Source organism: Nannobrachium achirus (genome assembly GCF_963921795.1).
Source record: "Nannobrachium achirus genome assembly, chromosome: 2".
Lineage (NCBI taxonomy): Eukaryota > Metazoa > Chordata > Actinopteri > Myctophiformes > Myctophidae > Nannobrachium > Nannobrachium achirus.
The window spans coordinates 48396278-48468366 of NC_137811.1; the positions used below are offsets into that span (position 1 = coordinate 48396278).

At 40.9% G+C, this 72089-nt stretch overlaps 3 protein-coding genes across 4 annotated transcripts in view; 2 read left to right on the top strand and 1 right to left on the bottom strand.

Annotated features, from left to right (window-relative positions):
- Positions 1–15724, top strand: part of LOC308304976 (aromatic-L-amino-acid decarboxylase-like) — a 22685-nt gene extending 6961 nt beyond the window's left edge. For both annotated transcript variants that reach the window (XM_080749600.1, XM_080749599.1), the window contains exons 5-14: positions 1768–1902; positions 2401–2544; positions 4994–5060; positions 5231–5325; positions 6995–7062; positions 8271–8347; positions 11871–11890; positions 11994–12092; positions 14212–14313; positions 14659–15724. In XM_080749600.1, coding sequence (XP_080605726.1) covers positions 1768–1902; positions 2401–2544; positions 4994–5060; positions 5231–5325; positions 6995–7062; positions 8271–8347; positions 11871–11890; positions 11994–12092; positions 14212–14313; positions 14659–14844 — 993 coding nt within the window. In that variant the 3' untranslated portion in view covers positions 14845–15724. The remainder of the gene's footprint in view (positions 1–1767; positions 1903–2400; positions 2545–4993; positions 5061–5230; positions 5326–6994; positions 7063–8270; positions 8348–11870; positions 11891–11993; positions 12093–14211; positions 14314–14658) is intronic.
- A 7299-nt stretch (positions 15725–23023) lies between these two features.
- On the top strand, positions 23024–55398 carry entpd3 (ectonucleoside triphosphate diphosphohydrolase 3; the record flags this gene model as incomplete). The annotated part of the gene is made up of 11 exons (XM_080742382.1): positions 23024–23159; positions 23266–23444; positions 32363–32500; positions 46858–46975; positions 47414–47573; positions 47686–47845; positions 48134–48361; positions 50576–50839; positions 52810–52926; positions 53801–53938; positions 55210–55398. The coding sequence occupies 11 exons, from the start codon at positions 23024–23026 to the stop codon at positions 55396–55398; spliced, it is 1827 nt and encodes a 608-aa protein (XP_080598508.1).
- Positions 55399–61596: 6198 nt separating this feature from the next.
- LOC308305960 (RNA-binding motif, single-stranded-interacting protein 3-like) overlaps positions 61597–72089 on the bottom strand; it is a 182897-nt gene continuing 172404 nt past the window's right edge. Inside the window, exons 11-14 of the mRNA XM_080750859.1 lie at positions 66676–66792; positions 66234–66320; positions 65041–65165; positions 61597–62650 (exon numbers count right to left, since the gene is read on the bottom strand). Coding sequence (XP_080606985.1) covers positions 62647–62650; positions 65041–65165; positions 66234–66320; positions 66676–66792 — 333 coding nt within the window. The 3' untranslated portion in view covers positions 61597–62646. The remainder of the gene's footprint in view (positions 62651–65040; positions 65166–66233; positions 66321–66675; positions 66793–72089) is intronic.

Here is a 72089-nt window from a genome sequence, read left to right on the forward strand (position 1 = left end):
CAAAATATAAAATAATCTTTAAGTAGTAATTTGATTTGTTGCTATATAAAACATAACTGTGTAATAAAAAAAGGAATTATAAAGAATAATTATTAAGAAAATATTAGATAGGTGCATGCCTACACTGGATCCAAACAAGAGGATCTTTTCATTAAGGACCTTATCGGCTTTCATTTCTGAACTACAGTGATAAATAAAATATGACAAATCATGTTAAATGTGTGTAATATTTTTTGGAATTTAAATACCGTTATTCAGATACTCCACTTCTTTACTCCATGCAAATCATCCAGTTGTAAATTACTGAAGCACTTCTAAGTTTCACCAATTAAACATTTGCCCCTTTTCTGGGTCAAACATTTAGAGAAAATAGGCGATTTTCAAGCTTAAAATGCCTCATGTTGCGACGCGTTGTTGTAAGCTTGTAGATCGCCTATTTTTGACAAAAAGATTTGGTGTAGAGGGAAATACTAGCAGACCTAGTATAGAGCCCTGGTGGGCACCAGAAAACTAATTATATAGGGCTTAAGTGTGGAAAGTTCCAAACATTTTTCTGGTAACAAATAATAAAATACTGTATAGCCTACAGTAGTAGTACTGTGGTATACAGTAATATGCCATATTATCTATACAAATGTTTGATAAATAATTGGCTCTGAGCCGATTAATCACTACAAAGAAGACAGAGGCAGGTTGGAGGCTTATTTATTGTAGTTGTCTAATATACAGTATGTCGATCACTTTGCATGGCTAGCTTGCTTTGTTAGGAACGTGGACAGGAAGTATACTTGAGTTGACCATAAAGCCAGAGGTCTTTGACTGTTTACATAGATTGATTTGGTCCATTGCCACTGAGCCACCACCACCCTTCAATCTAAATGTTTTGATATGACTTGATTGACCCAACAGCTCAGAAGTCATACTTGTTGTGATATAAGCAACAGTTAGTGTATTGACGGTCTGGTGAAGAATTCAAGCTTATTGATTGACTTTTTGTTTTAATTCCCCCTGAAGCCTTGACGTCATGCCCAGTGTGTGCTGTCATGTGATATTAGCTTTGTTGTACGATGACTCATCGTAGTACCGAAACATAATTTCGTCCTGATTATGTGCTTTCTTCAGTGAATAGACAGGCTTTCTGTTAGGATCAAAGGCAATTTGCAAGAGAATAAAAGGCTGATATTTTAATGGGCAATGAGGATACTCTGGCCTCTCTTTCACAGTCTGTGATGTGTGCACATCTTCTTGTGTCCATGCATAATAATAGATTCACCGATTTTATGTACAGTATCTGTTCGCGCGCGCGCGTGCGTGCGTGCGTGTGTGTGTGCGCGCGCGCAGGGGGATCTCTGTTTTGGTTCACCAGATTGTCTCTTTGATTATAAAACAAATATACATACATGCTACAGGTATGTATTGTAAACAGACGTGTTTAGAAATACAATCAGTAGCCTATACTTTACAGTAGATATAATTGAATGTGGTATAATCATAAACTAATGGAAGGACATTTTAATAACTAACAGATAACATTTTACGCCATGGATCCCTAATAACTAACAAAGTATTTGACTGATTGCTTTATAGTTTTTGCTGTACTTTATACTGTACATTCAAGTGTATTTTGCTAAAATATTTCTCTCCTGGGACCAAGGGAAGAGCAAAACGTACGATGTTACCCTGATTAGCATGAAAACTGTCTCATGTGATCATTCTATAACTTCATTTTGTCATTCATAATCATAATCAAACTCATTTTACCCGCAGGGCACGGCCAGTGAAGCAACCCTGGTGGCTCTGCTAGCTGCTCGCTGTAAAGCAGTCCGACGAGTCCAGACCTCTGAACCACAACGCACTGAGGCTCACATCATCTCCAAACTGGTTGCCTATACCTCTGACCAAGTAAGAGCTAAAGCACATAGCAAAGAAACATCTCTACATTCATGCAAATTGTCATTCACCTGACCCCACTTTACAAGCATTCACTGTAGGTGGTGGAACAACAGTGCAGCTGCATTCTTTCAAGAATGTACTGTAAACAGGTGGTTACTAGTGAAAGAGCAATCAGGTAATTCAGAGTGACAGTGGGCCTACTGTAGACCTTATCAGGTTTAATACAAGACTATAGCAACGTTTGGGAGTTGCCTCAGGGAGATGCAGACCTTTACAAGGACAGCAGCCAGTTGATTCTCTCCTCCCAGTTGAAGAACAATGCACTTTCTTCCATTTTCCTGTTTGACAAAGATATGCTTCTTCGTTTTGCTTTTACAGTTTATCTCTGGCTTGAAATAACATGTATAATTTGCTCATTTGTTACTCTGGCTGTTGTGTATGTCCAAAACACTCAATGTATAATGTTTATGAAAACATTGCAATAAAGCTGCTGCTCTTACTCTCCAGTCTCATTCATCAGTGGAGCGCGCTGGTCTGATAGCCGGTGTTATGATGAAGAAAATCCCAACAGACGACACCTACGCTGTCAAAGGAGAGACGTTAAAAAGGATGGTGGAGGAGGACAAGGCAGCGGGACTCATCCCATTTTATGTAGGAAAACGCATATATTTACACTTAGCCTACAGAAATATATCGTCTCTGTCGGGTGAAAACCCTGTATGTCCAAAACCGTTCGTTTTGCATTCATCATTTTAAAAATGACTTAAACTAGTGAAAACAGCCGATCTACAAGCACACAACGCCTCGCGCCGTGAGGCGTTGTGTGCTTGTAGATCTGCTGTTTTCACTACTTTTGTGCGACCGCCTTGTATGATGAAGCAGGGCTGTACTGTTGTGGGATTCAAGAGGTTTAAGACGCAGCCATTAATTAAGACGGACAAGAAGAACCAAGCTTTAGCGTTCATTTAATGGTAGTAATTCCTAGTTTCCATTTGCCAAGGTTATGCATAGCCAAACGCAGTTGGGTAATTTATGAGTGAGCTGCAGGTGGTTGTTTGTTGTTATCCAGGCCAGATGTGGATCTCCGGGGTGTAGCTTTGTTGCTTCTGACTTCGAGCTGCTTAGTCCAGGGGAGGAGGATGGACTATCATTCTGGTGGGGTAGGTTTCTGCCACCTTGTCCAGTCCCAGGGATGAAGTCTCGGAGGTCCTCTTGCTCGTGGTTCTTTGCTCCTGCTCCACTCGATCTCTTGTAGCTTTCTTGATGACTTCATGTAGTCCTGGAGAGGTTTAGACGATTCCGTTGGTCCTTCTCCGTCCTCTCTCTGGTTTGTGCTGCCAGGCCATCTGTTGGGTTGGTTGTGTAGCCGTGTTCCTGATGACTTCAGGCCGTACGGTTTATGGGGAGAAGCTTTAGATGACCATGGTGGTGTCCGTTCCTGCTCTCCTCTCTCTGCTTCTCCACTTCAGTGTCTTTATAGTCTAGTCTGTAGATGCTCAGCAGAATCTGATCTTCTGGAACTTTCCATTTGTGTGAGAGCAAGTGACTTCTTGCTTAGCAATATTTGATATTCTAATAGCATCTGGTTACGTTAGCCTATGATCTAAACTTAGAGGTAGGATGCATATGATACTCTGTTGCTATGACCACCTGAGTCTGATACCGTGAGGGCACATTCCTTTGACCTCTGTGGGTTAAGGGTTATGCAAGCTTATTTATTATAGAATTGTCTAACAGTACTTTACGAAAGAACGTACAAATTTGAAACTTGGAGATACGAGGTTTCCGCTCGACAACGACGATATACAATATATGTACATGGACAAAGGCACACATATATGGCATTAACAAACAGGTTAATAAATATCACACACACACACACACGCACACGCACACGCACGCACACACACACACACACACACACACACACACACACACACACACACACACACACACACACACACACACACACACACACACACACCATCATGTTTTTTCCACTACATGTCCACATAGTGTCTTATTCACCATCACCACTTTAAAATGCAGCATTTTAGTCCTAAGAACTCCATCAGATATGTTACAGTCACATCATTTAGATTGTCACCTGCTGTACCCTGTATTTACATGACATTATTGAATTGTATTATCGAGTGGAAAGCTCACTGGAGATACCTGATATCAAATAACCTTGGTTGCACTTACGTACAGTATGTATACTGTATAGTGTACCGTGCAATCACATACATCAGTGGTTCCCAAACTTTTTAGCCCAAGAAACAAAGGGAAAATGTAATGTCTCCATGGGAGCCAAACTAGCAAAAATAGGAAATCTGCTATTTTCACTACTTTTATTTAATCTTTTTTTTAACACAATTATTATTATTATTTAGAATTCAATCTTTTGTCATGGACCCATAAAAATCGGTCCATGACACAAAAAGGGGTGCCGACCAACTGTTTGGGAAACACTGACTGACACATCACCTGTCTCTGTTCAACACAATGACCCCCCTGCCCTCAGGTGGCTGGTGAAGCTGAGCATATAGCCTGAGGAGGACCTTGTGTGAAAGGCTGTTATTTGTAGCAGCCTAGCTCCTGTCAAGCCTAATGAGAGTGTATCTGGTTAGAGACAATAGTCCCTGTCACACCTGGACCCACAGATCACTATCAGTGAGCGATCCCTGCAATAACGAGCACTATAGTCAAGGAGGCTTACAGTGGTCAGGATACATATATCTGGATCATCTGGGTTTATCTGAATGGTTACCTGTGGCTGTGTGCTAATGAGAAAGGAACAGGTGCTTTGTGTATAAGGCTGTGCATTTGTCATTGGGTGGGGGAAATCATTTTTTATTTTGACTGGGACATTTTATTTTCATTTTCCCATGCAGACCAACGATTTCTGCTGCACACATATAATGTTCTTGTGATTGTATAAATAGAGGTTTTTGCTATATGTATCTAGACTAGATAACATAAACTAGAAAGATAACATACTGTATTTGAAAGAAAAAGTCAAAATCATTTGTTCGGCAAAATACCTTTTTTTAACAAGGGTGACAATGGATTTCGTGATATGTATGTTTGTGTCTTTCAGTTCTGTGCAACTCTCGGCACAACTCCATCATGTGCTTTTGATCACATCACTGAACTTGGGCCCATATGTGAGTAGAATTTACAGAAATGTACCTATTGACAGAATGACAACATGTGAAAACTTTGCAATAATACAATATGAAATATTGTGCCAATGTCTGCTTCTGTGCTCCAGGTACAGTATTCCAAGGGACATTGTACTATTATTCCTGAACTGGGTTGTCCTTATCTATTCCAGGTAATTCTGAGAAAATCTGGATGCATATCGATGCAGCATACGCTGGGAGTGCATTCATCTGTCCTGAATTCAGACCTTTACTGAACGGTGTTGAGGTGAGAAAATGCAGAGATCATTCTAGAGAAAGAAAGTAGGCTACATACAGTAATAGTACATACATTTAGTGATCCACTCAAATGTTCAAGATCTTGAAATTTTACTTTAATACTTTTAAAGAGTGTTTAATTAAAATAGATACTGTATGTTGGTGCTGAATTCTGTTAAAAAACAAAATGAATTGCATTAGCTGTTTCATTTATGTTTGCTAAAGGTGTATTATTAATTTGAAGTGTGCAAGAGTGAGTTATAGGCCAAAGATTCTGTGGGACTATCTATGTGGCTTTTGATGTTGCTGTGGTGGTTTTGTCTCCTCATAGCTGAACGCTGTGCAGAGAAACAGAGATAAGGACACAGTCATTTCCTGAGGCAGCATCAGAGACCTTTAGATAAAACCATGCTGCTTTTCCTCGGCAAAGAAATACCACAGTTTATTAGACACACAAGTTCAAACCCCGTTGGAAAGAGGTAGAGCGTAAAGGAGAGAGGAAGAGAGCTAGATAGAAAGAGGATGAGAGTAGGGGACAGAAAGTGGTAGAGAGACATACTGTATGTTATCTCTCTCTCAGTCTCTCTCTCTCTCTCTCTCTCTCTCTCTCTCTCTCTCTCTCCAATAATATTAATATAATACACATTATACACACATTGAACATTATATGCATACTGTATGCAGTTGGTCTATAAACTCAAATGTCTCCAAACAGTAAACACAGAACAACTTTTCTGGAATGGGGGGCTGCCCAGCTCTTCTCCAGTGCTGGAGGGCTGGTTGCTAGGATATGGATGATGGGAAGGCAGACAACAGGCCTCCTTTGAATCAGTCAGCATGGCAACTGTCTGCCAGGAATCTGTCTTGTATTGTCTCCCATTGCTGCTGCCTTTTTATTGCGTTTGCGCACGCAGATGGAAAAAAGGATATTAGAAAAATGATAGTGAACAAACAGATTAGAACGTAGATTTGTCTCTCTTTGATGAGCCATTCCTGGAAAAGGTTATTTTGAATATTCCCTGTGTATTAATGGAAAGACTATTTTACAATTCAAATGAATTGTCCCTGGGACAATTCATAGATAGATAATACTGTTATGAAAAATACTGTCTCTCTGGTGGACATAAAGATAACATAGAGTTAAATTAATCCAAACTAATTGGGCCACAGATTTTTCATACCAATACTTATACACCAGCACTATTAAACAAAACCAACTGTAACATAATTGCTGAACCTGTCCTGTGCATACTGAAGGTGGATATTGTGTGCACCTTGCTCTTAATCTTGGGTGCTGTGTGTTAGTTAATATAGTTATTGTGTAGTTATCTTATAATTGTCTGAGGTACAAAATTAATTTCTGAAAGGACGATATTATGAATCAATCAATAAACAAATCAATAAACAAAATATACTCAAACAGAAATATACTGGTCAGGTCTATTGTGTCTATTAGGTGATCACCATTCTATAAATACAATTCCCTAAAAGAAATTCTCTGGTTTACCTTATTATAGCGTGTAACAAACTACTTTTGTGGAATCAGTAACTTATCAGTTTATTTGCTTGTGTTCTCTTCTTATTTATCATTAAATAACTCTTACTAGTTATTCTAATAAGGAAATTAATCGAAAAAAATAACTTTATAACTCATTGGTTGCTTTGTTTTGTTTTCAAAGTTTGCAGATTCTTTCAACTTCAACCCCCACAAATGGCTTTTAGTCAACTTTGACTGCTCAGCTATGTGGTAAGTTGACCACCTATCAAACATATAATTTTCGGAATGTCTGAGTGAGTGTCTGTCTGTCTGTCTGTCTGTCTGTCTGTCTGTCTGTCTGTCTGTCTGTCTGTCTGAAACAGCGTTTCTCCTCAGTGGCTGGAGCAATTGATCTGAAATCGCATCACCATTAGCATATGAACACACCTGACATAACTGTGAAGCCCGTTTGTCACTTTCACAAATCATATGCTGTATATTAGCATTTTTATGGTGTATCTACTATCTATTCTGCATCTAGCATGAGGCATATCTATTATGCATCTAGCATGAGGCAACATGTTTAACCAGCTCTGTGTGTGTGTGTGTGTGTGTGTGTGTGTGTGTGTGTGTGTGTGTGTGTGTGTGTGTGTGTGTGTGTGTGTGTGTGTGTGTGTGTGTGTGTGTGTGTGCAGGCGGGTGTGTGTGCAGGCGGGTGGGCGGGGGGGACACCGTATCTCTGTAGCCATTAAACAAAACGGGTATTTCTTACATTGATGCTCCTACATCATGCAAGCACCAGTTAAAGTTACTTTCCATCCCTCATATACTGTGTGCACAGTGCACATCCCATAACCCACACACTGCACATCATTTCGGAGCTCATATCTTTAAACGGGTAAGGGCTAGTCATACAGTAAGCATGAAAATGTCTGGTTCTCTTTCAAAATAAACTCTGTATACCTACCTGCCTATATGTTTATCAGATTATTCTTAATTCAGACATTTCCTTATTGGTTGCATGCATAATATCAATAGCTTATTGAGAAACCCTTGAGCCATAATGACCAATATGTAGGCCTAATACATTGTTGATGTAATATATACATACATACGTATACTAGAAACTGTAACACTGCACTGTAGTCATAACAAACTGACTTCCATCTAACTACACCTGACTCATTCATACAATACAAACAGAACGGCGCCTCCCATCTGCCTATTCTATCAACAGCACACAAACAGACACATACTGTATACACACTAACTTCCTATCCTTGTATGCTACATTGCTAAGACAGTATCAGGTCACTTGACACACTGGAAATGACTTATATACTCTAGTGGCAATATCAATAAAGTTATTTTGTTGGGGAATGAAAATGATAAAATTAAAACACAACCAGATCATTTCAATGGTATTGTACCTCTTATATTCTGTGAGTGAGACATTGCTGTTGTTTCCTTGTCCACAGGGTGAAGAGGAGAACTGACATCATTGGGGCCTTCAAGATGGACCCCCTCTACCTCACACATGAAAACCAAGAGTCAGGTAGTGTTGTTATTTTAAACATTACCTTTAAGCGGTCACCCCGTCACTAGTAAGTTGCCTGAACAATACATCAAATAGTCCAGATAGACGAGGGGTGCCTCATAATTTGGTGTTGCTCATGGCAGAGCGATAAAACATGAAACAACTATGGCTTTAGTGCTCGTATATGTAAGAAACGGCTGCAACTCTCCAGCATCTGAGGAAATAGGTACAGTATAGCCTAATACAACTAAGTAGGGTACACACATGAAGTTGAGCATGGGGATCTGGGGAGAGAGGGTGAGAGAGAGAGAGAGCAGAGTTTCCGGCAGCGCTTTATTGAACGGGCACGGCGCCCGGCCTGAATTTTCCCCCGCACAGCCAGGGTCTGGGGAAAATAATAATAATAATAAAGAAATCCTCATCGCTGACCGCACGTGCAGGCGCGCCGCACGACACAGCTCTTAAAAGTGTTCAGGAATGTGCCTTGTGTCTCGAAGTCGCAGCGCTGCCCACCAGCGCACATTACACCAGATATATTTGTGTTACATAGTTGTTCTTTTTCATTTTTTTGTGCTGCGCTGTCTGCCTGCACAGTGTGTGCTTACGCGCAGTGCATACCGTTTTTTCAAAGAGACTTCACGTCGTCATTACGCACACACACACACGCACGCACACACACACACGTACACACTACACACACACCAACATGCTAACGGCTGGACTACAACAATAAATGCGCGCGTACGCACATACTGTCCGTGAAGACGCTCGCGTATGCGTAAACGCTCCAGGCTACACCAAGGAGGGAGTATATGTGAGGAAGACCAGATAGTCTGTGTACAAAACGCATACGCGTGCTTAAAAAATAGAACCGATCCTATTTTTAGGGAATGCGTATCCGTGGTTCGCGCTATCCGTACGCCTGGTGTAGCCGGCTGAATAGATATACATTGGATCTATCCAAAACGCGCATACGTGCACACGCCCCGCATACGCACGCATACGCACTGACGCGCGCGAAACGGCTTGGTGTAGTCCGGCCGTAACAGTGCCACTAATGTGTGCGTCCGGACGCGATGCAAGACATGCTGCGTTCATCCGTTCAACCATCACGCTATTTCTTCTTCTATTCTAGTCGCTCATCGCTTCACTTTGGTGGTGCAGGTGGGGTCCGCGTTAATAAAATATCATGTCCCGTAACTTCCGTTGGAATCAAGTCAACACGAAAACATTTATATTTGAGCTATTTTCAAGTAACCTAGGTATAAATAGGGATAAAGTGAATTAATTTATGTTTTATAGTATAGGCTAATTATTTTCAAAGTAACTAGTAACTAAAGTTTTCAAAAAATTGCAGTGAAGTAAAAGTAAAATATTTAGATTTAGATGTAGTGGAGTAGGAGTAAAAGTACTGAATACAGGAAATACTAAAAATCTCCTTTGTACAGTATAAGTACAGTAGTACATCAGTAAAGTAAGTAAATCTACTTAATTACTTTTAACTTTACACCACAGTTTTTTTTTCTGTGCTGTAGGCAACTATATATGGCACAAGTGCTGGTTGATTAACCTGATTAACCTGAAGGAAAAAAAAGTTACACTGTCCTGTATAAAAATTTATTTATTCAATGTTGAATAAATGTGAATGATGATAGCATGTAGTTGTGTTTTCCTTCATCATGGGCATGTTCATGTGTTTGTTAAAGCAACTTCTCCCATGTTGAGGGCAAAAATGAGAATGAATAGAAATTAAGGTAATTAAATTAATCTAATTAATTAATTAATTCAGATTTTCCTGCGCGCGCCAAAGCGCGCTCCAGAGTCCACCCATAGCCAAGTCCCCCCTGGCCAAGCTTTTTTCCTGCAGGAAACCCTGGAGAGGGAGGGAGTTATGTCATGTGTGTGTGTGTGTGTGTGTGTGTGTGTGTGTGTGTGTGTGTGTGTGTGTGTGTGTGTGTGTGTGTGTGTGTGTGTGTGTGTGTGTGTGTGTGTGTGTGTCTGTGTGTGTGTGTGTGTGTGTGTGAGGGGGGTACAAAGAGAGAGCGAGACATAAGAGATAATTAATCTTTGGATCTGCGCATCACATCAGCTTAGTCAACCTTACAATCCTGCCACCTGAAGTTAAGCTTCTGAGCTAAATAAGTATTAAAACTACAATCCGTTGGTCTCCCTCTCCCAATGGAGCGAGGTAATTGCACCTACCGGCTACCGGTATGTCTAAACTACAATAAAGATTGCGGTGCATCTTGTATTAATATTGTGACAGCAATTAATAATCTGATACTAGTACTGATATCAAGCATTGTTTGTGTGTGTGTGTGTGTGTGTGTTTGTGTGTGTGTGTGTGTATGTGTGTGTGTGTGTGTGTGTGTGTGTGTGTGTGTGTGTGTGTGTGTGTGTGTGTGTGTGTGTGTGTGTGTGTGTGTGTGTGTGTGTGTGTGTGTGTGTGTGTGTGTGTGTGTGTACATGTATGTTTCTTTCAGTGCATGTGTTCGCTTAGATCGCAGATGTGCTGAGAGTCACACCATAATTAGTCTGACAGACAGACAAAAGCACTCGTATTCTCTTGGCATGTTACATTGGCCCTCGTTCAGACAATCTGAGCAGTCCAGCCTAATTAGAGGTTAAAAGGAACTAATAGCATAGCAAAAATAAAGAAACAGGCTATAACCACAGAGATGCACTGAAGCATGCATGACAGTGATCTCTAAGTGGGTGGGAATTATACAGGTGACCTGCCACATACAGACTGAGTGGAAGCAATAGAATATGTTGAATATACTGTTGAGGTAGGTTTAAACTACGTTTTATGTTGGTTGTGTATGCCTCATCCGATTGAGAGAGTAATTGCAACAAAGTCCTACAACTACAATAACGATGGCAGCACATCTGGTGTCTTCTGGTGTGGTGTTTGCTTCAAATAACTTTATTGACATTGTCAATCAGTATACTGTAGTATAGCTTTAACTAAATGAATGCACCGTGTACTGTTCTAATTAATATGGTGGATGGGGATGGTTTGATATGATGGAGGATTGTATATTCTCTACAATACACCATAATCTGCATACATGACTATACGGTTAATCAAATCTACACATCTACACAATATTGCCAGATGGTGTGTGAGACTGTGAAGTGTCAAATTCATTAATTAAATTAAACATGCATTGAAGGTCACATTATGTATTTGAGCAGGCAAGTAATATATAAAGCAAGCATAATACTAGCTGTAATGCAAAGTCTAGAATAAAACACACATCAATCATAAAGGTTAAGCAAACAACATTTCAGGTTTCAACTGCTAATGTCAAGGCAATTCACATGACGCCTACAAGACATTTAAAACTATTGAAATGGAAAATGCCTGAAAGAATCAAATGTTTGTTTGTGATAAAAAAGAAACTGTTTGTGTCTGATACCACCAAAGCATAACAATTTTCTGGAATGGGCAGATTTAATTGTTGACTGATCTATGATGGATATGAATATGTATTTAACCTTTGGGTGTGTGACTAAATCCTTATCTCTCTCTTCACAGGTCTGGTCACAGATTATAGGGTAAGAGGAATGATCATTTATTTAGTTTATATGGTTTGTCAAATACATTACAAGTGCCAGAATATGTTGGGACTGATTTTGCCTCTCCTCTCCTCTAATACAGCATTGGCAGATTCCATTGGGTAGAAGGTTTCGTTCATTAAAGCTGTGGTTTGTCTTCCGAATGTATGGACTCACAGGCTTGCAGGATCACATCCGCAAGGTGGGCTAACAATTCAGTTATTTACTACTTATCTCCACCAATACATAATGTCATACGTTCTCCAAAGGTATCTGTAATTCCATTGCTGTGTTATAAGTGATTGCAACAGACGGTGTGACCTCCAGTCTAGTCCACCACATATGATTTAAGATGAAAGTTTGGTTACTTGGGAGAAAACGTGTGTGCCTCCGTTTTACTGCCCTTCTCTCTCTTCCAATCTTCCTCCAGTCAAACAGATATGTTCTGTATTGCCTCTCTATAGCAAATGCCACCCTTTCTTCTGAACCCTGCCCTTTGCTTTACCCCCAAACCCCACACACATCATCTGTCAATCATATGTGACTAGTTTGTACTGTCCACTTTTCATAATAAGCTTTATTATGTGTCTCCCATTTCTCTTCCCTTCAATCCCTTCCCTCTTTCTTACCGGGTCTCACATCTGCACATAATGCTCCTTCCACCCCCTTCATGTCAATCAAAGGAGCCTGTTCTGTCTCTGTATTAAATTAAATTAAGCGTCAGTTCGTAGCAACATACAGTGCACAAACCCTCCAGCCATAACCCGTGTCTACATCCATCTATCAAAAGGGATTGAAAGATCACAAAAATAGTCTACACATGACATGCTTGTTTGGATGTTTATATACAATGATGCTGGTGATTGCTAACATGATTTGACATCTCTTGCATTCAGACTGCTTAAGGAAACACTATTTTTTATGTGAGAACTCTCTTTCCATTTTCTAAATGCGGGACGATAATGTTATTAACACTGAAAGAATTTGCAGCCCACCCATCTGGACACTTAATGGCTGTCGTGTCAAGTGGACATTTGGGTGGCTGTGTGAATTTTCAACATTTTACATGGTAAAATAGTATAAAATTATTATTTATTTTTTACATTAATGTTATATTATCCGTAAAATCTCAGTGTTTTACCAATTATTTGGGGCCACTTGCAATATCGTCATGGCCCACCAGTGGGCCTCAGCCCACAGGTTGAGAACCATTGTTCTAACTCATTAAACCTGAAAGTAGTGCTGACCGGTCCAACTGTCTGGACAGCAGCCTCCCACAGACAAGGAAGTTGTAAAATGAGGCATTTAATGACCAAGACACATATTTGACACATTCTAATTGCTGAATGATTAAATGATCAGGCAGCATACAGTGTAGTAGGAAAAATGACACAATAAAAGAATGAATGTACGTTCAGTATAATAAGCTCACAAAACCTGTGTGGTGATGAATAATTGGCTGGGAATGAGGAAGAAAAGCAGTGGTCTGGTCTCCCAGTTGTTGGCCAATGTTTGGCTACATTAGGAAACAAATGGCACTGGATGTGTGTAATAATGTCTAACTATATTCAAGCAACTCTATAAGTGTTGACTCTTTCACATTCTCTCTCTCTCTCTCTCTCTCTCTCTCTCTCTCTCTCTCTCTCTCTCTCTCTCTCTCTCTCTCTCTCTCTCTCTAACCTTGGATTACAACGTGCCTCCTTAATAGCTGTACAGTAATTACAAGCAGTGATGTGTATGGTTATAATGTCAGCATGCATCCTATGTGTCACTGAGATCTGGGATAATAATTGGATGGATTCTACCGTAGGGTACTTTGATCTCAATAGGACCACAAAGACATTTTCTGTAAACAATATTATCTTTTTTGAATGATCATTTCATGGTTATTAGACAGACATTCTATACTTTTCTGAATTAATTTGTAGAATAAGTCACATCATATCATAGCGCAATGTTGCCATCTAGTGGCATTTTATCTTTTGGACATTTTATCATGCACTCAGGCTTTTGTGATCACCCCAGATGTATTAGGCCCCCTCACGTATTAGGAGGGCAGTATGAGTCAACAGAACCAAGTGTTTTCATTGAATCTATGGTTAAAACTGAGTTTGAAATTGTTTGTATAGGAAGGGGGCATGTCTGATAAATACTGAATACTAAATACTGAATCAAGCAACTTAAAAACTGTATGGGTTAGGGTCACAAAAGCCTGAGTAGACGATAATACTGACAAGTATAAATCATGCCTAATTTATGGTCTTTCATGCAACAAAGTATAAATCAGCCTTGAGGCTTAATTTGTTCTGTTCTGCTTACAGCAAGTAGGCCTGGCCAAGGAGTTTGAGAGCTTAGTGAGAGCAGACAAAAGGTTTGAGATTTGTGCGGAGGTCGTCATGGGACTTGTCTGTTTCAGGCTGAAGGTAAGACCACCTAACACATTTCCATAACTTTTAGAGGCCTTTCCACTTTTATAAATAAGACAGTTTTCTTTTTTTTTACTTTTTTACCCAAGTGAGTGTAGTTGCATGGTGGCATTTTATTCTGCCCTGGACTCATTTGCAGTGAGTGCAGTATTGCAGAACTTGTAGCTGTGTTTAGCTTCATTAGGATGGAATTGACATTGAATGCCAATTCCTTGGTGGATGTTTCTAAATGAGTGTGAAGTTCAATTTCCCAAATCATTTCATCATCCATTACTACAGTATGTGTTGACATCCTTTTAACATATTCTACTTCCTGCCTCATCCTGCCATCACTCCTCTAAGGGCTCCAATGAGATGACAGAGGCTTTGTTGAAGAAGATCAATCATGCCAAGCGGATCCACCTGGTGCCATGCCAGCTATCCGGCCGCTTTGTCCTGCGCTTCGCCGTCTGTGCCCGCACCACGGAGTCACGCCATGTCCAAGAGGCATGGCAGCATATTGGCAAGCTGGCCTCTGACCTTCTATAGGAGCGCCTTCACTGTCACAACGTTGATGTCCACGTGTGAAACAAGGGGGATAACTCACTGACCAATGGCCGGAGGAAAGAAGTATCTGTTCTGAGCCGTAAATCAGGACAAATTTTAATGTTGCAGATAAAATATGTCCTAAAAAAGTGAAGCATATTATTATTTAAAATACCAGTTCCTAGAATGACACGTCTGTATCCTGTGCTTGGATACCCCAGTTGCTGCCTGCAGCCATTTTATTTTGTGTTCCTCCTACACAGTAAAATCCTGTGTAGTGTGATCAATCAAGTGTGATGCATTGCACAGTATACCATACCATACCATAGCTTAGATTTTATGTAGCTTTCTGTTGCACCCCATTGTGTTCCATCTTGAATGAAAGCAATGCCTACAGTAAAATCTAGTGTAACTCTGTGGACAAATGGAACCAAAGGGACCCTACAAATGACCTATAAAACAGATCTACTATGCATCATACTTCTATAACACCAAGTGATATCAGTTACAAATGTCACATTTTCTACAGTAGCTGCCACATCCTGCCTTCTCTGCTCTCACCTCATACTGTTGTATGTTTACATAATTGTTATGACTCTGCACTCCTGTCTGTGCAGGCTTTACTGTACTGTACACGTGGCTTCTGTGTCTGTTGGTGGTTATAATCTCATTCTACAGGTATCTGTAAATTAATCTGTGAGACTTTCACTGAATGTATTGCACTTTTTGTGTGTGAGTAAATTGTATTCATCTCTGTCAGTAAATGTATGTGAAATAGCTTTTATATGTAGCTACCTGTGTCTGAGTGGGGGATTATAATGAAGAAGAACTGAATGTTTGGGAGAGATTACAAATTATATCTGGTTTGGTTGTACAAAGATTTGTGGAGATTTTGAAAATAAAGTATTGTTTTTGGTGTTTTTAATTCTATTCAAAATATTGTTTGTGTTACTTTAATGTATTTACTTTTTAATTAAAAGAAACTTCTACGGGCTGGCGCGGCACCTATCAGCAGGAAATGTTGGGCGAGAGGAGTAGGACAAGCAAGCCTGGAATTTTGTCATTTTAGGGGCAAGGCCACTTGGCCTTTGGTGTTGTCCATTTTATGAGGGCACAAAGGCCAAATGCCAGGGCAAGAAGGCCTTCAAATAAAACATGTTTTAGTCCATTGAAAGAATGTGTTGAATTTAAGGGTTAGGGACGATAACCTAATCTGCAGTGAAATAGATAAATGATGGTATTTACAATCTGATCCATGCTCAGCCCTGCACCAATCAAAGTCACTGGATTGGTTTAAAGATGGGGGCTCAGGGAAGTTAAGATTTCAGAATCTCAACAAAAGACAATGGTGTCTACATGATAAGAAAGAGACTAGTGTCTACTGTCTACATATTGACCAGAAAGAGACAGTCAGGAGAAAGTGGTTCAGTCAGTTGGGGCATTAAGGCCACTGTGGCCTCAGGTCATGTCATTGGTTTGAGGGGCACAAGGCCAAACTGAGGGACAATGGCGGACATGGCCTCCATGAAATTCCTGCCCTGAGGACAAGGCTCTATGTCCTCCCAGAGGGGGATCCTCACTGGCAGGTGATTCAGTAGGATACAACAGCAGTGACAACACAGAAATGTGTATGCTTTGTGTATTTGCTCTCCAATGACATTGTCTACTGGACCCAAACTTCATACCAAATGTATTATCTCACTGGTCACATAAGTGTTGCACTGGTCACGGAATGGGTCATAAGTAATGTTATGACAGAATATAGTTGTAGCCTACTCTCTCAGACATAGTTGTATTGCAAGGGCATTAATGTACTCAAAAATATAAAAAAAGTCATTCAGAGGATACATTTTTTTTTTTTTTTACAAGGAAAGGTATTTTGTAGTATAGGTCTATTGTAGATAAATTGGTTCCTTAGATTTGTCTCAGTGTTATTGCTTTACACACACACACACACACACACACACACACACACACACACACACACACACACACACACACACACACACACACACACACACACACACACACACACACACACACACACACACACATCACAAATAGCCAAAAGTATATAGCCATCAGGCTTAGATTTAGAGGTATATTGAAGTCTGTTAAACAGCAATGACTCTGATCGGCTACTTCTCCCTTTGCGTTTGTTGTGTCTTGGTTGGTGCATCGCTATGATCGGTATGCCCGAAACTGAAGGTTCTGTGGTGCAAAACTAAGTGCGATTAAAATGCATTCATCTTTTTAATCGTGTTAATGTTCTGTAATTAATTAAAGGGATATTTCACTTTCAAAAAACTTTTGGTAATTTTATCGTCTAATCAGGCTTTTATGAACACCCTGAGCAGTTTTTAATTTGCTTGATTCAATATTTAGATATTTGATGTAAATGTTACCAGGCCCTCAAGGCCCAGGGCCTCTCCTCACACACACCCATTGTAGCTTCAAACTTCATTTTAACCATGATAGATTCATTAAAAACACCCATTATTTTTTTCTGGTGACTCATAATACCCTCCTAATACGTGAGCAGGCCGTGTTTTTTCAATACAAATTTTCATTTATTTTTAATAATTATTTTTTGTATTTCACTTTTTCCATTTTCCCAAATAATTATTACAAATAAATGAAAACAGTTATGGATAAAACACGGCCTGCTCACGTATTAGCAGGGTAGTATGAGTCATCAGAAAAAAATAATGGGTGTTTTTAATGAATCTGTCATGGTTAAAATGGAGTTTGAAGTTACAATGGGTGTGTGTGGGGAGAGAAGCCCTTCCACTGTTTCCCTGTTGAAAGTGGAATATCCCTTTAATCGCAATTAATCAGTTAGTCCCAGCCCTAATATATATATATGTATGTATATATATATATATATATATATATATATATGTATATATATATATATATGTATATATATATATATATATATATACACACACACACACACACACACACACACACACACACACACACACACACACACACACACACACACACACACACAGTATAGCCTACCTATAGGGGCTTTTAAGCCGTGACATCATTTTGTAGGCAGAGGAGAATCTGCCCCCAGAGCATTTTCTGTCCCTCGCTATTTCAAAAAACAATGACTAAAAAATAACGACTAAAGTATAATTCTAACACTTTCCTTTCAACAACAAAGAGAAGAAAAATCACACCCGTGTGAAGTGGAGCTGTGTGTGTGTGTGTGTGTGTGTGTGTGTGTGTGTGTGTGTGTGTGTGTGTGTGTGTGTGTGTGTGTGTGTGTGTGTGTAGATCATGTGTACCGATTTTTGTGACATTTGAAGAAAATATGTAGGAAAAGGAGCAAAAAGTGTGTTTTGGAGAAAATTCAAGATGGCGGAAAATCTATCCTGGCGCAAATGGGCGTGGCCTATATGGGGAGATGCGTCTTGACCCAAGGAATCCAGGGAAAAAATAATTTTAATTTTCCGATCTACGGTTCAAGAGTTACGGGGCAAAACGTAAAGTGGGCCGTTATAGCGCCACCATGAGGCCGAGTGATGTAATTATTTTTCGATTCATTCTTAAAATCATTATGAATCTCCTCTCCGAGGTTTGAAACTGTAGCTCCTATGGTTTACGAGAGAAAAATACTTGAAAGTGATTTCTTGCATTGTCCCATTATAAGTCAATGGGGACAATTAAGCGTCGTTTTTTGCCGATTACGTCGGCATGGTAAGGCGGATCGGAACGAAAGGTAATAGAACACCATTCCCGGCCGAGCCGCACATTTTGATGTATATATTGCGCGAGTGGCGTAAATGGTGCGGCACTAGTTACGCGCCGAAGTCAGGCTACATACACACAGACACACAGACAGACACACAGACACACACACAGACCCACACAGCCACGTATAGGGAGCTGCACACAGCTCCAAAAATGTGTAAATAGTAAAAATAGTAAAAAGATTCACGGAAACTGGGGGCAGAAATTCTCCTCTGCCTACAAAATGATGTCATACTTAACAGCCCCATAGCCATCAGGATTTAGAGGTATATTCAAGTCTGTTAAACAGCAATGACTTATACTAACTCGTACTCTTTTTTTCCTTTTTTCTTTTAAATCCTGGTACGTAAGTAGTCTACAGAATAGTCCAGGTATAGGAGGGGTGATGAAGGGGGTGATCTCTAGGGGAGTGTGATCTTTTACATAATAATAACTTAATAACTGGCTAGTTCATATTGCCTGCTAACTCACAAGCTAACACTGGGTGGCGGCAACAGTGCCCATGTACAGTTGACAGTAGTCTTTTTTTGTGAGTTGCAGCAGCAGGACTTGACCACAAGAGGAGTCCATTGGTGCAGTTATGGTTTTAAAATTAAACAGAAAAGAAGCTGTTTTACTCAAAGTTGCCAACCCTCCTGAATCAGGCAGGACTCTCCTTTGCTCCCAAATTGTAATTTCTCCTGAATTTCTCCTAGATTTGGTATCAAACTCCCAAAATTCACCAGAAAACAGGAGAAACTATGTTACATTTCTTCTGGGGGAGGACCCCCAGACCCCCCAACTTTGGGGGTGTGGGAACTTGGGAAGTGCATAGAGATTCAGTTGTGAATGGTTATTATTACACATGGGTACATAGCTTCAGTTCGGTTTAATGTCTGAAATTGTACCCATCATTTTCTAATGCGAGTAAGCAAGCCTGAAAATGATTAAAATCACAAAATTCACCTAAACACAGGGAAATACATCTATCTAGGCCTACGGGGGGAGGACCTCCAGACGCGCGTCAGGTTGGCCAAGTTGAAAAAATCCACCAGTTTTGCCTCCTCGGAGGAAATGGCACAGGCTTTCCACCGAAGAGGAATCGAGGAAAGAAGCGGACAATCAGCATCGATGTTGTCAGCAGACACGGAAATGTTTTGGGGATTTGATTCGCGCTCCTAGTATAATGCTATATGTTTGTCTGTTTGTAGCATTACACCTATATACCAGACGTCTCTTAGTAATGTTGAAGTGTTCTTTACTATGTTAGCTTTGAGTTGGTAAAGTTAAACACTCCAGCATCGAACCACAGGACAATCAGGATTTGAACATGTATGTAGATCAGTGGTTCCCAAACTTTTTTGGCTCAGGGCACACATATATATTTTTTTATTTTTTATTTTTTTTAACACATAAATAAGGTGCTTTTGAGTAGTTCTTTTGTATTTTAATCTTGAAAATGTCAAAGTATTACTGCAACGTAGGAGGCCTGAGATTTGAGAATCTTTATACCACTACACCATCTTTCACTCCTGAATCAGGGACAACTTGTCATTTCTCCAGAATTTCTCCTGGATTTGGTATCAAACAACTCCCCATATTCACCAGAAAACAGGAAATTACATCTACTATGTTCAAATCTTTCTGGGAGAGGACCCCCAGACCCCCCGCTTAGGGGGTGTGGGAAGTGCATGCAATTATATAGAGATATTCACTTAAGTAGTGAATGATTATTATTAAAACTGTACATTGCTTCAGTTATCAAATCAATTTCTGTACGCCTACTTTTTGCGTTTTAATGGCTGAAATTGTACCCATCAGATTCATTTTCCAATGCGAGTAAGCAAGCCTAAAAATGATCAAAATCACAAAATTCACCTAAACACAGGAAAATACATCTATCTAGGCCTACTCTGTTAAAAAGGTTTCTGTGGAGGACCTCCAGATCCCCCTCTGGATTGTGGCTGTCCAATGTTGGCAACCCTGGTTTTACTAGCTGTACAATCAACAAAACAATAAAATGTGTGCATGACCCACACAGCCTATGAGACTACACAGTACGAAAATAGGCTGCTTCTGTTGACCCTGACATACTGAACCACACAGTAACGTAACCTGCCCTTTCCTTTGCACAGCCAGGGTTTCTACAGGCTATGTAGAGTATACATATCTAGTATACTGTAACATATGACAAGGGTTATTTCAGACAGGATGTCTGAAATATGTGCTAGTCTCCATGTCGATGCCATGCAGCGTACACACATGCACATTCTAGAAATGGTAGCAGACAGTTCAAACGCATCTATAAGTTGCAGAGCTCTGTAGTGCATCTGTTGGAAAATATCGAGCTAACACTCAACGCATTGCTTTAAATGTTTGTGCTATTATTTAGGGCTAAACAAATGTAAATCAAAAATAGTTTGGAGCAGGCTTCACTGAACTACAGCACAGTGTACTGTAGCTTACACAGTACATGTGGCTGGTGTACTGCACCTCTTCTGCTCAGATTACTGGTGAGTAGTCTACAGTAATAACATTTCTGGCCTTTCTTTGCTGTTGATGTTGTCAGAATAGGCTGGTTAGAGGCCAGCCTCTTTTGCACTACCCTCTGTTTTTTCTCTAGTTGCTGCAATATAAAAAATCACGTTAATAATTGATTATTCATCCATTTGTAAGTTATGTCTGTACTATAGTTATTCTGTTGACTGGGCCTTTGTGGTGTCAGGGTAGAATACATCATGAAATGTTTATAGTTGGGTCATTGACAAAATGGGGTTGGCAAGATTACATTTTAAAATATTTGAAAATCGTATTTTAATCGATTTTAAAATTATCTATCAGGTTTGTCAAATGTTGACATTTGAACCATTTTTACAATGAATATGACGTTAAATTGAGAAATATCCACTTGAATTGAATGAAAGTGTTTTTAAAATATAAAATGAAAAAATATTTTTATTAGCATTATCTCTAGATGTATTTTTTGGCAGTTTGTGATGGGCCCTATTTTCGTCCATGCCTTACCCCTTATCCCTAAAGTCCTTTGCCATTTTTTACTATTTCACATATTTCACATGCTGAAGTAAGTCATCTATTTGGAGTATTTCAAAATGTTTTTCAAAATAATAATAATAAAAGGCAAAGACGTTTAGGGATGTAATAAGGGGTAAGGCATGGACGAAAATATAGATCATTGAGTGTCACAAATACTGAATGCTGAGAAAATCTTTGAGAAAATCATGTAAGAATTGTAAAATAAAATATGAATATTAATGAATGCTCTTTGTCTCTAAATAGAAAGTAGCCTTCTCCATGGCAGAATATTTGACCATGGTGACTATAATAAACTGCAAACATCTTAATGTGCAGACATAGAGTGCACATCCTGGACATAAAGAACCTGCATGACTGAGGAGAGACAGAGAGAGGAGTGGAGGATACAAAGCTTCACTTCTTGATCGCATTTAATATAAAAATACAAGAAAAGACTAGAAAGATGCAATTGGAAATTGCAAGGGTGCATGTTTGGCTGCATGGTTGCCGTGACACAAGTCACACTTGCAAATATCTCTGTATCTGTCAGTCCTTGTCGCTATTTGAGTGGTGCTAACCATTCCGTCCTTCTGCCACCAAAACCGTGGGAGTAGTGCGGCAACATAAAGTTTATCTAGGAATGGAAAGATGGATGGAATAAAGTCGGACAAGTACTATAGTCTGGTTGCCCTGCAGGGTCAACCACACTAAAAAGGGTGAAAACAGGTGAACATTCATTACATTTATCAGAAATAACCAGTAAAATGCAACATAAGACAGTATGAGCACGTGATTATGTGATGTTAAAAAAGAAAGAAATCGAGATCTGAACCGAATGGTAGAATTGTTCCTAGGTCCGTTAACCCAGCAAGGCCCGAATTAATTTCTACTGGCCATTTTTTTTTTTAAATCAGATGGTGTTGTAGGAGTCCTAATCACAGGAAAATGTAATGTTAAAAAATTAATAATGTTTTTGTAAATTTTTATAGCCATAAATCATAAATCATAAATCATGCTCTAATTTGCATTTTGGGGATATCTTTCACAATATTAACATATGCACGTGTTCTAGACATTCTGATGATCACGAAAAAAAATATTACAGGCATTTTACTTATGTTTTAGTGAGGAATAGCTTCAGTTAAAAAGTGAGATGTTGTTCGTCCAGACGCTGGAATTTCATCATTGTAATACTAAACAATAGGATTTAATGGTGATGTTAATGTGAAAAAAGAACAGGAAAACTAATTATAACATTTTTTAAAAAATGATTTAAAAAACGTTGCCAAAAAGCAACGCTGGGCCTTGCAGGGTTTTAAAAGAATAAAGTTGGCAAGTAATTTTATTTTCATATATTGTCCCTTTTACAACTAAACCATATGGATACACAACAATTATTAGCATCATGTCATTCTGGGACAGTGCCGAGGGAGTGGCAGACCGGGGTGGTGGTTCCACTTTTCAAAAAGGGGGACCAGAGGGTGTGTGCCAATTACAGAGGTATCACATTGCTCAGCCTCCCCGGGAAAGTTTACGCCAAGGTACTGGAAAGGAGGGTCCGGCCGATAGTCGAACCTCAGATACAAGAGGAACAATGTGGATTCCGTCCTGGGCGTGGAACAACTGACCAGCTTTTTACTCTGACAGGGATCCTGGAGAAGGCTTGGGAGTATGACTATCCGTACATGTGTTTTGTAGATTTGGAGAAGGCATATGACTGGGTACCCCGGGAGGTTCTGTGGGAGGTGTTGCGGGAATATGGAGTGAGGGGATCCTTTTTGAGGGCCATCCAATCTCTGTACGCCCAAAGCGAGAGCTGTGTCCGTGTACTCTGTAATAAGTCGGATTCCTTTCCGGTGGGGGTTGGTCTCCGCCAGGGCTGCGCCTTGTCACCTATCCTGTTTGTGATATTCATGGACAGGATCTCGAGGCGAAGTGGTGGTGTAGAAGGTATAAGGATCGGTGAGCTAAGGGTTGCTTCACTGCTTTTTGCGGATGACGTGGTCCTGATGGCACCATCGGTCCGAGACCTTCAGCTCTCACTGGATCGGTTCGCAGCCGAGTGTGCAGCGGCCGGAATGAGGATCAGCATCTCTAAATCTGAGGCCATGGTTCTCAGCAGGAAACCGATGGATTGTGCAGTCCAAGTAGGGAATGAGGCTTTACTCCAGGTGAAGGAGTTTAAGTATCTCGGGGTCTTGTTCACGAATGAGAGAAAGGGGAAGACGGAGAAGGAGATCAGCCGGAGAATCGGAGCAGCAGGAGCGGTTTTACAGTCGCTAAACCGCACTGTGGTGAAGAAAAAAGAGTTGAGCCGGAAGGCAAAGCTCTCTGTCTACCGAGCAATCTTCGTTCCTACCCTCACCTATCAAGGTTCAAGGTTCAAGGTTTACTTTATTCTGTCTCCGTGAGGAGAAATTTGTCTTGGACACATGGACAGTCCAGCAGCATACAAAAAACATGAATACAAAAACACAGTACAGTACAGTACACAGCAACAGGGGTGCTCAGCGACATACATATACAACCATATCCCGCAAAATAATAAACACCATTAACCCATTCAGGCCGGGAACACATCCCGCCGTTTGGGAGGGGCCCACAGTACATGCACAGCATGTAGCAACATACCTGCTTTGCAGGCTAATTTCTGACCTAGCCCTATTCTATAGGCCAGGCCCAAATGGGCCAATCCATTACCTTCTCACCCTCCGTCTGCCCTCTGCCATGGTTACATTGAGGAGTGAGATTGACATTGGGACAAAAGAATATTTGTACCTGTTGTACTTACAACTATGGGTGAATGGGTCTCATACCTCCTACCTGACGGTAACAGTCTATATTCAGAATGTAGTATGTGAGATGGGTCAGACACAACCTTTTTTACCTGTGTAGTTGTAGACTGTTCAAAAATGGCCTGGGGGGTAATGGGGGGTGCGGACATGCTCATTATCTTCCCAGCCATTTTGACTAATCTAAAAATCTCTGATTTATACTTAACCGTCAGGTTTCCAAACCAGCTTGTGATACCATACCGTATAACTGACTCAATGCTGGCTCTGTAAAAGATCAACATAATGTTTCTACATACACCAAATAGTCTTAGCCTCCGGAGAAAATGAAGGCGCTGGTGTATTTTCGCACACATACCCGTAACATGACTGTGCCAGCTCATTTTGGAATCAATAAGTACTCCTAAGTATTTATAGGAGTCAACCTGGTTGATGTCCTGGCCGTTTATGGAGATTGTGGTGTAGTCGCCTACAGACCTTGGATCCACCACTATCTCCTGTGTCTTTTTCACATTAATTTGTAAGTGGTGTTCACCACACCATCTTACAAACCTGTCCACTCCAGTTGTATGGCTACTGATGTTATCTTCGCTTGTGAGTAGACTGACAATAACCGTGTCATCTGAGAATTTTATGACACGCTGATTGGGTTGTGAGCTAACACAATCATTTGTGTATAAAGTAAACAAGAGGGACGAGCTAACAGTCCCCTGAGGGGCCCCTGTACTGCTCACTGCCCTATCAGAGAGGACAGAGTTAAACCTCACCTGTTGTGGCCTATTCGATAAGAAGGAGAAATACCACTTGATTAAAGAGGGATTCACCCTCAACCCGGCCAGCCCACGGAGAAGTACATCTGGATGAATCGTATTAAAGGCCGAGCTAAAATCGACAAAGAGAAGTCTAGCATATGTATTAGGATCCTCTAAATGCTTCAGGACCCAGTGTGTTAATGTTGAGATTGCATCACTAGTTCTGCGATCCCTTGCATAAGCAAATTGATGGGGATCTAGTGATGCCTCCGTTTCCTTACGGAGCTCATCCGTTAAGATTCTCTCCAGAGATTTAACAACATTGGAGGTTAAAGCCACTGGCCTATAATCATTGTTCTCTAAAGGACAGGGCTTTTTAGGAACCGGTACTATAATAGATTTTTTCCAGAGTTCTGGTACCATATGGGTGTCCATAGAAGCCTGGAAAAGACGGTGCCATGCTGGCGTTAATTCCTCTGCACAGGTTTTAAGGAGGAATGCACACATTCCATCCGGTCCTGTTGCTTTGTTAGTTTTCATAGTTTTAAACACCTTAGTGACCCGATCTGAGTCAATAATTATTCTATCATGATCACCGTTACATGGAAGGGCATTTATTACAACACCACACTCTTTAACAGTATCAGTCTCAAATCTCATAAAGAAATTGTTTAATTAATTTGCTTTTCCTTCCTCATTCATAGCAACCATGGGCTTCCTTGCAGGTTCCATGCTGGTCATCTTCCTGATAGAGTCCCATAGTTTCTTGATGTTTGAGTTCGCTAACTCTTGCTCTGCACGTTCTTTATGCTGCCTTCTGGATTCCCTTAGCTGCTGATTGAGGTCCCTCTCTGCGACCTTCATAGCTGCTATGTCCCCATTCTTAAAGGCTGTCTTTTTCCGCCAGATGCAGTCCTTAATCCCCCTTGTGACATAGGGTTTATTGTTTGGATATTTTGTGATAGTTTTCTGGGGTATTATTGAATCCACACAGAAGGTGATGTAAGCAGTTATTGATTCTGTGGCTATTTTTATATCTGCATCTTGGAAAAAGACATCCCAGTCTGTGCATAAGAAGCACCCCTTCAACTCCTCCACCGCGTCACCAGACCACACATGTATGGTCTTGGTGATCGGTTTGCTAGATTTAAACACAGACTTATGTGGGTGTGAGATACACAACCTTGTGGTCCGAGTTAGCTAGTGGAGCCCTAGCTCTGGCTGCATATACGCCCCCTTGATGTTACCGAAGCATTTGTCCAGAATGTTGTTTTTCCTCGTCGCACATTTCACATATTGTTGGAAGCCTGGCAGATGTTTCTCCAGGGGACAGTGGTTGAGATCACCCAGAACGAGCATAGGTGCGTCAGGCTTGTTCTGAAGATGACGGTGTACACAGTCTGCTATCTGGCTAGCTGCGCTAGCTGCCCTCGCATCTGGTGGTACATAAACAACACACAGAAATATATTAGAGAACTCCCTCGGTAGGTAGTATGGCCTCAGTGTTATGCAGAGCAGCTCCAAGTCAGGATTACATATATTGTCTCTGACAGTATAGTTCCGACACCAGTTATCCTTAACATAAACACAGAGACCTCCTCCAGTTTGCTTCTCAGAGCTCTCCTCTCTATCAGAGCGTATGTGTGAGAAGCCCTCAACCTGAACAAAACTGTCCGGTATGCTATTATCAAACCAGGACTCCGTAAAGACTAGTAGTCCCGACTCACGGTATTCATAACTGATTTTCACCTGAGTGCGTAGTTTGTCCATTTTCTTCCTCAATGCGCGGGCGTTGCAGAGTAGTATCGGCGGCAGCGGTAGCTTTGTAGCCCTCCGAGACCGTTGCCTGAAGCCGACATCATAGTCGCCTGGGCGGTGGAAGGCTTTACACCGCGGTGTAATCTTTTCGAGTCTTTTTGAGTCATGAAACTACAACGTTACATCATTCCTCACGGTGGAGAGCTTTCCACCGTGAGTCCCAACACATCTCTCTGTTTTTACTATCAGACAGACAGGCTCTACACCCCGTTCACTGATTGGTCGATCTAGACCAGTCAGTCACGGTGTACAGGACTCCACCGTGAGTGACTATGATGGCCTGCACTTATTTTCTGACTTGAGGTGGAAAGCTAATTTGCGGTGGATAGCTCTCCACCGTACACTATGATACGGGCTTGACGCCGCCTTTCCTCCCTCTTTTCCTGGCTCTCCCAGCATGGAACGGTGCCTGTTCCGGCGGTCGCAGTAGCTCTCCGGGGACCAGTCTTAACAGGTCCGGCGACGGTCTTATTCCGCTCCCCTGTAGTTGTAGGAGCTCGGTCCCACCGTACACCAGGCGCGCCAGGCACTCAGCCACCCAGCCAGACAGCATTAGCCATGTTAGTAGCCACGCTAGTAGTCGCTCCACTCTCCAAGTATCCCTCCGCACGGAGGTTCCACGGTCCATAGTGCACATTTCCTCACAGTGCACACCAGTTACAGTGTAAAACAAAAAACACGAAACTAAACAAGACAAAAAAGGACATTAAGTGCTGCGGAGCCCGTGTGTCCGTGTCGCCGCAGTGCAGCGCCACCTATGGTCATGAAGTGTGGGTCATGACCGAAAGTATAAGGTCGCGCGGGTGCAAGCGGCCGAAATGGATTTCCTCAGACGGGTGGCTGGTATCTCCCTTAGAGATAGGGTGAGAAGTTCAGTCACCCGAGAGAGACTTGGAGTAGAACCGCTGCTCCTACACTTGGAAAGGAGTCAGCTTAGGTGGTTCGGGCATCTAGTACGGATGCCTCCCGAGCTCCTTCCTAGGAAGGTCCTCGATGCACGGCCCACTGGGAGGAGACCCCGTGGCAGACCAAAGACCAGATGGAGGGATTATATCTCCAAACTGGCTTGGGGACGCCTCTGTATACTCCCTGAGGGAGTGGAGGAAGTTGCTCGGGATAAGGAAATCTGGAGGTCTCAGTTGGAACTGTTACCCCCGCGACCCGATTCCGGATAAGCGGTTGAAGATGGATGGATGGATGGATGGATGTCATTGACCTAGTTATGATTCATTCCATTGACTTTAATAATGATGCTTGTCAGAATACTTGTTACTAATAATTGTGCAGGGAATAAGGTTTAAGATCATTTCCCTAAAGCACAGAGGGAAGCTCTGGCGGAATTGGAAAACTGATACCTCCCTTCATCATGTGCATGATTTGCAGGATATGATTAATACCCTATTCAAGATTTGTATGAGGACAGCAAGATACTAGTAACCATGGATATACAGTAGATATACATCTACAAATGTTGGACACCAGGAATGTTTGGAAGCTCTCCCACATTTCCTCAGAACTACAGACACCTTGCCAAGCACATTGCATTAGGCTACATTTGACAGATTATTGATATAAATTGTATAAGTCTAAGAACTCATTCAATGTAGAGACCTCAGTAGGAAGTACAATGAGTGACCATATTCGATTAATATGTTGCACTTAAAAAAAAGAATTAATAAATGATAATGCTTTTTCATCAATATATGTTTTTTTATACACTATATGTATCAATGATATGTTTGATTCATGTTTTTAGGAGGAAAGGAGGGGAAGTCTGCATACTGATTAATTCATGTTTTTTTACTGAGGATGCTTGAATGTAGTTTGAATACGTGCCATAAATGCCTCCAAATTGACTATAAATCATGACTTAGAGATTCTTCTAAATATCGCAATTTTCTTATAGATAGCCTACAGTATGTTGAAAGAAAACAGATGAGAGTTCTTATCTGTGGTCTTCCAACACAAGATAAAAACAGCGTGCCTGTTACAGCGCTGCACAATAATCAAAATCCTCAGTAGGCCTATAAGGCACTTTCAAAAATAAGATTTAAAAGAACTGAGAGTTGTATCAGACTTCTGGGAGTATGTTAATGTGGTGCAAAAAACCTTTTCCCAAACAATGGGTCGGGACCCATATATGGGTGATGATAATTCCAAATGATTTCGAAAGCGTTTCATAAATAAAATAAATACAAGTTCCATTTTTTTCTCTTTTGGGTCTTGAGCTAAAAGGTTTGGGAACCACTGCGGTAGACCATTCTCAGTGCTTTATAGACAAACAGTTTTAGACAGGGAGCCAGTGCGAAGATCTGAGAACTGAAGAGAGTTTTATGATCAGGTGCGGCATAGCTCAGGGGTAGAGAAACCGTCATTAGAGCACGAAGGGTTCCCGAATGGTTCCTAGTTCGAAGCCGGGCTCCCCCTGAGTTAATGTCGAAGAGTCCTTCAGCAAGACTCTGAACCCCTAGTTGCTCCCAGTGAGTAGGTTGGTGCCTTGCATGGTTTCCTTCGCCACCGGCCCCTTGTGTGCGTGAATGGGTGAATGTAATGTACAATCTATATAAAGCGCCTTGGATACAAGCGCTATATAAATGCACCATTTATGATCCATTTTCTTGGTATTAGACTCGAGCAGCATTATAAATCAACAACAGCTGTATGATTTATGTTTTAGAAAGACCTGTAAAGATGGTGTCTCTCTAAAACATAAATCACAGTAGTTGAGTCTAATGAAGATAAATGCATGGGCTGATGGGCACGTTTTTCCAACTTCTGCTGAGACATAAGTCCTTTAATCCTTGATATAGACCTAAAGTGACAGTAGGTTGACTTTATAATTGTCTTAAACAGGCTGATGCCTGCAACTTCATTCCCAAGGAGACACAAGAGACGAACGATGCAAGTTGGGAATGCATACCCCATCCGGTTGTGGAATAGCTGTCACTTGTCAGAGTACTCATTACCCATCATGGCCTGACCAGTTTGTCCAGCCTAAACCAGCTAAACCAGCCTAAGACCAGCTAAAACTAACTAAGACCAGCAACCATCCTAAACTGTTTTTTGCTGTTTTTGTTCATCAGGGCAGACAGGCACACTTTAGAGAGACATATCGAAGTCTAACATGGTTGAAGTTGAATGGGATTACACTACAGTATTTTAGAATGGGGGTGTGAAACTGTCTGGGGTGATGTTATGGCTCAGGTGATCACAAAAAGCGGATGTGAAAATGAACCCAGAAGTCAAATTCCCCTTTAAGCTACAGCCATTGCAGGCAAGGCATACTGCAATGCTCTAATACTATGCATACTCTTATTTGCATTACAGTGCTTGTGTGTCTGCAAACCTAAACAAAGAAACTAAACATGAATTGAGGGAATCAAACACAAAAAGAACGTACGTCGCACATCCTCCTACTTCGGTGCTGAGACAAACTGCAAGGGCAGAAAAACTCACTCTTGAGCTGCTCCAAACTCTTGATGAGGACTCATAATGATCCAATGATTGGCTGTGAATTGGCATAAGTAAAGTTATAACCAGAGTACTCGATACAGAAATGTATTAAGAAGAACAACATTATTTTACGCCAAGTCTTGTGGTGTAATTAACGTACAATAGCCTAATGGATAAGCATTATTTAATGGATGATAATGGATGAGTGCAGCTCAAGTATTTTCTCCATGTCCAATAGAGGTTTCATCTTTTATGTGAGGCTATGACTTCAACAATTACCACACACTGTATGTTTTCACTTGGGAGACACTGTAATAATAATAAAATAAAATAAACATTGCAAACCAAATAATTGAATCTCAAGTCACGGACGAGTACACCCGAGACCCTCTAGATCACATTACATGACAAGTATTAATGCTTTATGTTGAACTGTACTCTGATTGCTGGTAACAGTAATGCTATTAGGATAAGTGTTCCCCCCTTTGTAATTCAATAGTGGCATAAAGAATGTTACTTCACAGCTTTAATGATAAGCACGGGCTAGGGTAGGGTTGCATTACATCTTGCATAGCAATACCTTTCAACAGCTTAATGATTGAAAAGAGGGAAGCTGAAGAAGGAAGCTAGGAGGAAAAGAGCAATACAATAGAATACTGGAACTCTGGTTTGAAATGCACAGCTGGGTCGCCAGATAACGAGAGGTTAGTACTTGTGGGCTCAAATGCCTGCAGTGAGTCCCTGGTTTCGGATCATTTGCTGCATGTCTCTCCCCAGGACTCCCTCTTTCCCAGGTGTTTCGCCCAGGTGGCCGTGGTTTTGACGTTGGCTTTAGGCATCATTTCATCATCAAGAAAGAAAGAAAGAAAGAAAGAAAGAAAGAAAGAAAGAAAGAAAGAAGGAATTACAGAAAGAAAATAAATGCATAATAGTCATCAGAAACCAATTAAGAAAGCTTATCTTGTCTTGTCCACCAAAAGCAGAACAATCCACATCTATTTTTGTTTATACTTTCTGTTGTCCTAACCATCTTTGCATGCTTTGAGGGCAAAGTGTGGGCCGAAACCTGGGGAGAACTTGAAGTGCATGCTTCACAGAAGTGAGATAGTTCTTTATTTTGAAATCTTTGCTCTTTGTTGTGCAATGAAATGTAATGGATCTAATGGATTTGGATTGAAATTCATAAAACACCAACACAAGGGGCATCCTTGTGGATTTCTTAATCTTGCTCACCACCATGGAGACGGGGGTTATTACTCTTTAGTGCCTCTAAAAAAACATATTGTCTGTGTTTGCGGGTGGGAACCCAGTAGACATAACGTGCCTGCTGGCGGTTACACAACCAAACAAAAACACCTGGGCCTACACAAATAACATTGTGCATACAGTGTGGTTGAGAGGGAATTCGTAACATCATCAGCTTTCAAGGTTATGCTTTATTGTTACATCTTGTGTACATGTAGAGTTGACTTTTGTCCTGGTTTATTTTTGTTCTTGTCAGATCGTTCATGTGCCGAGTGCACAGGGAAAGAATCTTTTTAGCAGTCTTTTGCCAGTGGCTTTGAGCTGAGACGGCGTAAAGTTTTTTCATGCGGCAGCATCTGAAACAGTCTGTAGTTGGGATGGCTTGAATCCTTGATGATTCTGCTAGCTTTGCTGACACAACGTTTGTCATAGAGCTTGTATGGGGAGAGATCACATCCACTGATGTGTTTGGCTGTCCGCACAACCCTTTGCATTACCTTGTGGTTGAGGTCGGTGCAGCTGCCACACCAGGCAGTGAAGCAGCCAGTCAGGATGCTCTCATTGGTGCCTCAATGACCCATGCCAGCTTTCTTCAGTTGTCTGAGAAAGTAGAGGTGTTGTTGTTCCTTCCTCACCACCTGCTCTGTCTGCTCTGCTCTTCTCTGCTCTGTCTGCACATCCCAGGTGGAGAGACAGCCGCTGACGCCCCCGTCCACGTCCATGGACACGTCCACGAAAAAAAACGGCAGTCGACGGCCGGCCACGTCCGCGGACGCAAACGGCCGCTCGTGGACGGGGGCGTCAACGGCTCTTGCTGCCCAGGTGAGGTGATATCCAGGAATGTAAACTGCCCCCGATCTGGATGGGAGAGTGATCTCTAGTCTGGTCGATGACTACTGTATCTCTGGTTCTGTCAACGTTGAGAGGCAGGTTGTTCTCCTGGCACCATTGTTTCAGGTTCTCCACTTCTCTCCTGTAGGCTGACTCTCATTGTTGTTTGTTTTGTGATCAAGCCTATCACTGTGGTGTTGTCTGCAAACTTGACCACTTGGTTTGAACTGAAGCTGGAAGAGAGAGAGAGAGAGAGAGAGAGAGAGAGAGAGAGAGAGAGAGAGAGAGAGAGAGAGACAGACAGAGAGACAGAGAGACAGAGAGAGAACATATAAATCAATTGAGAAAGAGACTGGCAAGGAGAGAAGCTATATACCCATTATTATTAGGGTAAAATTAAAAATACTATACATTTCTGTGGGCTCAGAGTGCTTCTGTCCTCTAATTGATCATGCCATAACCTGGCCACAACATTTCCTCTTAGTCTGTAGCAGAGATACAGTGGGTAGCTCTTCAATGGATTCTGAAAGCTTTGGGCTAGCCATATACATGTAATAGCAATTACTTTTCTGCAATATTGTTTATAGAATTCTCAAGGGCAATGTCTTAATGTTTTGCTGGCAATATTTCAACTCTCTCTCTCTCTCTCTCTCTCTCTACACAAGCATAGAACACTACACAGCCCTATTGTAGAAGGCTAGTGAATTAAAATGTGTTAATCATTTACCCTACAAAGGTGTGGTCTGTATTAGGAAACATAAACTGCTGTTCAATTTATTTTTTATTATCATTATCACTGTTATTAAACCACAATGAGGTTGTAGTGCAGGAAAGAGTGATTCTGACAGATACGACTTGGACATCTTGTGTAGCTTAGTGAAGACACACAATAACATACTTTAGTATACCAAATTGCTTTGTAGTATGTCCAAAAGCTCATTAGCTGCTACATACAGTATTATGGGATACTAAAGCATACTAAATTCAGGCAATTGAAAATAGCATACTGTGTATGCGTAGTGTGTAGTACGTTAGTACAGTATGTGGTTTTGGACACACCTTTATGGTAGCTCTACTGAGCAGTACTTGTATCTGAGGGGAGACATTACAGAACCTCTCTAAAACAGGAGCTCTAAACTCTCATTCCCCTCTTCTTCTTCTTCCTCCTCCTCCTCCTCCTCCTCCGCCTCCTCCTCCTCACGAACAAATCTAATTGACACAGCACTGTCTTTCCGGTTTATTCAGACAACGGGTGTCAGATCTCACACTAGGCGGCTAAAAATACTTAATCTCTGTTCACCCCTCAGTGAATCAGAACCCTAATTCACTTTTACCGTCTCTGTCAATGTCTTTATAGTCCAAGGACCACCCACACGTTGAAGTGTGAAGGAGTCGAGTCGATTTCCACAGCAGCCGCATTGACAGTAAATGCACATCTGTTGTAACACTAAGCTGCCTTTGTGCAATAAAATGTCTACGGATATACTTGATGTAGTTGTTCTAGAGTCACGGTTGCTCCATTAAGAAGAGAGAATAGAATATCCTGCAGTGCTACAGACTGATGTATCCATTTCTCAGTTCTCACTCAGGCTGCTTGAGGACCAGAGGTCTCTTTCATTTGGTGTGGGGCAGCCGAAAGAGCTCAGTGAGATTATCAGGAGCTACTATTAGTATCATAAATGGTTTTGAGTGACCTCCAGGATATTAGTAGACTACTAATATCCTGAAGGTCAATCAAAACCATCAGTCTGATGATAGACTTTGTTTAGTATAATCAGATCGCATATCGTTGCAATGTGTTGTGTGCTTGTAGATCGGCTATTTGCATTACTTTTGCACGACATGACATTCATATGACTAGGTAAAAAATAGGGCATTCGCTTTAAAAAATAAAAATAAAACAACATAAAAAACATGAATATACAAAGACCAAGCAAGTAAGTTAGTGAGTGGCTGAGTGAGTGAATGAGACTAACTGACCGAAAAAGTGTCAGTGTTGTGTCTATACAGTAAAAGCTCAGGGTTTGATTTACTGCGGAGGATGGGAGAAGATTCATACCTCTGCTTTTGATAGGCCGCTCTGTCATTCATTTTTACGTGTTTTATGCCTCTTGTCAGACTCAATTAAATTGTATGCATGCATTTTTTTCCTTTTGGGAAAGGTAGCCACTGATATGTTTGAGAATATCACAATTGAACAATTTAATTGCATTAACCACGACATCCCATTTTGGGAGCTCACAACCTGTTGCATCGTGCTGTTTCACTAAGTACTACTAACTTATTACGAAGTACGACTTAAAGGTGATACACCATGAATTTTCACTTTTCCTATTTTAAAACCTTTTTTTGGGGTCCCACTAGCACTTTGTATCCTCACAAAGTCCCATTTCTGACCATTGTGTCTTTCTCTGTTTTTGGGAAGGCTGGGGTTAAAAGCTTTCCACGGGTTCTCAGAACAGGCTGTCCTGGATCTTTTTTTTCCCATTTCTTTTTTTGGGGGGGTGGCGCAGTTCAGGCCAAAGGTGGTACTGCAGCTGAAAATGCTCTGAGAGCCATTCAAAAATGAGAGAGGCGCTATATTCAGGAGTGGTAATTTAGCCTCAAACCTTTTGAAAAACGTTTTTGGGACATAAACAATATGACATGAATACTTTTTAAATGCATGGTGTATCACCTTTAAGTGGTTAAGAAAATGGACACATTTCCATTTCAGAATCCTGGAAAAGCTCACAGCATGTTGGTCTGAATGGTTGCACAGGATAATGTACAGTATGCTTAAAGTGGTGAGGAAAATGTATGGAATTACACTGAAAAGATTTCCCAAATGTAATCCTGGAAAAGCTCACAACATGTTGGTGTGAATACACAGTGCAATATGCTGCCCAAGTGCTGTTTGTGGTTGTTTTGCACATTGATCTGGAGATGAGTTGCTCATGCTTGCTAATGACTCACCCATCTAATGCGGTTTAACCCCTCTCACTTTGATACCCGCTTCCTCCTCAACACATAACCAGTTCTCATATTTCTCATATATTGTTGCAAAAGAAAACAATTACAGCCAGCTGTGTTTTGAGACATTTCCCTATTATGACCAATTTGCTCATATAATTTCCGGTGAAGTCGTAATAAATGAAACTCTCACACACAGGCATTCATTAATTTTTGCTGTTGGCTATGGAATCAGGACAAACAACACAGAGCATCGAGCATTTTGTTTATGTCAATCATTGTGCTCTCTGACTTATTCATAACACCTTTTTTGAGCGGTGGTCACACCGTCTCCATAGCGTGGCCGTGTGTGTGTGTGTGTGTGTCTGTCTGTCTGTATGTAGCCTGAGGAATGTGTAGCCTGAGGAATGTGTAGCCTGAGGAATGTGTAGCCTGAGGAATGTGTAGCCTGAATACCACTGAGTGACCAGAGAGGTTGAGCATCAACTGCAATACACACACACACACACACACACACACACACACACACACACAGGCACCCCCCCCCCCCCCACCCCCACCACCGCTCAGTTCACACGGGTGTGATTTTTAAGTAAGGGCAACATGCCCAGACTCATTTCAGTGTTAGACTTTCTGTTAGCTTTGTTATGGCATTCCCTCCCACAGGAGTAGGTTGTTCCTCCAGTGTGTCCAACAACCCGGTTAATGACTGATGATTCCAGGTGTGAACTTGTTGGATAATTATTGTCCTCAACAGTTCCATGACCGCTTCCAGAACTCATTGCGCAATCATTGAAATACATTTCTGGATTATCAACAAAAGCATCAGAAGATCAGAAGTAGATTGTGTGTATAGTGTATGTAAATGTACATCAGCGATGGTTGGAGGTGGTCTCCCTAGTCCCTACTCTTCCATTGAGAAATTTAGACCCTGGGGTTAGATAGGATTTGGTCTCCAATGCGGGAGACACAAGTTTGAATCCTCGATAGGACATAAAAGTTAAGGATAACATTTAAACCCAGTCCACACCAATGCTTTCATATGGGTCTGTTTTCTTCCATTTACTATTGCAGAGTTACAGATCTGTAAGGGTCCATTTGGAACCCCCTCAAGGAGTCCTGAGGGTCCCTGGACCAGACTTTGAGAACCATTAATCCAGCCAAAGCCAGATCCTTTCTACTCCAAGCAGCTGAGCACTTTAACTGCAATAGCAGCGTTGCCAGTCTTTAGCCAAATACACAGCACACTCTGCATGTCAAGAGGCTGCTGGGACATTGATGCTTTGCCAACACTTCACATCCGTGTCTGTTCACACTCATATGGTACAGTATATATAGTGAAGACTTTGAACAATGTAATGAACAGGATTTGTGAAGTCACAGTGAACTTGCGAGTCCATGTCGACGCTTTTGTGCCAGATGTAATAAAATTCCCCTTGTGTTCATGAGAACACACAGACAGCCGGCCAGCCGGACAACCCAAAAACATAATCTGTTTAATTCGTTGCGGTCCGCACTGATGAAATTAAAAGCCTGTTTGCAGTGAGCAGTTACCTCACTCAAAACTCCACCTCATGTTCACGAGTGAGAGGATATATCCCTCAACGCGGAAGTGACAGCAGTGGTGCACATGCGGCTGAAATAACAAAACCAACGGTGAAGTTCACAGGCACAAAACATGGAAACGTGCCATCCAAAAACAGCAAATTTGGAAAAAAGCTCACAGGCACTTTAGTCTTATACTGTACCTGAACCAGCATTTCCTTGGGGACTGCCCATAAGTCCGAAGGTTCATTAGTCCGAAGGTTCATTAGTCCGAATTTAGTTAGGGTTACTGAGGTTAAGGTTAGGGTTAGGGTTAGAGTTAGGCATAGTATTCTTAACAAATTCAGACTAATGAACATTTTCTTTAGGTTTTTCTCCCTGATTTAGTATAGCCTTCATGCTACTCCTCCCAACACTCCCTGCTGACAGGTGCCACACCAGCCCGTGGGATTACCTGCAATGACTTGCAGTATTATCATGACCACAGATATCGTGACCACAGATCTCATAACACATGGCAAAAATGCTAATAAATAGCATAAGTTCAAATCAACTTAACCAATGGTCAAAGCCCATGTGCAATTGAACCAGAACCATTGAACAGCTCTTTTCCTCTCTCTGTAGTTGTGGGTCTGGTGTGACCAAGACCAGGTCCAGTTCACTAGTAGCCTATATAGAGGAGAACTCAATTAGACAATTTCCAGTTTCAAGTTTAGTTCACCATTTGCAATACATTTTTCATTAAAATGCATTGGAATTTCTTGTTCACAAGCCACACACAAAAATAAAAAAACATATATGACAGTACAGGGTAAGACTTGGGTACAATCAGCATATCGGCTCAGTGCATCAATTGTATAAAGGAATAAAAAGTATGCAACAACTTTAAACAATAATTAATAAGATAAAGTGCATTAGTGCTACTTGTTTAAGATTCTTAACGCTTCTAGAAAGAAGCTGTTTACCAGGCGAGGAGTGGATACGGAGGTTTCTGCCATCTAGTCCATGGCTCATGTGATGTTACCCACCTACTGGATGCCTCTTTCCTAACTCCTCTGGTCCAAGCAATACAAATAGTTATGTTTGAAGGGCAAATAATATCGAAACATTTGTTGCAACCTAAAACATATTATTTATTCCAACAAAATTAAATATGTAAAGACCAGAAAAAAACATCTGTACATTGTTTTAATTAAATAAAGCATTGGAAAAAAGTTTGGATTTTAAGAAACAAGAATCATTTGCCATGTTTAAAAAGAACATGCCTGATATACTGAGTCAATCTAAAATACTGACAAGTTAGTTGATAAACATAGTGGTCTTATGGGTAACTCTTTCAATACGCCCTTCTCTGAAAGTTGTGTTGTAACAGTGCTTATCTATGTCTTGGTTGTTAACTAATATGCTGGCAAACAGCCATAAAAGATTCACAGATCCCAGTCATTTGCAGTGTAAAAGTATGTTGCTAATTAAAATATGATAAGAAGAACCCTCACAGAGTTAGGCAGTTGGCATCCAGTAGGTGGCGGTACGTGAGCCATGGACTAGATGGCAGAAACCTGCTAGGAATCCACGCCTCGCGTTTACCATCCTATACAAACCCTATGCTATCTGTCAGTGCAGCGCTCCCAACGCTAGCGTCTGCCTGAAGGTAACTTGGTGATAAGACCGTTGCCAGGGTGGCTGGGGTCCCTGATTATTTTATTATCTCACCAAAAACAACTACTGAGTCACTCCCGCCATTTCCACCCATAACAGTCCTAATTGAATGTATGAAGAGTTCACAAAAATGGCAATACAATACAATACAATACAATACAGCTTAAACTTTAGAAAAGTAAAAATGTAAATATACATATGGCAATGGATATGCATATAGGCCTTCCAGTAGTCCAGTGGTTCTCAAAGTGGATTCTAGGGACTTTGTGGGTTCCTTTATGGTGGTCTAAAGTGTACAAATGGAACCAAAATGCCATTGGTTCAAAGTTAAGGGGAGACCTTTGAAAGTTTGAGCGTCTGCTAAATGCCTACATTGTAATTGTAAATTGTAAAGTTTGACGAACACTGCAGTAGTCAATGCCCATGTATGTAAGTTCAGATTGATTGTTCAGCCCACAGAGGAGAAAAAAGGATGAGGGCATTTTCATATATTCTACAGCAAAATAAAATGGGCTTCCTGACTACTCCCTGACTACTCCCTGCATAGTGAACTGTACCGTCATGAAACTGTACCTTTTCCTATGCAAACTTCTAATAAAGTCTTCAAAAAAAAAAGAAGCCTATATGCCAGTTTTCAATGGACATGCAAAATGGAAGGACAGAAGGTGGTCAGAGTTTTCTTCAGTTTAAATCCTGGATTATAGTAGAATGTGTCCTGTAGGGGGCACAATGTGAGTATAAATAGTGTAGTATTCATATGATAAAGTCATACAATATAGTTTGCATCACTGTGTATGGTAGCTACCTTGACACTAATAAAAGCCATCAATCATTCATTCACACTGCAGACAAGCAACTGGATATGTGGATACAACATTTATGAATAGGCTATAAACTGAGTCAGAAATCCTTTTGCCAAGTAGGCTACGGCATACTTGCATATTCAAGGGGTTTGACATAATGTTTGGTCATTAATTGCTGTCAAAGCCAACAACGAATAAACAATATAGACGTTGAGGAAGGGCATACATATACATATAACATACTGTAGCACTGGGGATTATGCAAATATCAGAATCACGAAACAGTAAATAAACGCCTTCCATGTGTTTGCTGTGTTGCAGTATTCTCATCACAAGCCTGACCGTCGTGCTTTGTTCAGTCACTTCATCTTCGTGGCTTAGGAAGTGGGGTCAAGATGCAAACATTAAGTCAATACATGAATCAAGAACTTCCAAAGTCAACTTCAACTTCAAACTTCAAAAAGGTTTGGTCAGCTGCTTTTTGTTTATTACCCATATACAATATTGTACTACTAATGTGAAAAATGTATTACTATTCCTGTCACCTTAGTTGGCAGCATGGACATTTACCGTAACAGTTTAGTTTTTGTTTGATTGTTTGTTTGTTTTGCATTTGGATATCGTCCACTTGGCAACTCTTGCATGTATGTCTACTTTGGAAAGTGGTGCCCTCTTTTGTGATGCTTCCTGAGGTACCCCCCCCCCCCCCCCCCCCCCCATGTGTGTTTGTACTATGGAGTAATTCTTTGCCTGATTGAGAGTACATTCCTTTGCAAAATGTGGGCCTTTGAGGCTGTAACTGTGATAAGAGCTACACGAATAAATTTGAGTTGAGTCAAGGCTGTGAGGCCCTTTCAGTTCAGATTAAACGAAACTGGTAAAACAAGATCACACTGTATCAAGGGATCCATGCATCTGTCAGAGGTGCTGGTGACATCACCTCGACCAATCCCCTTTTCTTCTCTCTCTCACTCTATCATTCTTTCATTCACAGGAGAATACCCACGGCCTAAACAAGAGCAACAGCTGTTCTCTGTGATCTCTAGCTTAAACAGTGAATGCATGCATGCATGCACACAGACATGCAGACATGCCTGATATAGGTACACACGTGCCTTATGGTGCTATGCCTATAAGCCAGGTAAGGAAAAACAAACAAGAAAAAAAACTTTCTGTTTGGTATCTTTTAGATGGCAGACAACCTCTCTTCCTCTTGTTCATTCATGCAGAAAAAGTTTTTCTTCAAAAATAGTCCAGCTTTGTTCATTGACCTTATCCCATGCTATCCCATGCCTGTGAATACAGTAGTGACTTTTGCCTTGTTATGTTTTCCCTGCAGACTCTACACAGGGATAACATAACAAGTGTAGAGGGAGTGGTGAAATCTGGGGTGTGTAAGTGAAGCCCCTCCTTCCCCTCTCTCTCTCTCTCTCTCTCTCTGTCTCTCTCTCTGCTGGGGTAGTGGTACAACACCACTCTTGGCCTAACAGACCGATCAATGAGGAGCATACAGGCTTCAGCTCCTTCACACTCTCTCACTCCTTCCCTTCCTTGACTACTCTCCCATCACTTATCTTTCTTCCTCCCTTCTTCTTCTCCTTCCTAGACCCTAACCTAGCAGCGTACCTCTACCCCCCAAACTAACTACGGTAAGAAGAATTACCTCTCTTACATGTTTCATTCATTCTTTCTTACAAAGAAAAATACCAATGTTATGAATGAGGATAGTAACTATAACCTGCAGTAACAACGCTGTGGTTTATAGTCAGTTTTGTTTGGAGCAACTGTGATAGGCTCCTTCCACCTGTATTGTGATAATACCATATTTATTTGCTCAGGAGGGCGTTATTGTGGAAGTAATATCATATTATTATCATATCCATCTCAGTTGACTGCTCCTAGATCTATTAACAATTTAATCAAGTATTAACATCTTTTGTCACCTTTGTAAGTAAATCTTCATTATTTATTGGCCTATTTAGTTATTTTATTTTCAATTGTAGCTTGTGCAATATGTGCTTGTGTCATAGTTATAAACATTATGCATCGTGTCTACTTTTTGGTCCAGAAGCAGAGTAACTTTAGAGAGTTAGAGTTTACGCTTATGCATTTCTGGTTTAGTGCCTTCTGTTCATATCCTCTAGTCTAGACTTTATCTGTAGAAGTCAGCCTATAGTTTACTGTTTTATATAGATTGAATTAGAGCCAATAGCTAACCCTTATACGATTTTATAGAACATTTTAACCTTAAAACCAGCTTTTCAAGTGCCATAAATAATGATGCACAGCACTTGACAGTTCTGCACAAGCTACTCTTAAAGTAACATCTCAAGCAACCCAGAGCCAGCAAGAAACACACATTCTCAATCCATTAAAGCATTGAGCTACCTACCTCCTGGCTAGTTAAATGACAGTTAAACTCAAGATCAATAGCTTTGCATGCTTTTAAAGGATTCAAATGTTTATGAGTATGAGTATTTGCTCTGAAACCTGTATTGATCTGTTTGGATCAAGAGATGTGTTGTCCATTTGCTGCAATTAACATCATTATAATTGCAGTGCTAATTGCAAACACAATCAAGTACACTTTTGTGGTACAATACATTTTTACTATGTTTTAATATGTTCAGAATCAGAACATTTAAGTCTATTTCCATTAGCATTGCATGGCATATGCATATGCATTATACTCTGTAGGCTACTGTATAGACTGCACATGATTTCTGGTATTTGGCTATTTGTATGGCTAATTATTTTTAACTTATTATGCAATTATATCCCTATATTGTCTACACCAGGCCGGATGGCTGAAGGCTGGTCGGCCAAAGGCTGGAGACTATGTTTTCATTTCTATTTGTCCGGCTATCTGTCTTTCTGTCCGTCCGTCCGGACCGGTCGGCGTGAAACTTTGCACACACACCCTCAGTTGACCAAGGAAGAACCTCTGCTAATCTTTCTAATTTGCCTCATGGTGGTGCTATAACAGGTCGCTATACTGTACATTTTGGCCTATCACTCTCGAACCATACCGGTAGGTCATAAATCATGATGCAACACCCCCATATATTATAGGCCAAGCCAATTTCTGCCTGACAAGATTTATCACCCGTTATCTTCAAAAATGTATAATAATAATACGTAATTGTACTGAATAGTAAAATAATATATAAATCATAAATATAATAATAACAGCAACTTGGTTCCAAACATAGGCCTAAACATTGTTTTTGAAGGATTTATTTGTAATGACAAGAACAATATGGAGGGGGTTTGAAAAGTTTACAAACTACAGCGTAGGCTTGTTGTACTGTAAGTGGTGGGTTCAGTTGACCAAGCTTGCAACTGTGAAAGACATCAGACAGAGAAGTCATAGGCTTACCCCTCATTGATCCCTGTCTAATAGCTCTTGACCCCTTAGCATCAACGGAGTTGCTACTGGGCTGGCATTCCTTTGACAGCAGCAATCTGTCATTACAAGAACAGAAAAGACTTATTGCTCTAAGTGAGTTCAGGTGAGGTGACACAGTGTCATACACAAAGGCTAGATCAATATTTGGAAGCTGTTTACTTTCTTTGTGCTTATTATTTGAAGAGTGACAGAGCAAGACAGAAAGATCCTTGTTACCACACCAATTGACGGAACTAAATGTCTAACCCACATGTCTCACACAACATATTCTATAAGCTGAATCAGCCTCTTGCTCATGAATACCAACTGGTTGGGAATCTCTTAATAACACTTTTGACACGGCAAGAGACCAAAAACAGTGATGTAATCGCTATATTTACCTGCGCTACACTGATGCAAGGTTGTAATCATACTCTGTTGGAACCTTTTATGACCACTCAATGTTGAAAAAACAGTATTTTCAAGGAATGTGAGTCATATAATGTTAAGCAAACACTGCAGAAAATTTGTACCGACACAGAAATTACAATGTACACCTAGCGTGATTTATTACTTCAATTGATTCATATTTACTCATTGGTCAGTTTTGTTCTTCTTTATTCATTCAAACGAATTCTTACTATCAATTCTCAACCCATACAGTGCTACATATAACAGACTATGATGACTTGACTATGACAGACTATTTTTGACAGTTTATGGCATAATGTTGCTCTATGTGGGTTTCTTTGTTGACGCTGCTATTTGTTAAAAAGAAAAAAAGTTTTATGTCCCATACAGTAACAATAAACATCTTATCTATGTCACAGTATCACAGATATCTTCTATGCTTTCTTAAGCTATTACATAATATGACATTACATAATATTTACTGAATTTCCCCCTTGGGATAATAAAGGTATCTATCTATCTATCTATGACATGACTAAACTTGCCATCATGCTGGTGTGGCTGCTGGAGCAGCACTCTGGTTTATAGGAAACAAATCACCATTTGAGAGACTATACATACATCTTCATCTGAAGATTAAAGGTTGAGAGGGGGTACAATATTGTTTTTCTACAATTAAGGAATGAACCATTATGAACCCTAGCATCCCTATTCTGGGCAGGTCATAATAGACGAACATTTGGTGGACGCATACAATGCGTTATGAGCTTGTAGATTGGCCATTTTCAGCATAGACATTTGGTGTAGGGTTAAAAAGGAGGGTTCCCAACCAGTATACCCCTGGGGAACAACAAAGTATTTCTTTTTTTTGTGGATTAACTACATCACTACTTGTTAACTGAATTTTACAGAAACTGCTGGAGAAGCAGCATTTTGCCTGCGTGATCATACAACAACAATGCCGTTGAAATTATTGCCAAATTATTGTTAAGACAACGCAACAGGAAGCTTGAACGCAATAGGACCATGTTGACCTATTTTGGCCAAATGTTTGCCCCAGAATAGGGAAGCAAAGGTTCATGTGGTTACGCTCAGAGGTACGCATCCTGTTTCCATCTCGCAGAATCAGACAACTGTCTGTCGCATCTGGATGTTTCGAGTAGCAAACTGAAAACCACAAAGACATGCACACAGACTGTCTGCAATGTATATTTTATGAGAGACTTTGCTGTAAGCTCCTAGATCAGTGGTTCTCATTGCAACTATATATGATTTTAAAAGCTAGACATTTACTATGTTCATTTATAGGCCAAGTACCCAGTACTGGCAATACAGTGTACAAGTGGCAGCAGATCTGTCCACTCATCATCACTGTGCAGTTCCATTCTGCTACCATGTAAAGGTTCATTTAGAACCCCTGAGGGTCCCTGGACCCCACTTTGAGGACCACTGTCCTAAATAAAACACTGGGCTATAAAATGTAATAGATGAAGAAAGGACAAGAAGTTGTTGTGTATTGATTGATTCATTTCAGACATGGGCACAGACAGAAATTATTCAGTGTGCAGTGGTGAATTTCCATGATACCTTTCCACGGCCTCCGTTGATGAATTTGTCTGAAACTGTCTTGGTACCAAACCAACCCTTGATAAACAATGAATGTATTTTCTCAGATGTTGTCAATTTTCTCGTCTCTCTGCAGCGGGTAATTTTCTAAACGAAAGGAAATGGCTTCCAAGTGTCGAACAACAGTGGTTGTACTTCTGCTTCTGGCCAGTATTGCTGCCATCATTACTATTGCTGTCATACAGAACCAATGGAAAACATACGAGTATGAGGTGAACACACACATGCACTCAGAATCCCATCTACAATGCATGCACATGGCATGCACACATACGTACTTGTTCCCATAACCACTTTCAACCTGGCATGTCTATAATTGCATGTTCTTATAGGCAAAACATTTTAAACATTTGCAAATAGAAGATCACATATTATCAATATTATTGTTTGTAAATGTCCCAACGGTTTGAATACACAGCACTGTAGATGTGTCTGCATCTGCAGAGCTTCTTCCCTCTGTACTCTGTATTTTCTCATCTCACTGTGTTTGGGATGTTTCTGGGTGTCAACCTTTTTGGCAATGCTGTAGGTGTGTGCTAATTGTCATTGAGTCCAACTTTTTAGCGTTGTGTTTACAAACCACAACTGACAAATCCTTCTTGCTGTAACTAAACAGGTTTGAACATGTGCACACAGACACAAATACACACACTGACACCCATGCACCACCCTTCCCAAATACACACACGTACACAGACCTGGAGCCCTTTACACCAATCTAAACTATGGCCTGATGATTTGTCATAATGAATGTAATGTCGTAATGAATTAATGTACGTGTATGCTATTTGTTTATAAACTATTAAACTGCACTATGAAACAAGGCATGTTGCTTACACATAAACACTTGCATTCAATAAAACAAATGCATGGAGTACACCTGCAACACATGCACTCACTCGCACATGTTGTGCACACACGCACTTACATCTTCCTGTCTGGTAATATGAAGCCATACATTAACCAGATGTCCATGACAGGGGTCAAGGCCATGCTTGGCAGGGCAATCAACTTGCACTGATGGACCCTGTGTGGTTGAACTGCGACCTTGCAGCAGCCCACCCTGCATGTTTCATCTTACGTTCTTGGCAGCTCTACATAGCAAGCAATTACAAGACCCTGACGGAGCTTTGATGGTTCTTGTTAATATAGTAAGGGGCAGTGGTGGACAAGTACTCAACCTCAGTACTTGAGACAAAGTAGCCTATAGATACTCCACTCCGTCACATATTACTCTGCCACAAGTGAAAGCTGCTCAAATGTGTACTTGAGTTAAAGCACTGGGAGTACTTGATTTAAAGAAAATACTTAAGTATTCAAAATGACATGCTTTTAAAAATTCAAAATATATATTCAATATTCATATCAATGTGGTGCTGTATTGAAATATAGACATTCTTCAAAAAATCTTAATTACAATCAATACATAAATAATAATTAAAATAGCAGCTCTACAATGTGTGGAATGCAGTTACTGTAGATGATGATAAAGGTCATTAAAAAGCATATCATTCAGAACAGAAGTGCATTCCTTAAGCTTAAAAGAAGTGATTTCTGAATATATAATTGGGCTTTAAAGCCCAAAGACAAATACCGGTATCTGTCCACAGTGTTGTTGACAAAAACAACCTATTTTCAAATATTCAGCTCTCTTTAACAAACTGAAGGAAAAAGGAGAAATACTCACTTGAAGTCACTTTCCCTTCCATTTTACCAGGTAATTGCTCACAGCTAAACTCCACTCATACTCCACTAAGAGGATCTCACTCTTGACTTAAGCCCATTTTATAGCCACAACATCCTGCTCTGCCTGTTTCAAGTTCCCATCATTGCTTGCATGCATTAAAAAACACTACCTCAAGGCAGGACAGGCCATATCTTTTATTGGCACAAGGTGGACGGGGCTGTGTTCATCATCTCTCTCTGCCATCTTCATCTTTCCTTTGTCTGTTTCATCTCTCCAGTATGGCATAGTGATTGACTCCGGGTCATCCCGTTCCAACGTCTACCTGTATCACTGGCCTGGAAACAAGCAGAATGACACAGGAGTGGTGGAAGAAAAGTTGAATTGCAGAGTTGAAGGTGAGTTATTATAAATGGGAAGAGAGCATAAATTGTACTGTATGCTCACTTGCTCAGCTGAAGTTATTACTATAGGCCCGGTTTAAAGCATTGCTCTCAAAACACTGAAGAGTTGACAAAGGATATATATATATATATATATATATATATATATATACCTGTATATATATATGTGACGGAGAGAGTCGCAGCCCCAGCCTTGAAGCCTCAAAAGTCTATCTCCCCCGGACCAAAGAGACATCTCTTTGGTCTAGTGGTTAAGATATTGGACTTTCGCGTGGGAGACCCGGGTACGAAGCCGGGTGGGGAGATTCGGATCACCTCCGTTACATATACCTGTACATACCTGTATATACAGTATATATATATATATATATATATATATATATATATATATATATATATATAATGGATTTCAGGGTGACATTCTTTCTGCAGGTGATGGCATCTCAGAGATGAAAGTTGACCCGGAGAAAGACGCCAAATCATGGAAAGCCTTCCAGAAGTGCATGGATGAAGTCGCCAAAGTTATCCCTGCGGAGAAACACCAAAACACATCCCTCTTTCTCGGGGCAACTGCCGGCATGAGACTGCTAGAGTAGGAACACATCTGACTGCCTGTTTTCACGACACTGCATCGATCACTTGAGGGGAAAAGTTTTCTTTTTTTGCGGTTCACCCTGACCCTTGTGCTTTTCTTTGTCCCCCAGAGAAGAAAATAAGAATAGGTCGGATGAGATCCTGGAGAGTCTTGGAACATACCTCACGTCTCTTCCCTTCAACTTCATGGGTGCCCAAATCATCACTGGACAGCAGGAAGGTCTTTACGGGTGGATCACTGTCAACTACCTCATGGGGAACTTCTTGGAGGTAAGATAGAGATGATTTCATCCTCATGTAACAATGTGTATTTGTAACAGCAATAATAATAATGTTTTTTTAAGAAGCACTTTTCCAGAAACTCAAAGATAATTTCTAGAAAATGGGGGGAAAAACAAATACAGTATAAAATCACAAAGAATACAGTATTACATAGTAGCCAATATTAAGCAAAACTACGCATGGGTATTTAGTGACCTCATGTTGAAGACAGACATTACAAACACTACCTGATGATCACTACCACCATGAAAAGATCTTCTTGCCTGACATTTTCAGAAGCATACATGGAATGCCTATATCCATCCCAGCGGAGCAAAGACGGTTGGCTCCATGGACCTGGGTGGAGCGTCCACTCAGATAGCCTTTGTAGTGCAAGACGAGGCACAAGGAGAGGATTATCTTCAGGTCCATTTGTATGGCTACCCCTACAACGTCTACACACACAGCTTCCTCTGTTACGGCAAGAACGAGGCTGAGAAGAAGGTTATGGATAAAGTATTGAAGGTACAGTATGGAGCTTCTGGCGTGCGTGTGTGTGTGTGTGTGTGTGTGTGTGTGTGTGTGTGTGTGTGTGTGTGTGTGTGTGTGTGTGTGTGTGTGTGTGTGTGTGTGTGTGCGAGCACGTGTGCATGTGTGCTAGTGCGTGCCTGCATGGGTGCGTGCGTGCGTGCTGAACTCCATTAACGCGAATCAGTGAACATTGCTAACAGGCAAACTGAGACCATTCTATAGAATGCATTATGGCATTAACAGTATTGATTAGACAGTCAGTGACGCCTGGGGGGAAAGGCATTACTTCTTCATGGCTCTTCGAGCTAAAATCAGTAAGTTTTACGTCCATTAATATTATTGTTTTAATTGCACCGATATCTAAATTACAATACAGTTGAAAGCACATCCTTGTGTACAATCCGTTGCGCCGTCTACATCTAATAACTTTATTGTCAACCACTCGATGTCCTATCCGACAACAGGGTCTACATTTCTCAATGGAAGAGTTGAGAGAGCACATCCAACCACTGCTGATTTACCACATTAACATACTGTGGAGGAAAGACACATTTATGAACTGTTACCAAACTGATCAAAAGCAGAGGGCGGTAGCAACATACAATATGAAAAATGATTAAAAAGACAGAGAGAGATTAGTTTGAGTGCTCACTGAACCTAAACCTAATGAACCTAAACCTACAGAACACCTACCCACAAACTGTCAGCTCACAGATAAGGTTGCATCACATAGGTTGCTTGCAGAATGACAGGCTGCCATGTTGAGAGAGGTAACCTACAGTATACTGTATGGCGAGAGAGGATGTAGGCTAACCATTTGCCATCAGCTAACAGCCATGATATAGCTGGATGGACGCTGCTTAGACATTTTCATTCAGCAAACATTCAGAGGGTTTTTGTCAAATAACAGAAATCATGTGTGAACTTAATGCTTTACAGAAGGTTCAGGGTGCATAAACAGTTAGAGAAATGCCAGAAATGTTGCTTGGTTATATATACTAGCCCTTACCCGTTCAAAGATATGAGCTCCAAAATGATGTGCAGTGTGTGGGTTATGGGGTGCACACAGTATATGAGGGATGGAAAGTAACTTTAACTGGTGCTTGCATGATGTAGGAGCATCAATGTAAGAAACCCGTTTCGTTTAATGGCTACAGAGATACTGTCCCCCCCCCCCCCCCCCCCCAGCCCGCCCGCCTGCACACACACCCGCCTGCCTGCACGCACACACACACACACACACACACACACACACACACACACACAGAGCTGGTTAAACATTTTGCCTCATGCTAGATGCAGAATAGATGTGCCTCATGCTAGATGCAGAATAGATAGTAGATACACCATAAAAATGCTAATATACAGCATATGATTTGTGAAAGTGACAAACGGGCTTCACAGTTATGTCAGGTGTGTTCATATGCTAATGGTGATGCGATTTCAGATCAATTGCTCCAGCCACTGAGGAGAAACGCTGTTTCAGACAGACAGACAGACAGACAGACAGACAGACAGACACTCACTCACTCACTCACTCAGACGTTCGCAAAATTATAGTATAGATATATATATATATATATATATATATATATATATATATATATATATATATGAACACACAAACACACAGTCACACAGTCGCACACGCACGCGCACGCGCACGCACACGCACACACAAACACACACACACACACTTGATTTGTTTTGTTTAATTTTGTAAGTTACTCTTCAAAAAGGGTAGACCTACCGTAGTCACAATAAGCCTCGGCTTCAGCCTACAGTACGCCTTTTCGGTGTTACTAATGTGTAAACTAAATCGAAGTACTTTCCATGTAATGATAAGGCACAGAAATAAACTATTCATTCATTCATTCACAGCGCCATATTTGGCAACTACCGATAGTAGAAGAGATTGCACAGAACTTTGCGAGCCGTTTAGCTGCTTTTTTTTGGGCATTCCAAGTTGTTGGAACCAACCTATGTACCAATGTACAAGATCGTAGCTTTAAGTTAATGCAAAGTTAAAATTCGTAGTTGACCTAATTGTAGGTGGAAGGATTATGACAAAAATGCTATAATAAAAATGAATAATTAATGCTTCAGATTTGGGTGGAACAGACTATTTTCATTATTTCCGAAGAGAATGGAAAAATGTTTTAGTTGACCATAATAAACCTGCTCCTCTCCCCTTCTTCACACCTCCAGCTCTCCTCCAACCTTTCCTACGTGGAAAACCCCTGCTACCCAGAGGGATTCAACATAACGGTCAAGGCCTCGTCCATCTACGACTCAGAATGCACAAAGAAACCAAAGGCCTTCAACCCGGACCAGGACATTTTCATGGTCGGGATCCCAGACTCGGACAAGTGCGGCTCCATAGTCCGGTCCATATTTGACTTCACTGCCTGCTCTGGAGCCAACTGTTCCTTCAATGGAGTTCAGCAACCACCGGTCGCTGGGGGATTCATGGTAAGACCTGTTTTAGCCCATTAAAGGCCCATTCCCACTGGGCCAGATAACAGATAAAAAAATCTATTTCTCCAGATATTTTTCCATTCAAAGTGGATGGTAGATACAGATAAAAAAAAAAATCTGCCACAGATAAAAGAAATATCTGTGGCAGATATATTTTTTAATCTGTATCTACCATCCACTTTGAATGGAAAAATCAGAAAAACATGTTTCTCTATCAGTGGTGCTCAAACATTTTAATGTCAAGGACCCCTAGAATGATATATATTTGACCGTGGACCCCATCTCAAAATATGTTATTCCAGGGACCCCCAGAAGCACAGATTTGAGCGACAAATGTTGGCTTTAAAAAAATATATATATTCAAAGATTTGCACCAATTTCCATGATTTTTCTAAAATAGCAGATCTACAAGCTCACGGCGCTCGGTGCTGCGCTGTGAGCTTGTATATCTGCTATTTTTTTATAGCTAAAGCATAAGATAATGGTTAAAGTGGTTAAAATCTAGAGTGACTGGTCGCTGGGAGCTTTACGGTAAGGCCTGATTTAGAGTAGAGGTGCAAGAGTTCAGAGAGAGCAAAAAGGTCAGGGAGAGAAGGAGAGAGCGGGGGAAGAGAGCCTATTTCACCCAGGCAATAACCTGCTGGGTACAGAAACCATAACGTCAGCGCAATAACCCTAATACAAAAGAGGCTAAATCTAAAGGACACCTAAGGATACAAGAAGCATATTCCTTCTGGCTACCTGTTATTAGTGCAATGATGGAGCACAATCTTGTTAGCTGACTGGCCACCTTCTTTGAAACGCCAGCGATTTTCAAGCCACTAATAGCAAGTTTATGGACAGACTGCCAAATATCACCGGCATCCACACACGCACGCACACACACACGCACACGCACGCACACGCACACACACACACACACACACACACGCGCGCGCACACACGCACACGCACACGCACACAAACATACACATTCATGCTCAAACACAAAAGCATACACCGCACACACAAACAATGGGTGAAAATAGACAATCTACAAGTTCACAACGTCGTGGTGTGATAATAGCATGCCCAAAATATGGATGTCAGCGTTAGTGGTTATCTATCATATAATTAGAGGAGTCAGTCAGTCAGAGGTCACAATGCATTATCTATTCACTCGCTTCAGCGACTGATCCAAACTTTCACATGGCATTGACCATTAGCATTATACACACGGTGACGGAGTCCGATTTTCATTTTTCCCAAATTCAAGCTATTTATTAGCGTTTCTTCACCACTTCTGTACAGCACAGCCTGTTCAGCTCAGCCTGTTGTCAGGGTTACGGTCCGTTCCTCCAGGCCATGGGATCCCATAGCCCCACACACACCTCTCTCACAGTTAGGAATGTTGCAGTGAAGAGACACACGTGTTCTCTCTCTCTCTCTCTCTCTCTCTCTCTCTCTCTCGCATGGGTCATGCATGCACCGGGTCATCTTCCAACGGGTATGGAAAAACTATGTGGAGTAAGTGCATACATCCCCATACTTCTATTCACCTAATTTTGCTGTTAAATTATTTGTATCCATCATAAATATACACTCCTCCATGGGCTGCTCCTTACATTATGATGCTCCCACATATTCTCACGCACGCACCAGTTACAGTAACTTTCCCCACAACCCACACATATTTTGGAGCCCATATCGTTGTACGGGTAAGGTCTAGTATATTATACACACGAGCTTGCAAACGGCACGCACACGCGCAGGCACACACACACACAGTGACATCAGGACCCTGGACAGCACCAATGCATTATAGTGTCTTATTTCCACTCCAAACAACGGGACAGAGAAGGCAGACAGATAGGTAACCCATTAGGCCTATCAGTGAGAGATTTGAACCAACGAAAGTTGGTTGTTTACTAGGCTAACTTGCTGTAATGTCTCCAACAAAAATGTAATTGTTATTCTCCCTACAGGCATACGCTGGATACTTTTACATTGTTAGGGCTCTGCTCAGCGGCATACCTGGTACCTCTGAACTTGACAACTTCATTGCAAGCACAAAGACACTCTGCCACACACACTGGAAAGTTGTAAGTTTCATTATGATTTATCTGAACTGAGCCATCGTTGCCTCTCAGTGTGGTCTTCTGTCCCTCAAAAATTGTCTCCCCTGACGCCACAGTGACCTCAGTGCCCCATATGATTTCACTGTTTTCTCCTCTGTCTCTTTCCTGTCCGTTTTTAAACACCAGACCTTTTCAGGATTCTGAATGATTGTTTTATTTGATGGCTTTCTTGCCCTGGTATTTGGCCTTTGTGCTCTCAAACAAATTAGAACGCCAAAGGCCAAGCGGCCTTGCCCCTAAAATGACGAAATTCCAGACCTGCCTGAACGAAGTACACATTCAACAGAAGTTTGTGGAAGGAGGCTATGATTATGAATTATTGTCATTATATCATTATGAGATATGAGAGCAATCACTTATTGATGAATTGAGATTAAAAGAGATTTCACAACTCAGCCGGATGTCCTAGTTAAATAGAGGAGAGCATTATGTGTTGTACTATTACACATAAAAGTCCATATTGACACATTTTTGGACACTGCTCCTACAGATTTTGCCCTAAAATCACACTAAGCGGTACACAGTATGTCTAGACTCATGTCATCAACATGGATCTGTCCAATGTTGCGCCATTTGCCACGCACATCCCCCTACACCCAGGAACCAATGGCACTTACAGGCCTGTTTGTGTATACATGTGACCTGACGGTCGCTTATCTTCCGATTAGGGAGTCTTACTGGTACTGAAGTGTAGGTTGACCTAGCCATGGGTATGAATGAATACTTCCAAGTTAGTTCAGACATTTTACAATTAGTTAGCCATTTTACAGTGCATGAACATAGTAAGCATTCATACAATTATCAACAGTGTACAAACATTTGTTATTGTGTCTTACAGCTGCAGGAACAAAAGCATTGGGTCTCTCCAAAACATCTCAAGACTTATTGCTTCTCATCTCACTATATTTTGAGTATACTAAAAGATGGGTACAAGTTTAACGAAGAGAGCTGGAAAACCATTGACTTCCAAAAAGAGGTAGGTGGGAAGAACACCATGCTTTCCTAATTGCTTCCCTTTCCTGCCATATTGTTCTTTTAGTATCTCGACCTCAATGATTGACCTTAATGAATAATAAGACTAATTAATATATTCATAAAGTGATTGACAAATCGTGTGGCAAAGTGAGTTTAACGCATAACCTCTATATACCCTGTTTGTGTGTCACACCACTTAATAACGTCCTCATAATGTCATCATATCATTGAAGTGGTGTAAAATTGGTCATTATAAGTGACAAATATGTTTATGGTACTGTAATTATAAGCAGTAAAAAAAAAATTGCGGTTAAATACATATTTATATCATAAGAAATAACAAGAAAATACTTGTCTGTCAACTCAAGCTCATGATGAATACATGTAGTAACAGCATTCAGCAGTAACAGACACACAAGCTTTCCTCATGTTTTGTGTGTATGAGTCAGCCCAGTTAGATAATCTATTGGCACACAGTATAACCCAGATGTTGACTGACATAATCTATATCAAAATGTCAAAGAATGAAAAGCTTCAATTATGCCCCGAGGAGTTGGAATTTGTTTTACAAGGGAACTCCTCAACAGAAGGAGATTCCTAGTTGGTGAGATTCATGCCATCAGTCATACGAACTAAATATAATAGCTCTTTTAAAATGTTCCTCACCACTGTCACTGTTTCCAGAGACTGGTTAACCTTTTAGACTCAATTATTCAAAACAAAAGGGGTTCCCCTTGATAGCTGGCAGCAACCCCTGATTTCCAACAAGTGAGTTACTGTGCACTTTGTTTCATGGCTGTAGGGCTTCTGTTAATGACACAATTGGTAGCCACTGTACTGTAAAAGAGAGCGACTTTGAGACTTTACAGGGATGCTAGATGGCTTTTCTGCTTCATATTTGGCCCCAGGGCTTCAGCTATTAACTTCAACATGAAAGGCCTGGCTCTTGACAGTTTTCTCTGAATTAGGGGAAGCAGTGTAGAAGACGTTCAGCATGTCACTATACTATACACGCAACAGAGAAAGGCGTCGTCATTATTCAAATATGTGCACCACATCACAACTATGGAAGCTTCTGTCTGCTTGAAAACTGAACTAAACTTGAATTAAACTCTTTCAGCCTAGCATCCCTATTTTGGGCATGCCATTATAGGCGAAAATGCTCCAAACTTTCACACACAGATGTTGAAGCGGTTAGCACTGCTAAAAAAAAGGAGAAAAAAAAGAAGCTAACACAGTGAAATTTTAACTGACCAAATCTCTTGTGTGCAGGTGAGGAATACCAGTGTAGGCTGGAGTCTGGGTTATATGCTGAGTGCCTCCAACATGCTCCCATCAGAGGCCAAGGAGCTGTTCCCCATGTCCAACCCACTCTTCTCTGGACTCATCTTCCTCTTCTCAGCGCTAATGATCATCGCTGTCGTTTTACTCTTCATCACCATTGTCCGCTACTGCTACTGACCACATCAGGGACAATAATTGATTACTTTGACTGGTTTCACTCAAGGAGGATATCCAGTATTTTTACCCAAGGACAAAGGGTCAAGATATATAAAAATGTCACAGAAGTGAAATGCTGGTAGGTCTGAATGTCAAGAATTACTATACTGTATACAGTACTGTTATAGGATTGCCCCACTGTTTTTCAACCTCATCTCCATGTTTTTATTTGTAGGAGTAATGATGAATATATAATGCTAATGCTGAATTCACACCAGCAGCTGAGTGTCCGAGGTTATGAATTGCAAATATCAGTGAGTTGTGGTCCAGGGAGAGCTCCGGTGCTCGGTGAGAAGCTGCGCCCAGCAGCATTGCCCCCCCCCCCCCCCCGCTCCTTTCCTTAGACAATGCATTGAATCTTACAGTTTTCTCAAAACGTGGCAGTGAATGTCTGCTGCTGGTGTGAATACAGTAGAAGTCCATCAACAGTCAATCCTTCGCCCAGGCAACAAAACTAAAGCCCAACAGATTGTCCACAGGCAGGTTAACTAAACCAGTGGTTCTCAAAGTGGATTCCAGGGACTCTGTGGGTTCCTTAAGGGGGGGTCTAAATTAAAACAGGTTCATTTGGTTCCATTCTGTACCTATACTGTCAGAGTTAAGGAGAGACCTTGAAATATGAAAGGTTGAGAAACACCGGACTAAACCACAGCCATTATGTAGTAGCTAAGCTACTCTCCCACAGGGATTCTCAACCTCTTTAAATTCAAGCATTCCCAGTTTGATATGCATTAGGCCACAGACCCTGATTTAATGTTTGTGTCTGTGACCCCAATGTACAGATGGAACCATTTGTACACTAGAACAACATTGAGTTTTCACAGGCCATATTATTGTCCTGGTCGGTGTAGCAACCATGGCAACTTCAGATCTCGCCATCTCAAAGTTGTTGCTGCAATGACGGGTTTACAACAAAGGCAGGACTATTTACATCACTTTAAACAAGGCAGGCACTCTGAGAGAAGTGGTCTTGAGCCCCGTCTCAGCGTCGTCTGAGTTGCATACTGATGTGTGGGAGACTTATGATCTACCTTGAAAGCACATAGTACTTGACATTTGAAAGTAAACGCTCACCAGGTCAGCTCTGGATCCTAGATATAAAGTGACTTGTAAATTCCAATGCAGAAAACAGTCACAGCTTGGGTCAATCACAACGTTTGTGTAATTCTGCCTTGGAAATGGCATAGACGGCTACAGGCCACTAGGGCCCAGGGGCAGTGCCTTTACAGTGAATTATGGGTATTGTAGGCTCGGACAGAAAAGCTCCAGAATTGGACTGATTTTTTTTAAATAAAATCTCAGTTGGTATAGTAGGCATTCAAAAAAAAAAATTGTGTCGATTGACAACTTGAATAAACATCGACAAATTTTACAGTGGCGAATTACTTATATGGATTTTCAGGATTAACCTAAGCTATTTGCACCACTGCCATGCCAATAAGGTCATTTCCCCGCAGTAGTTATGAAATGTTAGAATATAGAGAGCAAATAATATTAGTTCATAATTAGATTAATTTATGGTTTCATTTAGCTTTCTTGGTTGAAGGGAATCAGAATCAATAATAGGGGGAAAGGCTCATTTGGCTCTTCAGGGAAACTAACAGGCTATTTGATTCAGCTTTCTTCCTGTATGTGTTACTGTCTTCCACTAGAGGGTGTCAGGGTGATATGATTCTTTTAAAGTCAGAGACTTGACTGTTACAATCATTGGTTTACATATCCCAAAACAGGGAAACAAGTAGATGTTGTTTACTCTTTTCACTGAAAGATGTAATTATGGACACACATAGCTGAGCACAACACCTAGCACCGCGAGGTGTTGTGTGCTTGTATATCTGCTATTTTCACTAGGCTTATTTTGGGGCTTTCATTTACAAAATAATTTAAACTTGGAGATACAAGGTTTCTGCCTGACAATAACGATATGCACCAAAGTGTTGCTCTTTGTAAAAATCTACAATACATTATGAAGGACTAGACGTCAAAGTCATTAGGTTAAGATGTAACATTCCAGGACCTTGACAATTCCAAATTCAACATTGGCCTCACCCAATATCCTAAGCACTGCGTGTTGGCATCCATGGACAATCGTATTTACAGAGGATTACATGCAGAGTGTGTCCCTTATCTTCTGTAGACTAAAGATTTATACTTCATTGTACAATGGTGTCACGTGCCAAAAATGGCACAACAACAATGACCAACCTGGTTTCCACTACCACTGGGTGGATTTACAAATATGAAAGGTCTTGGTACTTTGTTTATACAGCTGTATAAAGATAACTGATCCCATTCCAAACAGCCTTTAAAAATGCTGCAAAGAAGTGAACATTTAGCCACACAATCGCACAGACTGGTCAACTGAATGGATTTCAACACTGGAATACAACAGCAAACAGTTGATAAAACATTATATTAAAATAAAATAGGCTAGTACAAAATATCATTCACAGCTGGTGGAATGTAAAATCTAATGAAGATAACTGTGTAAGCACCATTTTGGAGCATACATTTTTGGAAGGACAATGTGCAAAAGTTAAATATTAGGGGGCTACATTTAACTATAAATTATAACTCCTATAACACATTTGAAATCCTTCTGTGATATATGCGAATGAACATGAAATATATTTATCACCTTTATTTGAAAAGAACATTTGGAATGCATGTCTCATTCTTTACATAGATTTTGGCCCAGTATCTAAAGAAACTTCGGTGTTTAACATTGTATTATCAACAAAAGCATTTATTTCCCGCACATTTTCCACTGAATGTTGCATGATAAAACAAAACACCAAATGGTTAAGTAGGAAGTATATATTATTCTGTATGTTCTAGTTCTTGCCGTCACATTGTCAGTGGTGGGGCGGGCCTGGGGTGATGCATGTTTAATCTGGTACACCAGCCAGGCTACATACAGCTAGAATTCATATTTTGATAATTACTGATAATTGTCTGTTGTCTGTCGGCTGATTGAGTGAGTTGTACTTTACTTTGGCTGTGTAATTAAAATGAAGAATGAAATCATATGAGATCCATTCCTTTTTCATGTGTCTAAAACACTGAGTTTTAGATCGTCAACGCCTTGCAGATTTGAAAATGTGCATCATTAAAAGAAATTATGAAGAGATGGTTCAACATTGTCTTTTTCCAATGGCTATTATACTATACAATGCTGTTTCATTCATAGACCATACTTACTCAAATTACATTCATTTAGTTTCTTTCATTCATTCTTTTTTTAAACTCTAGTGCCCTCTAGTGGCACGTGTTTGTACATGCACGATTAATTAGCACAAAGTAATTAGTAGGCTACACACATTCTTTGAAACATTTTTTATTGAAAGATTTGTTTAAAAAGAAAACACAAAGAAAAGAGACATTTCAAACTACAATAACATCCACTTGTTCTACAGACACTCTCAGAATCACAATTTCAAAGACATGGGAGGCATATGACTGCAACAAATAAAAAAATAGCATCATCAAAGTATTTCTGTTGCATCTTCTTTTAAACACCTGTACAAAAAGTTCTCATAAATATTACTTTTGTTCTCTCTTTATCTTTTTTTTCTCTCTTTCTTTCTTTCTCTCTCTCGCTCTCTCATTCTCGCACGCGCAATAATTTATTTTCCAATAGAGGTTTCACTGTTTCTACATGATTTTGGTTGAACCATAACTTTAGCATGCTTATTTATTACTATATCTCCGATACCTTCCTGCCAGGGATGGGCAAAGCTCTGAAGATGTGTCCCCAGAGCAGTTGTTGCTGTTATTATAATGACCATACTCTGAGTGACAGAATATGTACAAAGCAAAATACATTTTTAATTTTTTTCTGTGTAGACATGCAGTATGATGGGTCACGTATTGTTTAGTACTAAACAATGCTTCAGAATTAAGGACCCTTTCCAAACATCAGTACACATTGAATTATAATTTGTGATTGCCCATATTGGCATTTGGAGTGTTACTTTTGAACGCAACCTTGTGCACGTCTTCTGTTTCAAAGTCAAGAGGAAACATGATGTAGCATAAAAGCGTTACGCTAGTTGCACTGCCAAGTGGGGAAGTCATAGACTAAAAAGCGCATTCTACACTGCAGTGGTTCCCAACCTTTTATGAATCAGGGCTCGGTTGAAAATCTTGAAAGCGTTTTGCACTCCTCCCATCTTAAGCAGTCAGATGGGTGGGCATTTTCAGAGTGTTTATTTTATGATCATCAATCGATCGTGTTCTGGCTTGGAACTAATGATGCTTTAAGTTCCTATTCATCAGTATCACCTTTTCAAGGTTTTAAAGAAGAAAATATGATTTATTTTTTATATATATCATATCATTTCAAATCTCATATCATTTCAAATCTTGGTGTTTTGTTTGCCAATTATTTGGGGGCCCAGTTGCAATACCCTTCCGGACAACAGGTTGGGAATCTCTGTTCTACAGGAACTTTACAATAATTTCCAGAATCTAATCTAAGGTCTTCCAAAACGGCTTTGAATGTGTTGTTGATGCCCCCTGCTGGGCAGAGATGAACCTGGCTCCTCAACATTGATTATAGCAGCTATCACAAAGTCAATCCTCAAAAAAGGCAACACAAAAACTAAAATATATGTTGTTGTTATTTGTCTTTTTCCTCATAGAAGATGATGGTGAAATGTATTCTGAGTAGACCTTCAGTTCAAAAGAAATGCCCTTTACTTATACAGACTGGAACAGAGAGCATTGCCCTGCTCACATTTTAAATGGCTTGAGTTTGGCAAGACAATGGCATAACAATACTTTCTCTGAGGTTAAAATAAAAACAATGCACGGACAGATCAATGTTCATAACCTTTAAAGCAGCATTGTGCGATATTTTGATAGAAATACCAAGGTTTCATTGAGACATAACACATCAACCAGTAAGACTCCCTAATTGGGAAATAAGCAACCGTCAGGCTTTAGCAACCTCATGGTGGCGCTAGAAGAGGGGCATGTGAGAAATCAGGGGTGGAGGTTGTGGTTTGCCAGCCAAGGAAGGAGTGCAAAGTTTGGCATAGATAGGGGCAACGGTGTCGGAGATTAGAGTAGGGCCAAATGTGTGACGTGACGTGACGGACAGACTGACTGACAAGTTTTCATTGCGACCTAACGGTCGCAATAAATATGTACATGTGCCAGCTGTTTTCTCTCCAACCTCCTTTCTAAAGCATTTTGTCAATGTCAGGCAAGACTCTAAGCTCCTCTCCACGAGCGCCTTCCATATTTGTTAAAACACCTTGCCACCTCCTTCCCTCTTTAGCCACTTAAACCTAAATACTTAGTTGATCGGGGTCCCCCAGGGGTCAAAACATGGTCCTCAAATTCTTTCTCTCAACAACAAATCAGTTTGCCAAAAATAGCCAATCTAAATGATGCCCAGAATGACATGACATGAGTGACCATGACATACATACACACCCACCCCATTTCTACTCACCCCATCCTATTACTACCCCATCCCATGGTCGCTACCCACTATAGGCGATTATCTAGCCCAAGTAGTTGGTACGTGTTAAGAGGAGAGGGAGAGCTGGGTTATTTTTAAACAGAATGTATCATTCCGACTGTTTATCAAGGGGATGCATATCGCACAATGGGGCTTTAAATAAGTCAGTTACATCTCATTGCCTGTGAGCATTTTTGACGAGAGATAGATCATGGCAGCAAAGGAGCTAAACCCCCAAATAGGTGTAGTGTAGTCAAGTGTATACCTTCCTTTCCATCAGTTTATTTTTAAAATTCACATTTCCTGTGAACAGTAACAGTAATCATTAGACCAAACAGTTCTTTCTATTCATTGCTGTGGAACATCACTAAGTGAGAATCATAATTATCCGGAAACGAAAAAACATGCAAACTCCATTTATCCGGCACGGTCAAGGCAGGTGTATGCATTTGTGACATACATCGTCTGTCACTTCGGAAACTTTCCAACACACACCGGCAACATGACAAGCAAGAAAAATCTCAGCATTGAAAATAAAGAATAATAATAATAAGGAAAGAAATTTCTATTTATTCCCAGTCTCTATCCATCTTTGGTATAAAATGTGCCAACTGTAGGCTGTGTGTATTTAACAACAACTAACAAAGACAAAAATAAATTGTGACAATTTCCCTAAAACTATTGCTTTTGCACACATTTGTTCTTCTAAAAATCCTATCCTTGCACTTTTTCCTTATCAGATGTTATCTGTTTTGGGTTTTTCTTTTGTTTTTGTAGTGAGACAAGCAAAGCAGGCAAAACAACTATTTCTTTTGAAGCTCATAAAGCAATTGCAAGTTTCTTTAAAAAAATGCCATGGAGCAACATTTTTCTTCATAAACAAATTTTAACTGCATTTTACCATGAAGCAGTGGCTTCATCATTCCCAACTGTTTCCTTAAAGGAGATTTATTCTACCCACACAAGTTGCAACCTACCACATAATTTATAATCTTCATACAAATACAGCCGCATCTTTAACCTGTACAGTGATATTTGTAGATTCCATCTCTGATGATCCAGGGAATCTAAAACGCCCAAACGACCTCTCAAATCATTCAGTCTTCTTTTTTTCTTTTTTTTTTTACGATTCAAGACAATGGAAAATCCCCCTCCCCCAAAGTCTGAGAAAATTAAGGCAATAAAGATTTAAGAAAACATTTATATTCTAGAAAACTACTAAACTCATAAAAACAAGGAAAATAAAGTAGCTTAATACCAAAGGAAGACAACCTGTTTTATTTTTTCATATTTTTTTTAAACTTCCTTCCTTTTCTAATAAAAAAGTCTGAAAATCTACCTGCACATTCAAATGTTCTTTTATTCCCGTACAGTTTATTTTTTGACTTTTGCTTCAGTCTCTTCTGTCACACTCAGACAGATAATAAAGTTGCAGAATGCAGTTCAAGTCTTCTTGAGCTTAGCGTCCCATCGTTGCTTTGTCCTGTTTTTGTTTCCCAAAGAGACCAAGTAGAAAATACAACTGTAATATTTTTTTTCCTTCGTGTTTCTTTCTTTCCTCTTTTTTTGTCTTTTTTTTGTTTTTTTTGTTTTTGGAGCCTGTGCAAAGTGGAAGCATTCTCTTCTCACTGTCGTCCATCTATCTCACCTTCTTTTCTGACTCTCTCTCTGTCCCCCCTGTGCCTCAGTGCAGTCCCTCTCTCTCAAGGCAGCGCAGCAGTAATCCTACCATCGTCTGCTTATCTGAACGAGACACAAAAACAGGGAGACAAATTCAGAAAAAGGCCCACTGGGGAAGCGATAACAAAATGTTACTCTTCCGAAAGGCAGACAAAACATTCATTGTTTACGAGCAAGGAAACGTGCTTTGCAGACTGTGGTCATTTATGAGTATTATCTAGGGGTGTAACGATATAGTAACTGAATCGAAAAATCGATTTTAATTTGCAATGATCTACTATATCGTTTGCAAAAGCAAAATATCGTACCGCTTTGGCTTTGTATCGTATCGTTTTAAAATGAGGTAATCGGTATCGAATCGTTTTGCAATGCAAATAATTGATTGTATGGAAACTAAGTATTTGTGCCTTGTATTTGGCAATTTTAAGAGGGAAAATGAAAAAGAGGGGTCTAATTACTTTTCCATTCCATATAGCTACTCTTGGTCTATCGATAAATGGGTGTAATCTCTGCATGTCAACGGGGGATTTTCCATATGTGTTGAAATATAATGTCCATGTATTTGCTAGATGATCACAGCTTTTACTTCCATAATAATGGACTTTTACACGTTTTACACAGATTTCATTTCTTTACTAAATAGTTACTATATCAATTTTAAAGCATTGAATCGAATCATATCGTATCGCCATGAATGAACCAATATCGTCCATATATCGTATCGTTAACCATGTATCATGATGCGTATCGTATCGTTGTTAAAATGTTAACATTAATGTTAATTAACTTGACTAAACGTAATAGATAATAGATAATATTATATTATTATCTATTATTAGTCAAGTTAATATTGTTTACACTATTGTTAATGTTTATACTTCATGAAATATGATTTAACTAAATAAATGAAAGACAACAAACCAATGTGAGTATAACCTCAAACAGAAAGTGTGAAGTAACCACTTAAACCCTCTATCCTTAGAAACACGCCCCCAGCGTCGGCGGCGGGAATCAAACACAGGTCCTTCAAGTTGTAAGGCGACAGCGCTATCGACTGCACCACTGTGCCAGACCTCACAAACAAGACGTATCAGACATTCAGTATGCCTGATGCGTTGCACAGTTTCACACACAGAATCGGAATAAGTGCTAAAAAAAGTGGGCCTAATGAAAAGGCATCGCAAGACCCCTGGCTTTTATTGAATGTATTTTGTCATTTTATCTTCAGTCTATGCACACTATGTGGTTCTCCACATTTAGCTGTCACTCATTGAATTGTGACAACCTAGAAAGCTGACATCTTATGACGGAAGGTCACTGCACATATTATTAAAAAATGTATTCATGGAGCTGCTCGAGGGCGGTGGATGGAGCTTTGTTTTTATTAGTCATTATTTTTTATTAGGAACAAAGTAGCTATGGCTGGGATAGTTCAAATTAAATAAACCATTAAAATTACCGGTCTCATAGTCTGGCACAATCCTATCCTATGAAGTCGAGAAGCCACTTTATGTTTCCATGACATTTTGTCAAACTATAATCAAGGAACCTCACTAGTATGTACGTGAGCAGCCACGAACGCTTCCAGAATATTCAAGTGGGCCCTTTTAGCCAGTGGAGCGGTCGCGCGCATGTGCACGTGTGCAGTGATCGCCGTTTGAAATAACCTCTTTAATATGTAGGCCTATTTATTAATCCACGGTGTTGTCATAATTATGTATTTACCACCAGCCACCTCTGTAATTTAAAGAGGTGGTGCCATCGTTTTGTACTTTTTCTGTTTTGTATGGGGTTAACATTACTCTAATAGACCCACAGGTGTGGTTATAATGTGCAAATTTGCTTTCCCTGTGTATTTTTGGTTTCTTCCTGAAAGCTGAAAGCCACTGAGTCAAAAGACCCGATCGAAAAACACAGATTTAATGACATCATAAAATCATCCCCTCCTCTTTTACCATACACCCAACACTGTGGGTGTGGCCAACTTCAGCTGGGCCACATACAAACATTTGTGTACACTTTTTTGGAAAACATCTTTCTCCTAGTATAATCCCCGATCATAACACCCGATCATCATGTTTTAGGGGCGGAAAATCATGGCATCTTTAATTAGTTCATGAATCCATCAGTCACATCCAACTCTTTTGACTGCTTCAGACAGAACTTCTCACAACTACTAAGCTATTTAGAAGGTCACACAATGGATGGACCATTGACATACTGTACATCAGGTCGGTCATTGCTGTTAATTCAACCTGTGTCGCTCAGCGTCGATCAGCAGGTTTTGTTAGCGAGGTGCGAAAACAGCCAATGGTGCATGTGAGGGCGTGCACGCAGCTTCAAAGCTAGTGGAGTGGCGCTCGACATAGCTCCACCGTCATCTCACCCCTGTCTGTTGGTATAGTTGGTATAGGCTGTAGCATAGTCCCCAGTGTTCTCAACGGGTAACATACTTAGTCTGTTGGTAGGTGTAGGCTGTAGCATGGTCCCCTGTGTTCTCCACTGGTAACGGCTGCTGTCCACTGGTGTCCTGTGAGGATGGAGGGGCTATCTGTGGAGAAGGTTCTGTCAAACCACCCTGACACAGAAAGAGCAATTAACCCTAGCATTCCCAATTGTTGACATGTCATAATTGATGAACATTTGTGAAAAAATTTAACTTGGCTATGCATTTCAGGGGGTGAAAAGGAGGCGACATTTAGGATTTAAGTGGTTAAGAAGAATCAGATATAACTTTATAATAATAAACCAAGGTGAGCCGAGTGCTTCAGAGGGTTAGCAGGGTTATGACTCCAGTCCTGGTGGTATTGGAGCTGCTCAAAGTCAATAGAGGATCATGACAACGAGGGGTCCAATCAAGGGAAGTTCTTTAAGCAAACAAAAAAAGGCCACTAACGCCGACCGGTTTCGACACAGACGGTCTTCTTCAGGGTGTGGCTATCAATATAGCCATAGTCGAAGACCGTTCTTATAACGTTATAATAGAGCAAAAAACTGTGTTCCAAACATAAACAGATGATCTCAGCGGTTTGACTTATATGGACATGAAGAATCAACTGATGGTGAGAAAACGCTAATGTTACTTTTCGCTAGAAACAGACTGTATCAAATATGAGTGACTGACTATCATAAACCATACAGAGCCACCTCCCCGACAATATCGCGGAGACCATTTGTTTATTTTTGGACCTGAGACAATTTTAAGATGACCCAATGTTATTCTCCATAGAGAAATTACCGGGGGATGAGCGAGTCAAGTCATGACTTTGTTAATGTTTAAAAAAATAAACACCAGTGTGAAGTGAGCGGTGCAATAATATAACATTCCTGTAGTCTAGGATTTTAAATAATGCCACAGCCCATATACTTTTACCACCCATGTCACTCTCTAAAACCTCAATTCTGCCTCAATGTCAGATAAAAGTCGGTTAATGAATGAACAAACATATGAATGACTGAATCAATAAATCAATGAGTACATGTTAAATCTGTGGCTTGTTATTATCATACATGATTTGACAGTTGAGGTGAGGTATGGGAGAAAGTAAAATATTATGTTATAGATGCACTGATGCAAAGATTTGTAGTAAGCGTTGCCCCGATGAATGCCATCATGGCATGCTCAGCAACTTCATTTTGTCCTTACTTCCACTGTGATGGCAGAGGCAGGCACTGCAGTGTACTGGGGAATGTAGGTTCCTTGCATAGGTGCAGCTGCTGCGGCAGTCATGTACTGCAGGGGGGGGGGGGGTACGAGAAGTAAGAGAGAGAGAGAGAGAGAGAGAGAGAGAGAGAGAGAGAGAGAGAGAGCGAGAGAGAGAGAGAGAGAGAGAGAATCATACAAACAATAGGTACAAACTTTTCAGGAGTGGAGATTAATTGGCAGATCTTTTTCATTGGCACATGGATTTAAATTTTTTCTCAGAAATATGGTTTGGTCTATGGGCACGATATGACACAATTCATTCCTTTATGGGGAAATAGTAGCTGAAAATCCCATTGGAAAATGTAATTAGCAATACACACTTTTTTTCTTCGTCATATGAATGTTATTATATTTGTTAAACACGGTAAATGGGGAGACTCACAGTGCCTGTGGTGCCAAGAGACAGGTGATTCATCTGCTGGGTGAGAGGAGCCATTATACTAGAGGGCTGGAGAGACAAACTGGGCTCCATGGCTGCATTCGGAGTGATCACAGCACCCTGTAAATGGAAGGAAGTCACAAACTAAACTGAAATTAAACATCAAATGGAGGGATGGGTGAACTGGCAGACTAGGTCAGTGGGGTTGATTACAGCAGCCCTCTGCTGAACAAGATGGAACAGGCCATTAGCTAAATGAAGGTACAAGCAAAATACACAGAAAACTACTGGGGATCGTAGGCGCGGCAGGAGGAACTCTGCAGTAGCAGCAGAACGAACTGCAGTGAAAGTTTCTTTGCCTTTCGCCGTTGACTTCCAAACTTTGTGTTGAGCCTGTCAAAATCTTACACTCTCCTTTTAACTAGGACAGCAAAACAGCTTGTGGGAATGGTGTTAATATAAGAATGCCTCATGTGCCCAGTTATGTGTATCTCAGTCTAACACCTTGGCACAGTAAACCAGTACTGCTCCAATGCCGACTTAACACACTTTTACATATTCACCAGTGCACTTCTCACAACTTGCCATATTCACAAGGGGGCCATTTTGCTCTTACGTCATTCTCATTCACTTCCCCTCCGAGCTTCTTATACTGTATCTGTTTAGCGTGCCTCAGCAGCAATGCCTATTCTGCCTCCACCGCCTGAAGACATTCAGAATGAGACCCCGCATCCTCAGGTCGTTGTACAATAGCACCATTGAGAACATCCAGATGAGTTTCATCACAGCCTGGTATTGCACCGCCTTCAAATGGAAAGCATTACAGAGGGTGGTGCAGATGGTCGGACGTGAGCTTCCCTCCCTCCAGGGAATATAACAGAAGCCGTATGTAGCTAGAGCTGAGCGGATCATGAAGGACACTTAACACTCAAACCACTATCTGTTCACACCCGTGTTGCAGCCACGGCCAGGCAAGCGATCCCTATGTATCAAACAATACGACCAGACTTCTGAACCGTTTCCACCAGGCAGCCATCAGGCTGTTCAACAAGTGCTGAGCCCCACCCAATGCCAACACTGTGTTATCCTTTGGGGTATATAAGACTGTGGCTCCACTGAGGCGACACTAGCAGTCTCACTTATGTTTACAGTTACACTCAGTCATGTATGTTTGATATCTGCTACTAAAAGACGTACATATCGCCTGACAAGAGACCATAATGCGCACAACATATCTGGCGCTAATATGCTGCTATTTAACCACATGGAACTGTGATTGTGACCGTACGTCGCATTTAGTATGAAAACCTGCAGAACATGTCCTTCTGTCTGTCCGTCATGCCTCATGTCATGCTCCATATACTGTATGGCCAAGACATCTCTGTATATGTGTAACGGAGGTGATCCGAACCTCCCCACCCGGCTTCCCACCCGGGTCTCCCACGCGAAAGTCCAATATCTTAACCACTAGACCAAAGAGACATCTCTTTGGTCTGGGGGAGATACTAGACTTTTGAGGCTTCAAGGCTGGGGCTGCGACTCTCTCCGTCACATATGGAGCTGGCCAATACCACTACATCTGACCTCATGGACTCCAGATATGGATATACCGGTAGCTGACCTGTTCTGACATCACAATGATGACTCGACCAGCTAGATTAATAGTTTAACTCCTGCTTCTTAACTGTGCCGTATTAAGAAGCTCTGATGTTTTAGCGCGACGCTTCTCGTCCTTAGGGTGTCTTACTGGTTTAATACAGTTTTTTTCCTTGTATGTTTTCCTCTCTATTCTCTATTCTAACTCTTCCTTGAAACTGCAAATGGTGAAAGGTTGAATAACAAAATATTTTACCCACTCTTTTACATCTGTAATGGTGCAATGTGACAATAAATATGAATCTGGGCCCGGACCGCTGACATGGCGCTCTGGGCACCTAGGCTCCAAAGTAGCCTGACAGCGTGTCGTGGGTTCAAGTCCCGATCCCATCTCTCTCCCCATTTCCTGTCAATCTACTATCCTATCAATAAAGGCATATAAAAGCGTCCAAAAAAATCATAGTAAAAAAAAGAATCTTAACCTAACAATGCAGATAGTGGATGCACTGTATCACAGAAGAGAGCAGCAAACAATTCTGTGAATAATAATAAATAGAACTCGGATAGTTTATACTCAGCTAAGCCTGGGTTTCCGAGGCTAATACTCAGCCATTTACTAGTAACTTGAGACTCAGAAACTCAGAAAGAAGAGCACGTACTCACACAGTCAAGTTCTATAGCTGAGAGAACAGTCCCAGCTCCTCTCTCTTCCATACAAATGCGCAACACACAAATGCATGAACGTGTGTGCGCAAACAGGCACGCATGCACCACTGAAGACTGTGACTGGTGAGTAAATGACAGTAAGGGTAGTACACTGGATGTGTCAGAAATTTGTGAGAACAAGCGCAGTCTTCTTGATCCCTCACACACATAAACACACATAAACACATGCACGCACGCAAGCCTGACAGCGTGTCGTGGGTTCAAGTCCCGATCCCATCTCTCTCCCCATTTCCTGTCAATCTACTATCCTATCAATAAAGGCATATAAAAGCGTCCAAAAAAATCATAGTAAAAAAAAGAATCTTAACCTAACAATGCAGATAGTGGATGCACTGTATCACAGAAGAGAGCAGCAAACAATTCTGTGAATAATAATAAATAGAACTCGGATAGTTTATACTCAGCTAAGCCTGGGTTTCCGAGGCTAATACTCAGCCATTTACTAGTAACTTGAGACTCAGAAACTCAGAAAGAAGAGCACGTACTCACACAGTCAAGTTCTATAGCTGAGAGAACAGTCCCAGCTCCTCTCTCTTCCATACAAATGCACAACACACAAATGCATGAACGTGTGTGCGCAAACAGGCACGCATGCACCACTGAAGACTGTGACTGGTGAGTAAATGACAGTAAGGGTAGTACACTGGATGTGTCAGAAATTTGTGAGAACAAGCGCAGTCTTCTTGACCCCTCACACACATAAACACACATAAACACATGCACGCACGCACGCACGCACGCACGCACGCACGCACACACACACACACACACACACACACACACACACACACACACACACACACACACACACACACACACACACACACACACACACACACACACACACACACACACACACACACACACACACACACACACACACTCTCACAAGTCACAATTATGCAGACACACAAGGATACTGGCAGTAAGTGTCAAAGCTAGAACACTTCCTGCAGACTGCAGGTTTTGATTAGGTGTTTGTAGCCTTGAGATAGTAGAGATGCTCTGTCACTGTCTTACACAACGCATTTAAACTTTTAACACTTTTGTCCATGAGCAATGAGACACAAACTGAACAGCACTGTATACTATATAGACATGCATGTTCGGTACATGCTCCTGATTGTGGTCCTTGACCAAATGGCACTGGCCTTTGAGTTGGAGCTGGTACCTGTCTGCTGGAGAATAGCTGTCCAATGTTCCTACTTTTTTCTCCACCCTTCCCTCTGCCACAGGTTGAAGAAAGCATCGCTGCATGCCTGCCTGCCATCTCACAGTGTTTGTCTTCCCACAACGTCAGGCTCAGCAAAAGACTGAGTTTCTCTTCTTCCCTGGAATGTCCTGGATCTTCCAAATTCCATCAACAACACGCTGGTGGATCCTGTTCCAACTGCCAAGAACATGCCAGTGGTCCTTCAGGACACACATGGCAGCGATCACTCACTCCTGTAGATTTGCACTGTAGAAAAGCACACCAGGTCTTCAACCTACCTAGTTTCATGTCTTCACATTGTGCATTTGCTACACTGGCTTCCAGTTGCTGCCCACATCTAATTCAAAACACGAATGAACTACAAGGCCATCGGGGGCATAGCACCTACCTACAGGACATGATCCAACTCCACAACCCTTCCCGCTCACTCAGTGTACAGTAGATCAGCTAAAACAGGACATCTGTCACTCCCATCCCTAAAACACGCTGTCAGGACTGCAGACTCGCTTTTTCCACCGTAGTCTGAAAACTCACCTCTTCAAACTCTAGCTAACCCCCTGGGATCTCTCATTCCTTCTATCACTTCTTTCACTGTCTCTCTGACGTTTACCCGGTATCCTTTGCATTCACTTCCAGTACAATAGAGCATTAATTTACCACAAAAAACATAAAAAGTTTAAATATGGATATTGAATATAGGAGGATTCCTCCCAAAGATCTACTACACACTTACACTACAACCAACCAAGCTAATACACAGTCTATCTACGCATGTCCTCTCATCTTTCTCATGCTTCCCCTTCCCTCCCTCCCTCCCTCCCTCCCTCACCTCATTTTCCATCAAGCTTTCATGCTGGGAGAAGTGCATAAAGGAACAGATAAACCCACAATGACTAATTATCTGCTCTAATTTATGACGGTATCAAAGAGGAGTGAGGAGTGTGTGTGTGTGTGTGTGTGTGTGTGTGTGTGTGTGTGTGTGTGTGTGTGTGTGTGTGTGTGTGTGTGTGTGTGTGTGTGTGTGCGTGCGCGCGCGTGCGTGTGCGCGCATGCGCGTGTGAGTGTGTTAATGTTTCCAGCACCAGACATCTCCTCCTGGGAAAAGTAATAAAGGAGCACAACCGAAAGACAGACAGACAGACAGACAGACAGACAGACAGACAGACAGACAGACCGACAGACAGACAGATTCCCAGAGGACTGATCCAACGTTGAACTCTTTACCTCCCTCTCCCTCCCGTCTTCAACTGGAGCTATAACGCAATAATGGGACGTGACAGCAGACCATTGCATTAGCCATACTGATACCCATGTAAGGTAGCTACTTACTATGCTAGTACAACCACAGTCATTTGGTTCCGGGAGGGCTACCCAAACAAAACAAAAGGAAAACCCATCTGATTGACAAAATGCATTTCATACAGCCACAGAACACTTGTGTTCTGGAAGCCAGACCCCGCTCACCACCACTCCAATCAGCCTTAACTCCAACCAAGGTTTTCCTGATTGTATAACTTAAGTCTAAACATTTTCCTCATTACAATGCCTATCTCCCCACATTCTACATTCTATAACTGTAGACATGTGTCCCTCACAGGTATAATAATTCACACACGCACGCACGCACGCACACACGCACGCACGCACGCACGCACGCACCCACCATTTAATTTCAACATACGACCACACAAAAGAAAACATCTTAGGGCATTATTCTGAAGCCCAGATGTAGACGGAGGCACATTCTTCACCCTTTTGTCCCCCCTTAAAAGGATTTAGCTCTTGGTTCTTTAACTCAGGAAGATGTACAAACTCCTATTGTTTGGATGGCTCACCGCAGCAGCAAAGACCTCCCCAATCAACTAAGTCTGCTTCCTTTCTC